We start from the raw sequence: 71,628 nt of genomic DNA on the forward strand, positions 1-71,628 counted from the left end.
AGCTCCCTGGGAAACTGTATCTGTGTTACAAGTGTTGGGTTTAGGCTGTTGTTCTGCTCTCAGGCTGTGATGCCTTAGTGCCAGAGTAAATGCACAGCTGCAGCAGATGAGGTGCTCTGGCTGCCTATGGAAGCTGATATGCCTCATCCCAGCACTTCCCCATGGAAAATTGCAGCAGGACTCTGCACAGCGCAGGATTCCTAGCCCACATGTACTAATGCCCATAGGAGCCTGCAATCATAAGTGTTCTTCTGGCTGAAAAGCTCCAAATATCTGTTTTTTAGCCTTCCTCTCAGACCATTGGAGTTACCTTTTTCTAAAACATGTTTTTATTGAATGTGACTTGAAAGTATTAAACCCTGAGCAGCATACGACCCTGGCACCACACAAATCCCTTATGAGTCCTCAATCGTATAATCCTGTGTGCAGCGTGCAGGGTGAGGTGAAAAAGTTCTCCTCTTCCCATCACGTTCCTGCCCAGCTAGCTAAGCAGCATCTGACACAGAGGTATTACTGGCTGGTATACAAGACATTAGGTTCAAACCAGAGCACGCTTCTTTGGCCCTTTAATGGCTGTAGCAGTGAATTCCAGAATGGCTCTGCGTAGTTAAAAAAATGTTATTTTGGCCGATCTTCTGGTCCTTGATTTCTTTGTGTATTTCCTGATTCCTGTACTGTGTTTTAGCTGTAAATGTATTGATTAATGCATCTCCCTTATTATATGGTTTGCAATAGAAGAAACTTGCTTCTCTCCATAGCACTCTAAACAGGTCAGTCTTCATAACCTGTCAGCTGGTTTCTGTGACTCCCCTACCACTGTTTTTACCCTTTTCCAGTCTTGACTCTGTCAGAGGTTGTGTTCTGTGGAGCACATCAGGCCTTTATTTGACAAAAAGTTCATAATCCTTCACAGGGTCAAAATTACTGAGAAGTGTACAGTGTAATTTCTTATAGCTTTCTCTCCACTTATTAGTTTTGTTTTGTAATTCTAATGATCTACCACTGCTTATTTTTGCTTCCATCATAAATGCCACAGGAAAGACATAATTCACACCCAATGCTCTCTTTAATTGCTGAGTTTTGCCAGAGCTGGGAAATAGCTTTGGTGTCCAACCATTCCCTGGAGATGGGTCACGTCAACAGTTCTTTCCTTATTGGATGGGAGGAAACCAAAAGAATGGGGACAAATGTCTAAGTGATCTTTGCACGGAGTGACAGTTTGTGAGGGGGTCCCTATTTCAGCAGTTGGGTTTGACTGAATTTGTTGGTCAGGTATGTGGCAATATGAAACTTGGGAGAAAGCAGAGAATCTGGTTGGATGTGTGTAGTTGCAAAGATGGACAAAGGAATAAAAAAGATTGGAGGAGGCAAAGATAACCACACAAGGTCAATTGTTTGTGTCTATGGAGTGCTGGAGTAATTGGATGAGGAGCAGGGACAAATCAATGTCTTAATTCAGTTGGATCTGTAGTATCTCTGTGCAGCCTGTGGGGGTGTTTGGTGAAGCGATCCTATAGGGTTTGCTCTCACTGTAGTAATAAACCCTAGTAATGCAGCGAAGTTCACATTTGAACATATTGTGATGAAAGGGGTATTTACATAATCCTTTCCAATGCAGAGTATCCTCTCTGACAATATAACTGGTGTTGTGTCCAAAAGAAACAGCAGAGAGAGCATAGGAATGAGCCATAGCTCAAGGGGGTGAAGTTTTGATCCTTGTTCTGTGGGAGTGTCTTCCAGTCAGCAGTGACCTAAGTGAGGGCTGGACTTCAAGTGCCCTGCTTCCCAAGAAAGTACATTATGTTTTTCAGATACCAAGTCCTTCCCCCTTTCAGCCTGATGAATTTGTCAGGCAAAGTTGAAAAGTTCAGTGGGGGTGGATGGAGCCAGATCCTTTCCAGAAGGCTGTACAGCTTATTAACTGGATGAGGTGAGAGACGTAGCTTTAAACCCTCATAAAGATTTGACCCTGACTTGCTGCATCACTTAGTGCTCTAATTGCTGAGGAAAGGGAGCCATCATGCTCTCCTCCCTCCAGCCATGATGTTTGAGAGCACTTTTGTTGCCTCAAGCTCTTGCACACCCAACAGACCAGTTCTGTGAACACAGGGGCATGAGCCAAGTAATTTGGTGGTCTCAGGCCTGGAAAGGTGTAGATTGCCAAGGAAACTAATGACTGGTGTGCTTTAAATGCCATGACTAGAAAAAAAGCCAACTAGAAATCCTAAATCATGTGAGTATTTCTAACGTTACCTCTTATTTTCCTGCTTTGTTGTTTCTTCGGTGCTGTATTGGGAGGACTGTACCTCACAGGGGACCAGAGGGGTAGCACTGGCTTGTTGAATGAGAGTGTAGATTTCTGATCCATGACTTAGGGCAGCCTTTCTGAATGTTAGATGTTCCTCTCTGAAGTTGCTCAAGTACAGATCAATGTAGTAAATGAAATGTAAAGGTAATCTCCTCCTCCTATAGAAATGCAGGACTGCAGTCCTACCACTCTGGAAAAACAGGGAGGATCTGTGCAAACCATGCTGCCAAACAGCTGGTTTGACCTATTCTGGATTGCCTGGTGACATCAGTACTGAATGTGTGGGCAGGTGGGATCACCTTGCTCCCTTTGGTACATGTGGGGAGCTCTGGGTAGGAAGCTGAGAAATGGTGGCATGAGGAGCAAAGCAGTTTTCCTGAGAACACAAAGGCAAAATAACTGTTTGCAAGCTTTTGCCAGGGTCTGCCCTGACCTGGGAGAACAACATTCATCAGAAAAACTGGGGGAACAGAAAATTTAGGATTAGTTCCCTTGCACTAAAGGCACACAGCTTCCATTCTGTGCATCTCTAGTTGCATGAACCTTGAGTCAGAGGGAGTTATTCCTGATTTGTATGTGCTGAAATGTTAGCAGGATCCTATCCAGTGTCCTCAGTGTCCTGCTCTTGGAGGGCTGTTCCCTTGTTATGCATGAGGCTGCTCTGAGACATGCTCTAGGTCATCATGAGATCTCCTTTAACTTGTAATTGAGTGCCATTTGTCCTGGTGCAGGATTTTGTCTTCACTATGTCCGGTGACCTTGAACTGATCCGAGGCCTCCATGCAGGTAGCTTTGTAATCTGTAGGGTAAAAACTGTTTCATCAAGTGGTGCCTCTCTGTGTGCATGTGTATGTGTTGACACACACGTGTCATCTTTCTTTCCAGCTCCTTCTCTCCCTCTTCTTTTTCCATTTGGTTCTGCTTTGCATTTTGTTTGCCATGTGTTGTACTGTTGTGAGTATTGCTCATGCATCTTGAGTTAAGGTTCCCCAAGGAGTCTGGCACTGAAAAATTAACTTTTTTGTTTTTCACACTCTCAAAACCCTTTATTACAAGCTAGGGTTATCGCTCCAGGGTAGTAGGATGTTGGGAAGAGTTGAAACATGGCACTGCTGAGAATCAGTTAGTATAAAAACTGCACTTAGTACCCAACTGTGTGCTGATCACCCCACCACCAAAGGCAAATGTTTTTGCAATTTGGGTCACAAGTGAAACAAGCATGTTGAACCTCATTCTAACATGTTGCTCTCTGATGAGCTTTTTTCTGTACTTCAGTGCTTTCCTCTAGATGTGTGAGACAGCTGGGCAAAATATAACTGGAAAGTGCAGCTCCTTCCCTTCCTCTTCCCCCATTTGTCTTGCAAATACCAAAATGATTTATTTTTAATTGTTTCAATTTGGCAAGTGAGAACAAGGGGACTTTGTTACTACTCACAGTGAGAAAGGTGGCACCTCATCTTAAATCTACAAGTCAGTTACTGTACATGAGGGATTTGAGTTTGTCTTTTCTGCTTGAGGCAGAGATCAGAGAGATGTTTTGCACATTCCTGGCATGTGATTTCTTTTCCTCTAAGGGTCCCTACTACACTGGCTTTCCTTCTACACTTAAATGATTCACACACTGAATTAAAGGATCAACTCTGAATCTGGTTATGAGGTGATCTTAATCAGTTAAGGAACATATCAAGCTCTCTGCTGTTGAACTCCTTTGCATGTTGGAAGGATACGATAAATAAATATCCTGCCAGTCTGGAGGTGAGGGGCTTTTGGGGTCTGATGAATTAAAAAAAGGGAATGAAGTGAGGAAGCCTCAGCAGGTGAGAACCCTGCTATGTGTAACCAAAGACTTTGCCTTTTGTGGCCTCCAATCTTCTCCTACTGTTTGCAAAACTCACTTTCTGTTCTCACTTATCATCATTATTTGGCCAGGAGAAGAGATCTCATTTTTATTTCAGAGCACCCAGCTCTCTGGCACCTAGGCTTTAATGGCAGACAAGAGATGGAAAGTGTGGGAGATGCTGCCAGTTCTGCTTAACCACAACTGTGTCCTAATGATGGCTTGACACAGTCACTTCCCCTTTCCTCCGCAGAACACATTGTACACCCTTATAAAACCTCTCCATGTTGGAACGTCTCATGACAACTACTTGACAGTGCTTCCTTATTGCTTCACCTACTAAGCATGAGCATTAATGAGTCAGGGAAGGGCCCACCTGTAAAGCCTTGTGCCCTGAGCTTGTGCAGCAGCAGGGAATGCCTCAGACTGACATATGGGTAAACCCATGTTCTAATGTTCAGCAACTCCTTTGCTGCTGGGAATGTGAGCAGATCACCTACTTTTCTGTTGGCCAGCCCAGAGCAGCACCACGGCTGCAAAAAGAATCCAAAATGCTGCATCTCTTGTTCTCTCTGCTATTAAGTCACTTGTGCATAGCTGAAGCAAATGTATTTGCTCTGCGTTTCATTTCTCTTCACATCTACAGGAAGAGTCACAAACCACTCAAGTTACTAACAGTAAAAACAAGTAAGTTTTCCTGGTACGCTTTGGGTCTATTCTTGTCACGTGTTATTGCCATTAGAGCAGGAGGTACTGGATCCTCCTCTGTCTGCACCTGACTTTCCAGTTGGAGCAGGGCTGCATGCAGTGCTTCCCAGGGACGTGTTTTGCACCAGGCAGCAAGTTCAATGGGCCTCTGAAATGTGCTAGGTACAAACAGACCATGCATGGGGCCGGGATCTGGGTTTTCTCTGTGTCTGTGCAGTTGCCAGTGGAATGCGTTTCTTAAGCCCCCATCTGCAGCCCTATTTGTTTTCCTTCCTCTAAACCTTTTCTTTGTAGAGCAGGATGGAAAACAATGGGGAGCAATGGTCTGAAACTGAGCAAAGCGGGGAAAAAAACTAGGCTAGACGTCAGCAGTGATTTCATAATTGATGGCAATGAGTATGGGAGTGTTTGCCCTTGAGAAGAGGCTGAACCTTTTTCATCAGATTCAAATGAGGCAGTGCAAAGGAGGAGGATGATTCTATTAAATTTAGGGGAGGAAAAAAGGGATTTTCTGCCGTAATTTGGGCTGGTGAAGTTCTCACAATCTGTCCTGCTTGTTACCTCCGTATAGATTGAAGACTTGATTATAGTGTATTTCCTGCTAGAAAGACTTCAACATATCATCTTCCTTACACACATGTACAAGGTCACCTGTTTTATTAGAACATAAGGTGCTACCTATCCTCTGGGAGGAGGTCTGGAAAGAGCAGCTACTTGTGAAGGGGATGGTGTGAGAATTTAAGCTGAGCATTAGTTGACATTTGCAGTGTAGAAAACAAGAGCTTTGCCAAACCTGATCTGAATGCTGGCCATGGCTGGAGACCTGCACCTGGTCAAGTTACAGTGCAAAAATGTGTACAGTGCTACTGTTAAACAGTTAAACCCAGACAACTCTGTTTAAAGCTTGTGCTTATGAAGCAACTGAAATAACGTGTTGGGTATGGTGGTAACTATGGCACTTGAATTTAGGCTTGGATTAGGTTCAGGTTTTTGGCTGGGACCTCAGCTATTTGCTAAGGAGCATAGCGGGACTGTGATAGTGGTTCTGACTGCCCCTGGGAGCAGAGCTCCACCCAACCTTGGGATTGTCCTTAGATTTACACCTGCAGATTTCTAATGTGTTGTCTTCCTCCTCAGCTATACCTCTACCACCTTTTTTATTCCCCCCTCTGGTCTAAATGAGTAAAAAGATAAAACGGATATTGCCCTAGGGTAACCTCCAGCAAGCAGAATACTCCTCTGTTGACACAGCTTTATAAGTGGATTTATAAGTGGTGTGTGAAGGCCACCCCTTGTGAAGGGGCTTGACTTCCTATGTGGTGCCCACAAAGCTTACCCAAGGGTGCATTGGCACTATAGCCACTTGGGAGCTTTGCCTTCTCCTACTGTGAAGTGGTCACCCCTGCACCTCTTTGCCTCAGGTCTTGATGAACACACCATGATCCAACAGAAGTGCTTCCATGAACTTTATGCTCTGTTTTCCTGTTTCAGTCACTCCAGGGATAATAAATAGCAATGGTAATAACTAAAAGCAGATGCTATAGATTGAAGCCTGGGTATGACCCATTTTCCAATGGCAGTAGGCATGTTTTAGTACAGTAAGTACTCTGTATGGTTTAGTATTTTCTCCCATACCTGTCTATTGTACTCCCTCTGTGGCAGGGGATGGGGGTGCTTGGGCCCAGGAGGGAGGGGAATGTAGCCTTCTGTAGGTTCTGAATGTAGGTATAGGCTGCAAAACTTGTTGGGCAAATGAGTGGTCTGGAAAAGAAATGAATGCCGAAGGAGTGAGTCTTCCTTATTCTGCTGTCCATGCTCGTGCCCCCATGTTTCAGACAGCTGAGGACAGTTTGAAGGAAATTTTCAGGGTTCAACCCACCTGCTTCTGCCTGATTCCTACCATTTCTTGGACCTGCCAGTGTTCTGCAGTCTCAAAGCACAGTAGAAAGTGGTATTTAACAAAATAAAACTTTCTGCCCCTTTAAAACTTAGATTCCTAATTCAGTATTGTCTTAGTCGAGAGTTCATACAAAAGACTGTCAGAATTTCTAAGTGAACAGAAATTTTCTTGGATGAAGATCAGTTTGTGGAGCAGGAAAAAAGTTTAAGGGATTTTTAATCTCATGAGATGAGTCTCTCACTAGTACTAGCTCCACATTGCATAAGCAAGTCTGCAATATCATTCTAGTACAGCAGCTCAAATACAGGATCACAGAATCATTTTGGTTGGAAAAGACCTTTTAAGATAATCAAGTCTACCCATTAACCTTGTACACTGCCAAGTCCATCATGTCCCTAAGCACACTATCTACACATCTTTAGAATACCTCCAGGGTATTTAAGAGGCCTTTAAGTGGATGTAGATGTGATAGAGTCATACACTCTCCTGTGTTTTGCTGAAGTGAGGGGGGATAAGAACCTGCTTATAATGCTTTAGGGGTTGAACTAATTGCATGTGGAGCTAGCTGGGTGTACCTATGGAATGCAGCTCCTGTATGTAGTTGAAGAATACTCTGGTCAGAGTGAGACAGGCTTCGTGGCATGGTGCCATGTATTTATCTATGTATATTTGCATATTGATACACATATATGTCTCAAATCCAATTAGTTCCCCGCTCCTAATTTTCTCTCATTTGAGCTGGGAAATAAAATGATACTGCTTCACATCTACTGAAGCAGATTTTCTTGTTTCAAATTCAAAGAATGTGCCATTGAGTGAAAATTATTTGTTTTGAACCAGTGAGCTTGTTTTCAAGAGAAATCTTCAGTTTGACCAGCTGTCAGTGTTGAAGTTTACATGCTCAGAGTTAAAGCCTCCCAAGTTAAAAATAGGGATTCAATAGGTTAAATAGATTTGCTCTTCAGTAGCAATAAGAGACTGACAAGACTAGAAGAAGTAAATGCCATGTTTTTAATGCTGATTTGAACAGTTTCCCATGAAGTAAAAGCACCAAATGCTGGGTCTCTTTCAGCAAAGTTTAACAGCAACGAGCCAGGAACCTTCTCAGACACGCTTTTTTCAGTATTCGTCGTTGAAGGGATACTCTGGATGGTCACGCCACCTGCGGATAGGTCAAATTGAACAAACGAGCTTTTCAGATGAAGTAGGATATCACATCACTGATACAGGTGTCTTGTGCCTAGCCAGACCTCTTCTCCTCTTTGCAATATATAGGTGGCTTTCATGGAAGGCTGTTCTGCTTATTCAGAACCTGTCTGCTCTGGCTAATCTTCCCTGCGGGTTTGGAAGCAACCTTGTGCATGTAAGGAGAGGAGAGTGGAGGTGCATTTTTCAGACCTACAGACTGCATACCTTAGGAAAGACCATCAAGAGTTTGTATGTTAGTTATTTTAGCTGTATTTGTGGGTTTAACTCAGGTTAGTAAAAGTCTTGTAGGGAAGGGGGATGGCTTCACTATGTGTGTATCGTGGAAGGGAAAGACTTCTTTGTTCAGATGCCTAGAAAGACCCTCAGAAATAAGGGCTATATTTGAAGGAGAGGTAGAAACACCAGGGTGTACTACTTATGCACTTTGAGCTGGCATGAACAGGTCTGGGTCTGGTATGGTATTTTCTAAGAGTGTCTGCCCTCTAGCTCAGCCTAGATATAGATGCTCTGCCAGGTTAATAGCACCAGTGGCAGAGGATTTACAAAGCAGCTTTAGGGTGACCCAGTTCTGGGGAGAAAAGGGATGCTCATGGCTGCATGCTACTGAAGGAAGAGATGTTTCAGGCTTCATTTAAAAACTGTATGCTCAGAGAAGATACATAATCTAGGATCATTATAAAAGGCACAAAGGAAATCCTCAGTGTCAGCTGCAGGTGAGAAAATAATACTGTATTTTGCCCATTATTGGCAAACTTGAGAAAGAGAGGTGGTAGTTTTTTGTTGTTAGTTTTCTTGTTTGTTTGAGAAGTGATGCTAAAACACAAGCCTTGTCTTGACAAACACTTTCCATTATCAGTATCAGAAATTTCTGAAGTGCATTCTCAGGTGCACTATGGCAGCTGGCTGCCTTGCCTTACAGCAGAACATAACAAACACTGGCATTTATCCCAGCTGTGAATCCTTCCAGTCTGGGAAGGAAATGTTACACAATATTGAAGTTAACTAACTGGAAGGCATCAAACATTTTGAATTGGTTGTGCCAAAACATTTCATTCCAATATTCAGCCAAGCTGAAGTGTTTACGCACTAACAGATTGAGTTGGTTAAAAACAAAACAAAACAAAAACAACAAAAAAACAAGCCACAAGGCTTTGGCTTGTTAGGTTTTAGTATAATTTGACAACATCTGAGTTGCCAGTGTCATAGTATCTCCTTTCTTTCTAAGGAGCATGCTTCCTATTCTGATCTCACATGTCCAAAGGCCTGAGATCTTAGAGTGAAAATGATTCACTCTGAAGAGTCAATGCAACTTGTCATGTCTGTGAGGAAGAATATTCATGGCAGAGATTGGGAGCCCAAGATAAATCAAGCAGACAGATTAATCTAAAGCTTACTCAGAACAATAATTCTAGATTTCTCCAAAGGGAGAAGAAACCATTTCAGATAGATTTCCTGGAGTACTCATCCTTTTACAAAACCTTCTTTTTCTGCTCAGATGCTAAACTTGGTAACTTATTCCACTGATGGCAATATCCCTTTCATGTGGGCTTATATTATCAGAACAACTGATTTGCACACAGCCCCCATGGTAGCTGATAACTGGAAAAGCCAGAGGAATGCTGGATTTTTCCATTCCTTCTGGCATTGGCATCACAGCAGACAAAGGCTTTGCACAAAGTTGACTAACCAGAAATCTCTGTGTGGAGGCTTGACTTTTTCAGATATATATGCTGGATGAAATAAGAAATCTCTTTAGGCTAGCAACTCATCTGTTGCAGTGTCAACTCCAAACACTGCACTGTGGGAACAAGTAGTAGGCAGATACGTGTTTAGCTGCTCCTTACAAGGCAAGACCTCTTTTTTGATGAGGTGTTTTTCACAGTTGAGGTCAGACTGTATTCAAGCATTATCCTATGAAAGATGGAGCTGGCAAAGCCCATACTATGCATTCTATTTTCATTGTCCTCAGTGGCTTCTGTGACCAAATTTAGTCTAATAAAGAAAAACATTCAGTTTATTAGTTTTTGGATTGGTGGCTTATAAAGTTCTTCTCCTGTGGGCATTCGCAGGCTTTAATTTTGCTCTGGAGAAGGCTCTTGCATTTGCAGCAAGGATACATTTAAGTGTATACACTCACTAAAAGTTTAAATGATGTTATAGCTCAACTTAGCTATGAAAAAACAAACAATTTCAGATACCACAACACACAGAAAAAGTAATTTTAAAAAAACTAAAGCTTCGGACCACCTGGCTGAGCTTAAAGGTAAAAGGTGAATTCCATTATGATGTTTTTAACATAGTCCATATTTTCTGTCATATTTATGCAGCACAGTAACTGCTTTATTTGTTCCATTACAACATTATCCCACATCTTTTCAGCAATAGTCAATATTTTATAATGTTATTGATGCTGCTATCCTGCTTTTCATTATTTTTAGTGCTTGAACACACTACAGTTTGGCCAGACCACAGATAATCGAAGGTAACAAGAAAAATGTGTGGCAGCTAGTCTCTAGTGTTTGACTACATGTTGACTGAAAATGGGTAAGTGGAAAGTTTGGCCATAAACTGTAGATGCTTGTGAGCTGAAGTAAAAACAAATGGCCTCATTCTACAGAAGAGATGTTGGGCCAGTTTGAGTCTTCCGGGGTAGTGCAGCCTTCAGGGGAAGCAAAGCTACATTAGGTGGGATCACAAGCAGCAAGAGATCAAGCCTTGTTAGCTTTCAGAAGAGATAATTAGTAAGTGGTCTAGCATTTGAACAAGATGCTTAGTTTTCTGCATTCCATGTAAGAAGGTACAACTCAATAAGACAGTAGAAGACAGAGATTGCTGAAAAAGGCAACATCAGAAGAAAGACCAAAGCAAAGCTTCTGATCACTGTGGTCACTAAGATGTCTCGTGGTTTATGATAAATTTAGGTAGGCAAATGTTGATGTTCTAACCAAAGTATTAGGCAAGAAGGAGCTGAGTAAGAACAAGTTGCTTCTGGAAATACTAGGTTTAGAAGCCCTAAGCCATTGCAACGTGGCTGTCTGAGCACTGGAAGTGAAGGTGGGAAGGAGGGGAAAGACAACAAAGTGCTCCTATTTGAATTTCAGCTCTGATATCCACATTGCTAGATAGGGACAATGCTACACCTTGGGAGTGGCTGAGACCATCATTACAAGGTGTAGCAGAAAGTGTTTAAGGAGATGGAATAGCAAGATAGAGTCACTTGATACTAGGCAGGCTTTTGACATCTGAGCTGTAAGCAAGTATTGCACATTTATTTCTGCAATGGATTCAGAAGCGCATTCAGGCTTCCTTAAAGACCTCCCGTACTTAAGCCTTACCTTAAAATAAGGTTGTTTATACAAAAATCAATATTTAAAGCAAGTTTGTTGTGGGTTTTTTAAAAGACAAGAAATTTATGTGGGAATCTAGGATTCTTCTTGAACTTACATTAACAGTTCCACATAACGAACGTTTTTGTTCAGGGCTTCGATTTCTTTCATCTCTTTTTCACTGAGAGTGAAGTCAAAGATCTAATGGAAAGAGACGTTAGGAATAAGTTAGCATTTCTGAACACAATCAACATTCATATGTTCCAGATTTCAGAAGTCCAGTTTCCTCTCCTCCCTACTGTCTCCCCTACAAATCCACACTTGCATGCATTTATAGGAAAGTCTTGAGCACGTGAATAAGTCCAGTCACGTTTGCTTTATGCTCTCTTGCAAGAAGAGAAAGGTAGTCTGGCAAGTACTGAGCTACCAGCTCTGGAAGAAATACATTGGTAGAGGGCAAGTGGGGAGCAATGTAGGCACTGAGTCCTGCAAGGAACACAGGAACAAATGTTCCACCTTATTTGGGTTTGGTGGTCAAGCCAGATGCTTTCTGGTGGTATGGTTATGAGTTTTTCTGGCATGTCTCTATGCAACAACCCTTCCTTAACAAAGCTGCCCTATATCTAAAGACCAGGCAGAACAAGTCAGTCATTCCCAAACACCTACAGCCGACAAACCTGGGTTGCCCATTTACTGAATTGCTTCATCTGGCTTGTGCTGTTCACTACACCACCAGATGGAACTTCAGCTACTCCAGCAGATTACAAGACACCAGAATTTTTTCTTCTCTATTACTGGCATATCAATGTACCATTAAGTGATGGAGACAAAAAACATCATATTTGGCAAAGCTTGACATAGATTGAGCCTTATGTTTAGAGAAAGAAATGGGAAACTTGTCTTTTATAGGGGCTAAGCCAATGTAAGTGGATTCATCCATGCACCATTGGAGTACAAGTTTACCTGGAAATTCTCTCTGATGCGTTGTGGATTGAAGCTTTTTGGGATGACCACCACCCCTCGCTGGATGTTGAAGCGCAAAGCAACCTGTGCAGCTGTCTTGTTGTACTTTTTGCCTATGGCATTCAGCACAGGATCCTTCAGTAAAGGAGGTGAGGACACATTTACCCTGGAAGAAAATTGTAGAAAAGAAAAAAACAAAACACAAACCTCCTTATCTTTAATATCTTAAGCAGAGGCATCTGCTTGTTTGTGGACAGCATGCTGCACCTTGTTGAAAAGTAGTGTGAAAGATGGGAGAAGAGCTTTAGCATTTAAGCTGATGGGTTGTCAAAGGTAACTTCCTATGTGTTGTCCTAACATTGACTTAGTTTCTACTTTCTCAGCTAAGCCTCAGCATTCCCAGTTACAGACACTTTCTGTTAGAGGAGACCTAGGGTGACCTCCTATACAGACACCTGGCATTTTTTATTTTCGTATGACAACATGCAGCAGAAGTGTTGCAAGTTTAGATTCACAACAGTGATATTTAGATGCTGAAGTTCCAAGCTACTTTGAAAAATGTGGGTAAAAATATTTTGCAGAGAGATACAGCAATGGAGAGCTATTAATCTTTCCCTGGATAGTGACCCTGCTATCAGAGAGTAACATGGAAACTTACCATGATGCATCCCTTGATGTTCCCAATGGGCTGTATCCAACAATAACAATGTCGTGTTGTCTGCAAAATTCTAATAGTTTGGGTTGGGTGAAATAGGGATGGCATTCAACCTACAAGAGTAAAATAGAAAGAATGATTAATCAGCAGGATCAAATGCAGAAGGAGATGGTACCCCAATATTTGAGAGAGTTACAGACCAGATTATGCTTCCAAGAAAGGATATATATAAATTAAGGAACAGGGAAATTCAGTCTGTGTTTGCTGTTCTAAGTGTACGTTGCTGTGTGAAGGATGTTTTGGTTTTTTGTTTGGTTGTTGTTTTTTTTTGTGTGTGTTTGTTTTTTTTGTGGACAGCAGACCAACATCTGTGATCATAATTTTGCTGCAGAGAATTTTTATTGGCCCCCAGGGAAAGGTGACAATAAGTGAGGGGATGGAGGTGAGGGAAGATCACTAGAGAAGCAGGCTGAAAAGGCAACCCATCTCATGTGGGTCAAATCTTTGTTTCTCTGCCTCTTGCACCCAGAGTGACTAATTTGATGATGTTTTTAGGGAAATCGTTGGCATAAGCTGTCCCAGATAGAAGGTGGAAGGGAATATGTAAAAGGTGAGACATATAATAGTTTGGGTTGGAAGGGACCTTAAAGATCATCTAGTTGCAACCCCCATGCATTGGCAGGGACACCTCCTGCTAGAACTGATTGCTCAAGGCCCCATCCAGCCTGGCCTTGAACGCTTACAGGGAAGGGACATCCACCACTTATCTGGGAAACCTGATCCAGTGTCTCACCACCTTCACAGTAAAGAATTTCTTTGTAATATCTCATCTAAATCTACCTTCTTTCAGCTTAAAACTATTCCCCCTCATCCTATCGCTACATGTCCTTGTGAAAAGTCCCTCCCCAGCTTTCCTGTAGGCCCACTTCAGGTACTGGAAGGCCACTATAAGGTCTCCCCAAAGCCTTCTCTTTCCCATGCTGAACAACCCCAACTTTCTCAGCCAGCCTTGTTAGGAGAGGTGCTTCTCCATAACAGTTATGACCTTGTTACAGGCTCTGCCTTCCCAAATCACAAATGCTGTGCATTACTCCTTTATAGGCAGGGATTTCCTGGCTGTACTGTGTCTCTGGGAAGGGATGTCTACAAGGTGACAGAGCAACCACTGTTTGTAGGCAGTCTGAAGCTAGCTGGCACATCTATGCTTGCTGGCTAGCTGCCCTAAACTGGGCTTAGTCTTTTGCCCAGTTTTCCTTTGCCCCAGGAAGCAGCAGCAATGCTCAGTGCAGCTTTAGAGGCATGCTAGAAACTGCAGTTTGTACCTGCTGGCCATGTTAATATCAGTGAAGGGTGGTGGATTTTCCTCCTCTCCCAGGCTGCCTTTCCCTGCAAGCCAAAGACAGGAACGAAGGCTATAGTTGGCCTCCCTGCTGTGCCCATGCCAATCCCAGCCCTCCAGGCCACAGGCTAAAGGTGGGAAGTTGGTCTCAGTTGGTCTTTGGCCTCTCCTCTGACACTGCTAATGTGGATATTCGTTTGTGCCAGATGAGTCAGGAGATCGTCACAGTGTTCTCTAGGAAATGCAGGGACCTGTCAAATGCCAGTGAAAGGCACTGGGCACTCGATGGGTCCCTGACACCACCTTCTCTCAGCCCCACTAGTGTAACGTCACTGGCACATGCCTGTCATCTTCATGGGCTTGTTCAGCTGAAGTCGGTCACTTAATGGGGTCTCCTCTTCAAATCAGGTTTTTCTCTTAACTCTTACTGATGCTGTAAGATGTCATCTTACAGAAAAGGCACAAGAAAGCAAGTACAGGAATTATAGGAGTTGCTTCTAATGGCTTTTAAGCTTGGAAAGCTTAGAGTGATTCAGGATCCCTCATACTTAGGACTGTTTTGTTTTGTGTCAACTGAGGTAGGCATGGCTTCATTGAGAATTGCTTAGCTTGGTATGGTTTGTCTTGGGAATTTTTTGGACTTGAAGTAAGGTACGTGGCAGAGATTTAAGGCTGGCATTGACTCAGAGCTCAACTTGGTTAGGGAGCTTGGCACAAAGGCACTAGTTTTAAAGTCCTGGAGCACAAACTGAGGAAAGTGATTGTTCCAACAGCTTAAAATATTTATCTCTAGCCTAGATAGGATGAGTAATATTTTCAAGCTAGGAAAAGAAGAGTCGCAGTATGGAGGGCAGCATCTGTGTCAAAGGGTATGTCACCGTTCTGCACATGGCAGCTTAGGCCATGTGTTGCCTCTGTGTTTCCTACAGGGCAGTGGCACCACAGCAGGCACTGCCCTTGCCTTGCAGTCGTACCTGGTTGCTGACAGGTTTGTACTTAAGTCCTGGCTTGTTCAGGATCATCTCCAGCTGCCTGCGGTTGAAATTGGATACACCAATAGACTTTGCCAAGCCTGCATCCTTACATGCTTCCATTGCCTGCAAAGAAAGAAAAGATTGGTGGATCCCATATGTTTGTTTGATTCCTTGGACCAAGCATGTTAGAGATAGGTGGAAGATAATCCATTCTTGAGACTGCAAAACACCCTTTTCTGCAGCAGAACCAACAGCTCTACTAGCATGAGGGCTGGTGTTGCCCCCACTATTCTAATCTCCATTCCTGTGTAGACCCACTTTCCAGACCAAACCCTAATGTTTTATACCGCCTGTGAAGGTACAATTTTTCTGGAAAGCAGAAAGATTAATCTGAGATATAAATACTCATTGCCAGACATCTGCTTTCAAAGTATTTTGTTACTTTATGCTGCTTTAGCACTGCCTCAAAGCTGGAAGAGGGAGAATGAACAAAACAGATTGCTTTCCTGATAAGTCAATTTTTTCCTTTTGATTGTACAACAGTTTTTCATAGGATGTCTCTGTCTGGTGAAATCCCCTATATATCTGCCAAGACACATCTCAAAACCAGCACAGAAAACTTCAGTACAATATAAATTAGACAAAAGGGGAGTGGGAGTGTGGGGGAAGAGGAATTCTAAGTATTCTTCCCTTCACACAAATCCTAATAGCTGGAAAAGCCTTAAGAATGCTGAATATGAATACATGCCCTGGTATTCATTAGCTTCATCTGCTGGGTGGTTAAGGGCAAAGAAGGTTCTTGCCTGTGGGCTTCCCCTTTGCCTCCCAAAACTCTGCACACAAATGATTCAGTGACTTTGAGGCAGAGCAGACCCCCCCATGAAGCTGGATGCCCTTCCTGCAGGTTTTGTTACTCCTTTCCATCTCACAGGAGCTGAAAGCAGGGAGGTAAGAGGCACCATGTTTTGAATGACCTCTAGTTGGCCTCATATGCTTTGTATCACCCAGTGACAAGTCAGCAAATATAGTCATCTGGAGCCATTTTTTCCTGCTAGCACCATGCTGAGAGAGTGAAATTATCTGGATTGAGTTTATCCAGTTCGGTTTTGATTGATGCTATTATTTGCAGGCACACACCACCACCTATTCTTTTCTTGGCTTATTAATTGAAGACTGCTACAAGATATCCTTTACAATAAGCACCAGCTTGAAGATAAAAACCTAACAGTGTTGGGACAGCTGTTGCTTTCAACATTTGAGCAACAAGCCTGTCAAACAGAGGAATGAACTGCATCAGCCAAAGACAAGGGTAACAAAAACAGCTATTGTGGAAGTCCCCATTCCCTTGGAGAACCAGCCAGGATGGCTCAGCTGCCAGGGGAAAGCCCAAATCCACCCTGTGATCTCTCCTGCTCTGAACTTTTGCTCAGATTTTCACCGATTTCTATATCTGCTGTACTTCGAGTAGAGCTAAATTGGGACACAATTCCTATCCAGCTCTGGATGGTGCAAGCTGAAGTGAAGCAGGTAGTAGCCCATGCTATTTCTCTTGGCACAAACTAGGCTGAATTAGGGATGCCTTTGCAACAGATCTGGTACAGAGGGAGAGCTGACCAGCTTTGACCACAAACTAGAGAACGTTCAAGGCTTTTGAAAGGCAGGAATGTAAGAAGATTGCTGAATTTCACTTTCTGCCTCACCTGAGATCCTGAAGCCAAGTTGGCAGTAGGCTTAAGGAGACATCTGGCATGAGGACTATAGCTCATCACAAACAACTTTAGGATGCAGTCTTTCAGGCAAATGCTGCTTCCCTCCAAGTTTTCATAGCAGAAATGCTGTGAGTTCTCATTTGAAAATTCAATTTAGAAGTTCTGATGGCAAAGAGTTTTGGGGGTTTTTTGTTTGTTTTGTATTTGGGGTTTTGTTGTTGTTTTTGGGGTTTTTATGGTGAGTTTTAGGGCAAATTCTGTTTTATCCTGAAGGTGAAAAGCTTCCTTTTTTGAGGAGGATCCAGTCACATCTTAGAGCTCCAACCTTCTTCTGCTGTAAAGGTCTGATGAAGAGGAGAGATAGGTAAAAACCTACAGATACCTGTACCACATGCACTCTCTGAAAGAAGGAATGTGGATGTCAGATATTTCAGCCATTTGTTTTTTTGTTATAAAATAATTAAGTGATGGCAAGAAGCAACATCCCTTGGGACAGAAGCAGAGTTTGTCCATGGAGCTAGTATGATTTGATCCCTTTGCCCTGTCAGTATGCCTCAGCTCTATTTTTGAATGCCATAGGTAAAACTGAGAATGAGGATCTGTGTGTTTAATGCATATACAGATAGATGTTGTGTTTGCTTACCTCCCAAGTGGCACATAAATCTGTCTCATGGTAGATAAACTTTCCATTTTCATCTCTTGGGTAGATTGCATCTCCAGGCTGAAAAGTAAAGCCACATTTTTTGTTCATTGAAAAAAAAAAATGTCACTCTTCTGAGCAAACATTTTTCCACACACTCTCCTTCTACTAGCAAACAAAAAAACAAACAAAAATAAATCAAAAGCTTTCTGAAACACCCTAAGTTCAACAGGTCATTCATGCTGAGCTTACCACATCCTCCACTGCTGGGTCATCCTTGGATACACATCTGAACTGTCACATGAGTGCACACTCAGGAGTTCCCGGATGGCCTTGTTTTTCAACAAACTTTTGACCTTTATGGAATGGCATCCAAAGGACTAGTCTCCTTCTGAAGGGCTGGCTTAGAGTATCAACCTGTATTCTTTTCCACTTCTTCCCAGCCCTTCCCCTGATCCTGCTAGTGTCCTAGGCACCTAGGGAGAGTACCAGCTCTCAACAGTTGCAGGGACTATTTCCAAGAGCTACTTACTGGTAGTAAAGGTCCACACATCTAGCTACAGTATATGCTGAGAACCTCTTGAGTGGATTGCCACTTTTCTTTGGGCACCAGGAGCTCTTTCTTCCTATCTCTATGCCTCATAAACAAGACTTTAGAGCTGAGTTATGAGCTGGTATTTCAGGAGCACATCTTTCCCTTATTTGCTGGTCATTTCACTGCTGTTGCAGCAGTGCATTAACAGTTCCTTGCCTGCAATTACACTTTTTCATAAAAACCCTTCAGTGATTTTGACATTTGATCTGCCTGCAAACTGCTACATTTTAAAGGCCTGGGTACAAGATGTTGACATGGTAACTCCTTGGGAACACACAGCTGTGACTAATATGATCAGTAATTGGTGCCTCCCAATTCAGTCAAGAAGTTCAAATTCAAGGCATCTCATGGGAAAAGTGAGCCTAAGGAAAACAAGATCTCAGATTTCAGAGGCCCAGGTCTAACTTACAGGCATATGCCTGTGTCCTCCAAGTGTGCTGGTTTTCCTCAATGAATTCCACAAAGACGAATTGTGGCCTTTGTTGCTGTGTCTTGTTGAACAAGAACAAAAAAATGATCTTGACTAGGAGGCAGATGGCTGTTGGGTACATTTTTCTACTGGAAGTCAAACTGTTTGCCATCATAAGTTGAGGTGGAGAAGCCTTATTGACAAAACCACCCTGTGGTATTTTGAAACAAAAAATTCATCCCTGTGACATGCCACCAGACTCCAAGGACTGCAAACTCAACACATAGCAGTTGGACTACATTGATTTCAGAAGCTGAATCTGAATTCAAGACCTTTTCAGTTCTTTCCACTTCTAATTCATTAACTTCTGTTCAACACTACTTTTTTATAGTAGTCAATAAACACTTAACTACATTAGCTAATTCATCATCTCCCTGTTTCCCTCTAATTCTATCACTTGTATTCTAAAAGCAAAGTCAGGATGAATGGGGCTTGAAGACAAACTTATCTTGGCTGAGACAAGTGGTACCATCTATTGTGGGTTCCACACGGATCAATCCTTCCTCCAGGGAACTGCACAAGCTGTTTGAAGTACAGTTGTCTCTGCTCGATAGTAACCAGGCAATACTTTCTCTGCCAAGCTACTTTTTTATGCAAGGAAGCTCCTGAATGAAAGAACTGTCTGCAGATGGTTAAAGTGCTGAGAGAAAAACAGTGTTTTGATGATGACAAGAAGGTGGTTCCTGGGTCTTTGAAAAGATCTTTCAGAAGTTGGTCACATTTCTCAGCTTTGGGTTCTCATGAATTACACTGCACCAGTCGTGCCCACAAGTGCTGTTGTCTTCTCTTGCAGGTTTCTTGGAAAAAGCCCTCTGCCTTAGACTGAACATAGGGTGGCTTCCTACCGTGCTGCTGTATGAGCACTGAAATAAGTGTAACAACACTGTACAGTCACTGCCACTATGCAAGGATCACATCATACCATGTCACATTCAAAGTCTGGAAGCAGTCCAAAACCTGCCAGACAACTTACTCTCATATTTAAAACATGGCAGCAGGTAACCACTGAGAGGAAAAGCTGTGCTCCCAATATAATAATTTCCTCACCAACACAGACGCAGAAAGACAGGTGTGCACATCCCATTGCTTCCACAAAATGGTCTTTGACAAGAAGGCTTTCTCAAGAGAGTAATTTTAACAACTTGTGAATGCCTACTGTATAAACAGAAGGCAATAGGAAGTCATATATTGAGGTCATTGGTCTGATTTAATTTATTCTTTTTAAATGATCAGAAGATATCTGAATGAGACTTGTTCAATGTAAGGGTAAAATAACAGCTTTCCTCCTAGATGACAGAATAATTTAGTTGGGAGGGATTTGGAGATCATTCTGTGCACAGGTGCCAGCTTACTGATGGATCAGTCATCTGAGCAGAGTACCCTAGAAAACCTGCCCGTTGGTATGAGCTCCCCAGGCAGAGGACATGTGGTGGTCTGGAGGAAATCTGTTTCTGCTGGTCATCTCCCTTGTTAGGGTGGAGGGGCTGAGCACCACTGCTGGGCTAAAAGGAGGAAGAACAAAAATCTTGAACAGGGAATCTGCTTGAGGGAAAAATACAGGGATGGTGCAGGCTAATGTTAGTAGATCAGTGAATAATGTCACCCCAGATGTCAGCCATTCTTGATCTACCCAAAAGTGCTGACATGGTTGAGCATTCTTCCTCCAAGTGATGCTCTCCAAAAACAGATTCCTCTTAGTCTGCCTAAAAGCCCTTATAACAGCTTGCACCTCTGGGCACTGCAGGGTCATGGTTCTTATGGGTTTCAAACTGGGACTGTAAATTTTGTCTCAAGTACTTCACTGGTTTCAAGCAGAGACTGTTTTTGCTAGAAGGCTTTTGAGGAAACAGGAGAACACCAACATTGACTGACTGGGGCAGAGTAGGAGTTTGTTAGCTTTATAGCTGCACCTTCCTTACCAAAGGCAAGCATTGCATGCAGGATCAGTGTATTTGTGAGAGAGGGAGCAAAGAAAGGAAACTTGTCACCATTGCAAAAGGATCTTTCATATATATATTTATTTTATTTTATGTATTTTTAAAATTATTATTATTTGGCACAGAAAAATGTATATTTTTCAGGCAGAAAGGTGACTTCCTTCTTTCTCTCCTCTCACTGGGGACATGAATGAGTCTCTAGGACTGCTACTCCTGTAACAACTCAGATTGTTGATACAGGCCTCAGGGAGTCAGATGTACATTACTTTAAAGCCAGCTGTCTATATCTTTATATTGTGAGACAATGACCTTCACTATGTGGGAGAATGAACTACTAGAGAATAAAAACACAAGCAAAGGGAAACAGGAAATTGCAAGTTGTGGGAAATTTTACAAAATGTACCCAAAAGGATTCTATACGTGGGACCATATAAATAAAGTTTTAATATCTGAGTCCAGTTGCTCCTATACAGGTCTTAATGGGATATTGCTTCCTTAGGGATAAAGGAACTGCAAGTCTAAAGTTATTGCTTCATTGGTAAATTGCTTCCTATCTGCTGCTTCTGGAAGCCAGAAGTCCTTAGGAAAATACAATTTTAATAATCAGAGAACTGCCTTCCTTGCAGGAAGAAGCTAGTTTACAGCTTAAACATTTCATAGAAATCATTAGCCTGGCTAACCCTGTTCTCTCTAAGAAAAACAATCTAATTGGTTCAAAGCCTCTTTAATTAATTTTGAATCTCCTTCTTCTGATTTAGTTATTCTATTTGCCTTTATATCATGTACTTGGAGAGGAAAACTGTGAAGCAAGGTACAAATAGCTATGAAAGCAGAAAGTCTGGGGACTTTCAAGAGCTCCATGTGAGGGAGGCATGCAATTCTGATGTGAGCTCCTTGAATTCAAAGGTTTTGACAAGTTGTCCACTGGGGAGGAATATCAGGCTTTAACTTTTTAGACATTTGAGTGAACAACTCATGTTTGGGACCAACTGAGGCTGTCCAAGAGGAGCACTGGGGTTAGGGAGATTAAGATCATAACCATGATTTGCCCAGTGGCTCTAGTACTACTAGAGCTAGTAATGTTTTGGGACAGAGTACGGAAATCAACTTGGTAGTTTGTCCCTTTCCCTCTCCAAACTTTGCCCCTAGCCCTTTGCTGCTTTGCATCACCACTTTCATCCAGTGACTCCCTCTTCATGGCTCAGGGAGGATTAAGACACGTGCTGCTTCAGCTACAGTAGGTCTTCAGCACAAGGAGTGTTCAATCCCGATCAGGGGGCCTGGCCTTCCAGGGGAGACACCCCATGCAACAGCTGTCATTGGCTGTTCTCACACCACCTCTAAGCCTCTCTTTGTGTGGGTAGGGTAGTGCACAGAAATGTGTGCATGCAGTGCATATCAAACATTGTCTGGCCAAAGTGCTGCTTTCAACATGGACTGGAAGCTGCAGGAAAGATGGTAGATGGAGACCATAGTTCAAGCCAATTATGCACTTTCTTTGGGTAATTTTTCTTTTTACCTTGAAAGCCATTGGCAGCTCAATAATGTAGAGGTCAACATAGTCCAGCTGCATGATCTTCAGGGTTTTCTCCAGTGTGGGACGCACCAGCTCTGGGGGGTGGCAGGTATTCCACAGCTGAGGAGGCAAGCACAGGCTCTTTTTTGGGTGCCAGGAGGAACAGTGAGCACCCTCCAGCTGACACCCGCCCCCCACACACACTCTCTCCTGTCCTTCTGACAGACCCATTATGCACAGTGCAAAGACATTGTGGTCTACATCAATACAAGACAATGGTGAGGGGAGTTATCCTGCCTTCTGCCAGAGGCAGATGTCAAGGTTAAGACAGGAATCCTTGACCAGGACTGTCTGAGTGCTGACTTAATAAAGCCATTACAAATTTGTTTATTACAACACCGTTTCTTCTGAGTATATTGCAAGCTCTTGCTCAATGAACTAAAGCAGATTCTTTTTGTTTTCTGAGCTTTCCAAGCTTATGCTTTCACTGGAAAACTTTGTTCCCTCAAGAAATCTGTGGTTAGTTTTACGCTGTAAGGCAGAACCTCAGATCATGTGAATTAGCTATCGAGCAGCCAAGCACCCAGCACAAAGAGAATCTTTTGGTTTTCTCCTGTAGTCATGGAGTCAGAGTAGTAATTTACTCCCTAGTCCTCACTGAAAGTTGTATTATTGTTTAGTTACCATAACACAGGTGTGACTAGTTAAAGCACAACCTTCTCAACCTCTTTAAGCGCAACTGCTTCCTTGCAGAGTTATGCCTTGAGGTTGCCATGGACTGTGCTCAGTTGATTAGTTTTCAGTACTATCTCTAACTGAACTCTGCTGATGAAAATCTCGTGCAAGAATAAAAGCATAGTGTAGTAATTAGTAACCAGGAGCTCTTAGTAAACTGATTGCTGAAGTTAAAAGGGACAAAAACCAGAATTAACACACAATAGGCAGTTAAAGTACCATTTGCTTGCACACAATAAGCTGGGTTACTTTATCTTCTTTTTTTCAATGCACAAAACTGACATGTAGAGTCATGTTGAGGTTTTGGACACCTTTATGGGGTGGAGAAAGGTGCTGTTTGTTGGTATGGTCATTGTCTAGCCAGTTCTTCCAACAAAGCTGGCAGTCATAGCACGCCAAGGTATAGAATGAATCTATTATTGAGACGTGAAACATTTCAATTGCAATTTTCAGAAGACAGTGATTATAAGTGTCAAGGGACATAGCCTGGGTAAGTTTTAAAGTATTTTAGATGTCTGGGGTTTTTCTAATCCAGGGGAATAACTACCTGCTTAGTTCTGCAGAGACAAGGGCAAGTTATCTTGAAGTTCAGTTGTACTGAGAGCAACACACCTGACCCTACCCTAACCTGACACACCAAAGCAGGGGCTGGCACCTGGAAATTCATACTAGGCCTTACCCATCTGTATGTTGCAAGGCATGAAGAGTTTATGATCACTAAGATGGTGGATATACAGGCTGAGGTGTACTACAGTAAAGGGAACCAGGTCCTGCTCTTAAGAGTTTTAAACTGCTCCACTGGATTCCATTAAAGCCTTTGGTCTGGGTGTTATTTAAGCATTTTCCAATTTCAGACTTTCATTTTATATGTAAAATGAAATGATGTTTTGGACTTAAGTATAGGTAAGGAAATGAATCTGTATACCCTTCATGTTTATTTTGTTTCATTACTGTGTTTAAGAAATTTAGTAACCTGAGGTATGTTGGTAGTTTAGGAGTTTTTCTGAGTGCCCTTTCTAGCCCAGTGCTATTGAGCTCAGCACTTGCCAGTGAATATATTTCCCGTTAAAAATCTGCAGAGTTTCTAAAGAAGCAGCCTTTAGAAGCAGCAAACATTTGTACTGTGTTAATACATAGATGCCATGGAAACTTTAGAGTTTCATAGCTGTTTTCATGATTTTGTACAAGTTATTGTATTATCTACCTAGCTAGAACCCATGTAGATGTTTGAGCAGTTAAAGCTGCCAGCTGGCTTTGGCATTTCAGGACACCACATTTCCTGGAAATGTTACTTCTTGTTTAATGAAAGAAACATCCTGGGATGAAAAAGGACACCAGAAAGGTCTTGCTATATAAGCCAAGTGAGATGTTGGCAGTTGATATAAAACCTCTAAAATTTCTGGATGCTGAGCTGCTCTGCCTGATCAGCCAGCCAGCAGCAAGAGCCAAGTACAAATGCTGATGATTTCAACTGGCAGATGTAGCCCGATTGCACCAAGTTACTATTCCAGTAACTGCCACTCAGCAGGGCTGTCCTTATTGATGGACCAGCCTTCAGTTTGCATCGTCTCTGTTTAACGAAGGATCTGCATGAGGGACTTGAGTCTGAAGGGTCTTGGGAATTTCCAGCACTTCTGATGTCTGTAAGGCTGAAAACAAGTCCAAATTTTGTTGTACAGCCTGCTTTCAGGAATTACCTTCTCTGTCTACCATGCTTCCCAGAAGATGCAACTATTTGTATCAGTCAGTTATCAACCAATAGCTGATGTGTTTAGCAGTGGCTTGATATTTGAATGTAGTTCATAAGATACATAAGTTTATAAGGTACATAAAGCTGAAGATACATAAGCTCATAAGACGAGGGATGTCTAGTCCCACTCCTCCTGAGAAGTTCAGAGATTATATGAAAATGTGTGAAAACCCTGCATTGTGATGGATCAAATTGGTTGCAGATTATTTTCCACTTCCACTTTTGAACTCTTTGAAGGCTACAGAGGTGCTCTAATCAACTGTCACCCTGAGCACCTGAAGTTTTGCCAAGCACAAAGAGGACACAAAAGAAAGATAAATCCACAAATGTCCCATCTCACAGTCACAAGACAGGCTGGAATAACAGACATTGACTGTTGTGGTACTACAAGTTGCAGCCCTGTGGCTTGCATGATCTGCAGTTTAGGAAACAATGGAACTTAAAATCAGGAAATGAAATGCAGTTTTGCAGGTGGCTCAGTGCTTAGGTAGTGATCATCAGCTAGGAAAATCATCTAGTGATTAGATCAGACAGCTGAATATGAAAAGGCTTAATAAAGTAAGTTTGGAATCCTCATAAAGTTTTACTGAGAGATGCAGTTTCACAGAACCTAAAGGTCCATATGGGAAAATAAGCTGTAGTGGAAGCAGTTGGGAAAGTCGAAGACTCAGAATTGTCAGGACATCTGGTTCTAACCTTTTGGCACAACTGTGGTTTTGATTTGAAATACTACTGGTAATTTGAAGCAATGATGTTATAAAACAGTTCAAAGAAAATATTTTGACTGATTCAAATCAACATATTTGGCATATGAGAGACTGAGAGACTACCCTGGTAAAGGTGGAAAATTTGAGGATATGAAGCTTTTCTCAGGATGGCAAGGTTGTTACCAGTAGAAACGAGCAGAGAACTTGGAAAAGAGTTGCATACTTTACAGATTGGAAGTTGCTGTACTTGGACATTGGTCTATAGTTGCTAAAAATCCACTTGGTCTGCAAACTACCCAATCTGAATCTTAGTTTCACAGATCACAGATCTTAACAAATTTGCTCACAGTAAAGTGGGCCTCTTATCCCATGGGATCTCTCACTCTAGGAACAGTGGTATTTATTTCCAAGTCGGTTGAGTAACTTTTATGGATTACGTCTTACTTGGGAAAGGAGAAAGGGAAAATATTAGTCTGATATGGCCAAGAAGCACTCCAGGAAGGGGAACTTGAGGCCACAAACTTCATTAGAGAGTGGACAGGCACCATGAATTTTCTGGGGCCATCTGATCTTAGTTCTTCAATGTGCAATGAGCTCTCTGTTTTATACCTGGGGTCTAGTCATTGTAGTTGTAATGGCTTTTGTCAGACACTTCATTGGACGTGGGATTTCGTTCTTCTAAGAGAGAATCAACTCTTATGGCTAAGACTTTAAAGCATTAACTAGTTCGTGCTTTACTCCAGTCTCGTTGCTCTAGAGCAGAAGTGTGACAATCTCTTCTCTCCGAGTAAGCTGAGTCATCATCCTATAACTTTTTAATGACAGGTGATACAGTAACTCAGGGTGTAACTTGATGAGTAATTTTCTGGCAGTAGTACCCATGTAAGTGCTTGCTGTTCTCCCATGTACAGACACTTATATGCACGTGTTTGTTCCCATCCCCTGCATTGCACAATCTCACAGCGAACTGTATGGAGAATTTCTCTAACAGTAAATAACTCCTTTGCAGGATCATTGTCCAGGCTGGGCTCAGTGTGTGACTATACAAATAGTCAGGCCAGCACAACGCAATGGTCATTAACAGCTTAGGCAGCACTGCTGAGTGTAGCAATGACCTAAACTTGCAGGTACTTAGAGTACTAGGTGGAATGGATGTTGTATTGTTCCCACTGCTAACTGAGATCTCAGCTGAGAACAGCAGCAATTCCTGTGCTTTACAGCAAATCTAGGGCTCATAAAGCTCTGAGGCATTATGTTACTGCTAGGGAAGAAAAACAAAGGATATTGGGTCTGGAAACATGCCAGATATTGACCACTGGCATTCTTAAGAAAGCTCACTCACAGAAATCTTGGATTCAGTGTAAATAACCTGAGAGCAGGGTCTCACCTTGCCACAGTAAAAAATGTCTTCTCTCTTGATCTTTCCTTCAGCAATCTTCTCCCGGATGGCTTGTCCCACTTCATGCTCATTGTGGTAGACAAAGGCACCGTCAATATGGCGGTAACCAGTATCAATGGCAATCTTCACTGACTCCAAACAGGTACCTTTGGGAGTCTGGCGGGAGAAGAAAAAGAATAAGCATAGTTTCAGCCTCCTGGTCACCTCTCCTGCAATGCTAAAGAGTCCCTGAGTTACGCACAAGGTTCAAGATGGAGTTCATCCAGCCTAAACACCCTGCACCTCCCCAGACACCTGCATTTCAAATTCCAAATAAAGATGTGCTGTGCACTTTTCTCCAAAACTGTCACAAATGTGGGATTAGACTGGAAAAAGGAGCAAAGCAAAAAGTTATCTGAGTGTCTGGAAAAGAGAAAATACTGGAGTTCTCAGAAGGTAAAATTGAATGTATTTGATATGAAAATTATTTAAGAATTTCTTATTTAGAGTCAAGGATTTCTGACAACAGCCATTTTATCAAACTCCTTCCTCAAATGGAAGAGGACATTTTGGTTGAGCAAAGCTGGTCAACCACTGGCCTGGTCAGAGGCTTTTTGAACATCTTGTGGCCCAGTAGAGCTTTCAGCAGAGCAGGAATTTGGATTTGACTTCTTTCTCCTCAAATCAGCTTACCAGATTGTGGTATCACAATCTGAAGGGTGATAGCTCTGGACTGTCTACTGGTGTTCCCAATTTGGACCGTTGCTTACTGTGTGGCTAAGGACTGCAGATGCTTTAGTGTACATTTATACACGTCTTACTGCTTCAGTTTAAGATGATCCCAAGAAACATCTCAGTAAGTCCAAGTGGCGTTTTTGTGCTGTGTGCTGCATTTGTGTTTACTCATCTTTGCTGAAATTCAGAGTAAGCTTTCTTTTTCAGACCAGTCATATTCTCTATTAGTCAATGTGGCAAGCAAAATGCACAGAGGCCAAAGCAAGCAAAAAAAGGGTAAGTCTGGTTACTGGAATAGCTGGTTACTGGATTGCTGAAATTGCACTGAGAGCATCTTTCTGTTGCCACACTTCATGAGAGGGCAGGTCTAGGTGGTGGTGGTCAACAGCTCTCAGTGACTGTTCTGCCCTTTTCATAGGTATTGCTCTGCTGTGACAGGGACATCTGACTCACTTAAAGGAAAATTAAAATAGGGTGAGTCAACCTGCTCTGCTGTGCTGCTGTCAGCCTACAGCAAATACCAATAGATGAATTTTGTTACCTTCAAGTGAAGGGCCAAGACAAAGCTGCTTCTCCTGTGCAGAAAAGAGATGCCAGAGACATCTGGAAATGAGACAGGCTATGAAGAGAGGTTTTCATATTTGTTAGTTTTGCTGATGCCAAGGAAAGACAAGAAGCAGGACTGGTAATTGGTGCTGTTGAGAAGAATCCCTTTTCACCACAGCAAACAGTGCCCCTCTTCTCCCTCCAAGCTGCACTTTGATGGCAGCCACTGGCTTGGTTGTCTAGAAGTCTGCCATAAAATAAGCAGCTGCTCTTCCATCACCTGATGAATTAGAAGTTATGAAACTCATAGCTGCCACAGGATGCTGCAGTGACCAAGGACACTGGTCTGCCCTTCTGTGTTCACAGAAGATCTGTGAAGGACTGTTGAAGACACATTGGGTCAATCTCTCTGTCTGCCAGTCCCAGAGTTGTAGGTTGGTGATAGATTAATCTGGAGTAATGGAACCATGTCCCTGCTAGCTCACTCTGCTCTTTGGCATCCCACCTGGACTGGCAGCTGTTGAACAGGACTGGACTGGCTTCTGTTCAGACTCAGGTGGGACTTTTTGCTCCAGGATGCAGTTCCTAAAGGTTACTTAAAGTGTAAAGCCCCTCACTTTTGCCCTTATTTATTACAGACATGAGTGAGGGCTGAGAGGTAAAATGGCACAATTTGGCCTCCTAAAATGTTTACGGCAGCGATGACACAATATTGTCTGCTTAATTAAGAGAGAGAATTAAATACTTGTTTGGCTGCTTTGCTGCTTTCATTCTGGGAGCCTCCCAAAGGCACACTCAGCCCCTGCCAGAGCCCTTTTCTAGTTGTTAGTAGGATGTAATGAAGACCATGACAATTAAAAGACTTTCAGGAGCAGTCAGCAGCTAGTTTTCACTTGGAGCACGTTGGGCAACATTACAGAAGTGTGAGGCATGGAGCAGTGACAGTCTCCAACACGTTCACTACTTTGTACGTGCCTGAACCTGCAAGGAAGGATTTGAGGAAGGCAGCAGGCAAAAAGGTCTGACATGAGTACTACAAGCCCACAGTTACTGAGGACAGTGACCTCAGACCTCTGTTTCAGCACTGACCTGCATGAGGCTGTAGCCACGGGTGCAAAGTTCAGGCTGACAAGAACAGCACAAGCATCTTACAGTTCTTGCGACCTCAAGTCTAAGTGATGACTAGTTATCCCAAAGAGGAATATATTTTTAAAAGTGCCATCAGCGTTTTCACTATGAAACCTGATTTTTCAAATGGTGTGACTTTTACTTCAGACTGTTTGACTTCTACAATTCAAGAGTATGAAAGCAGAACGTTTAGAGCATAGTGACACATTACCTTAATATAGATGTTTTACAAAAGAGGTGTTGGTTGGTTGGGTTTTTTTGGTGGTTTGGTTTGGTTTTGTGTTTTTTTGTTTTTCCCCTTTGTTGAAGAGCCTGAAAATGGGGTGTGGGCCTGATCCTAGAACTTCCTCTCTCTTCTCTCTGCACTCATAAGAGATTGCATGAACGTGGCTCCCAGTCGTTTCCTGAAGCTGCAAACTAAACTCCACCAAGCAAGGATACGTTGATTATTGAGTTGCATCTTTTCTCAAACACCAGGGCCAGTTTGGTCAATAACCAAAGCAGAAGGAACAGGTGAAGAAGGGCAGAGTCTTGCACACAGGGGAACAGCATAAATGCAGACTTGGGAGAAGCATGAAAGAGGAAAATGAGAAAGGTTGTACTTACTGCAACTGCCTTTGGCTGAATGGGTTGGCTTGCATCAGAGCTGAACTTCTATGCGTTTCTTAATGTTTTGTATGGGACTTAACACACAACTGTTCAAATAACCTCATGAAAGACTTCTCCATCTCAATCTTATTCTTTATGGGTCGAGGAGGCTTTTTTTGGATCAGGCCTTGATTACCAATAGCTGGACATGGGTTTACATTAAATATAAATGTTTTTATTGCACTACTTCATTTCATCTGATGTAGCATATTACTTCTGACCTATTCTGATCTAAAGTGCTTCACATAAAAAGACTAGGCAACCTAGGGAACAGTTTTTGGAAAATCTTGCCTTTATTGAACCATCCCAGCTGAAGGCCTGTGACATCTGTAGGTCTGGAAACTTTATACCGTCTGTTTATTTTCATTCTAACAGAGAAACTATCATTTTTAGCATTTCACATATCTAATCCTTTAAAATCCTGCAGTAATGAGCTGTGGTAAACTGTGCTGATGAGTTGCACAGGCTAGTCATGTTGTGGTTTTGCCACTTTTTAGAAGCATTGCCTTAAATTTTGCATCTTATTCCATTGTTTCCTGACAGACTATATTAAATCTGGATGACTTAACCACTGTTCATCCATCTTTCCTTCAGAGAAGGCACAAACCTGTATCTTTGCTCTCTGCTCTGCTGCCCAGCCTGAGGGGTTTTAATCTCTCCTGTCTTTTATGGAAATAAAGTCTTTAGCTAGTAGTGACCGGATCAGGGATTACCAACTGAAAATCAACTTTTTCTTAAGAGCAGGTAGAAGTTTGTGATACGACTGCTTTCATGGCATTGTAGCTGATGGAGCAGTGCCTCCTAGGCTGCCTGCCCACTGAGCAGCCACCTTTACCAGGAAAGCAGACCTCCTCCTCCTTGCTGCAGATTACACTCACTAGCTTACATTATCTAAGTTATGGTTTCCTATGCTGTCTGCTCATTTCAGGTAGGTCTTTATTCTTGCACTGTTCCCAAATAAGAAAGGCTCACGTTTAGAGCAGCACAAATGCCTGCTGAGGTACTGAAACGTCTCTGTGCTATAAACCTTTGAGCTTTGTCAGGAGTAATTCAGGACATTTTGGTCTTAAGACAAAACTTTGCTTCTTTCTTACATTTTATTTAAGTGTAGATAAGAGGTATGTTTGATCCTTAGCTGTAATTAACGCTTCTGTTTCTAATCAGCATGCCCTGCAACTATACTACTGTGATCAAGGACCAATGGTTTAAAACTGGAATTTTAAAACCACTTGTACACTGTAAGTCAGATTTTTATCTTCACTGCTCCTACAGTCAGTCAATAATTTGTTCCAAAAAGGTATTAAATTTATTACAAGTTCTATGATAAAAGAAAAACTGCTTGGTTCACTAGAAACACTCACTCAATCAATAATAACTCCTTCAATAGCATCTAGGTTATTTTTAAGATCATGGAGTTTAAGGAAACAACACAGACAATTATTCCCTCTATCAATCAATAGTTTATAAACTTGCTGATTTACCCTCATACATGACAGATTAAACGAGTATCCGTTGCCTTCAGGTTCCATGCAGACTCAGATTTGCACCTTCACTGAAAGAAAGGAAGAAGCAATCTGGCCCCTTCTCCACAGATGAAGTAACCTACTGGCCAATTACCACATTTTATGAGTCTGAAAAAGCAACGTGCTCCATCAGTTCTAGCTGTCTGAAAGGGTTTGCTTTTTTTTCCTCTGAGACCATGAACTTTTTTATTTTTTAATGTTTATTACATATACCTTGGTCCCATCACTTTTTTTTTGGTCAAAAACTATTCTCCTTATCATAGAACATGCACAGCTTCAGTTTTGCTTATGATTGCATGTGACCAAGCCACAGGAGAGTATTTTTTCTGCTGGTATACCCATGAATTTTACTGTTCCCTCTCAAGCAGAACAGTATTTGCTTAGCAGTGTTAGTGGTTGTCCTGCTCGTTACTGTTATTTAGAGTTGCATTTAAGCTGCCTTCAATTATTTTGCTTTTTTCTGTAGCATTCTTTTTTGGTCAGCTATTTCCGTCATCTTTCCAGCTGATAAGAAAGGGATTCTGGTTACCTCCAAAGACAAAGCTAATAAGACACCTCAGCAGCAGATTGTAATCTCACAAAACCATGTGAACAGCTACCACAGGCACTGCTTTTATAAATGTCTTAACGTCACGATTGTAATTTACGCTTTATTAGTGCATACAGTAAATTAAAACACTCTGAATTAGGCTCCCATGTTCTGCTCTACCTTGCTTCGCATAGGCACCTTTATAGAGTTGCACCAGTCTTAGCAGCACTCGAGAGCTGAGAAAGAACACTTCAGGGAAGGAGCTGTTTACCTTGACCCTGAGCACCTCACCTGGGTAGTGCACTGGTATCCAGTCCCTCAGCTGGGAATAAGAGCTTGAACTGTTGGGAGAGACAGGGCCATCTCCTGGAAAAATCTGAATTTAGCTGCAGCTGAGTTACACAAGAGATCCAAGCTGTGGGCTAGGCGCTCCAGTCCTAACCTATAATTTAAGATGTGGAGCCTCTGTTTAAGAATCTTAGTCAGCTAAATACAGGAAGGAGAAAGTAGGTACATTCCTGGGCTCAGAGCCTTCCTCACCAGAGCTCGGCACTCGCACACAGATTCTTATGCAAGTTTCTAGAAGCCCAAATGCTTATTTCCATTTGCCTGTTTTCCGGACAAACTGGCAAAGAAGTCTGGCTTAAGATGTTAGGAACAGAGCACAGAAAACATGTACTGAAGGCATGACAGGAAAGCACTGGTTGAGTTTACAAAGTCAGAGTATATGATCCACACCAGGGTAAATTCTTAGAATTGTTTAATCTTGTAAAAGAGAAGCTGTACTGTACACCTCTTTCTTGGAAAATGCAACCGTCAGTACATCCCTCTCTCTCGTACACAGGAGAATCTGGCTTTCATCCCCCGGAAACACTGGCAGCCACCATCCAGGAAGCAAAACCCAGCAAAGTGATCTCTGCAAAAGCAGGTAGAGCTGAGAATGGAGGCAGACAACTCTGCTGAGAGAGACAAGCTGCTATGCCAGCCCAGAGCTTTGCGGTGTGTCACACAGTGTGTTGCCTTGGAAAGTGGAAGACAGTAAGCGGGCCCAGAGAAGACAGGTAGAATGGTGATGCTTGCTGCCTCATGTCACGCTGCCAATGAGCATGGACAGGGGTGCCTTTCTCCTCTAGACTGAGGTCCTGTCAGTAGCCTAAAGCATGAGGTTTGGTTGTCTGTACAACAGAAATAAGATTGCATAACTGCAAGTTTACCATGTCTAGAATTCCTGTTACACTGTTATTCTAGGATTTAGCCAAAGCTCTGTTCAGGAAAGCCTTATTATTGTAGCTGGCAGAGGCTGCTGGAGTTATTTTTACCACTAGATTGCAGAATCCTTACTTTTATGATCGCCGCAACTTTTCACTTGATGCAAATTCACTTAACGCAAGCCTAAGCTAAAGGTCCCTGCAAGCCAAGCAAATGATGTGCACACCTAGGTCCCTGGCTTGCAGTGCCAGCAGGGTGGACTGGGACAGTTCCCTGAAGAACTGGAGGACACAATAGCCAGACAGACAGCCAGGCAACCCTGGAAAGCACAGATCTAACTGAAAGGATGGACAGTAGCAAAGCACCCTTCAGACAGGGAATGTGATGCCAGGGATCTGTGAGGTACAAGGGGAAAATAAAACACCAGCTTGTGCAACACAAAAGGAGAAAGAAAAGGTTGCCAATAGTTCTACTTCATTCCCTAAAGTCAAAGGGGAGAGGCTTCTGGCTCCAGTTTGAAGTGTTTGCAAAGGCAGACGTAAAACTTGGGGAATTCCACCACCTAGTTGGCTGAACCAACATAAGTTGGCTTTGATGGAGCCTAGAGAGGCATTTTCTGCATGGTGTTTTCAAGTTTTGACAAATGTGGTCTCCTAGGTCAACCCAAGACACAACCCAAATGTTAGCTTCCCGCGTGAGCTGTAAGAACATGCTTATGTTGTTCTTCAGAGAACTGTGGGAAACCAGGGACACGTGGGAGTGTGCAGCCATATTTAATGTATGGAGTCAGTTGGGGAAGTTTTAGAAAATGGATGTTTGTCTGGAAAACTGGGCTCTAAATGTTCTTGCCAAAAGGTTTATCTTTCAGTTGTTGAAATGCTGCTCACTCACAGGGTTTCAGTTTTTCCCCTCTTCAACAGTGCCAGTGATACCCTGTCTGCAAAACAATCCTCATAACTTTTATCTACATAGGAGGGCTTTCCCTGTGGCTCTTGAGCTGGGTTAAAAATCCAGTACATTTGAAAAGCCAGAGGAAAAGAGAAAAAAAAAATACTTATTTGTGTGTGTGTGAATATTTGGCCTTGATATTATTGCATTGGTAACACCTAGCTTAGTAGTTTTTGGAAGAGAGGTATATTGAAACAGCTACTGCTTGTGACTGCAGTACACAGCTATGGAATGGAAAAGGTCTGCTTTCTGTTTTATTGTTTTCTGAACAAGAATCCCTACAACAGTTTTTGGGTAATGCTACAGTCCCTAAAGCTTATCTGGATTAATCTTCTATTAGTTTTTTATCTGGGCTGATTAAATGCAGTTCTACCCCATGTCACAGCCAGACACGTAGCTCGGTGGGCGATGTTGACACCCAGCAAGTGCCAGGTGAAAGCTGTAGCGACTCCCAGACAAAGCTGTCATCTCCTAAATGTCACCTCGCTCTGGGAAGGTTTTCCTCAGAAGCAGGCTTGCAGTGTCCAAGTCTGCATGTGTCGGTACCACGTTTGGGAGCCAAGTGAAGTGGTGCCAGGCTGGGTGTAAGAGCCAGCCCCTCTGCTTGGATTAGGCAGGCACCGCTGTACCAGGGCCAGGCGATTATCGGCCTGTCAGCGGCTTCACTAGCAGAAGTCCTCTGCTCTGTGGGCGAAACGTCTCTTGGTCCTGGACTCATCTGAAAAGATTTTCACATAGCACCTGAGATGTCATTGTAGGTTAGAGGTACTGTCTTTTTAAGAAGAGTTTTTTTTGAAGGCTTATAATTTGAGGCACACTCGGTTTTGAGGGAGAGTCATTGCTCCTAAGAGCAAACTAAAAAATCAACCATTTTCCAGGACTCATGATTTCGTGGCCATTTGGCCCAGAAGTCCTCCATAGGTTGGTGAACTTTGGTAGCTAGAAAGTTAATCTTTCATTCACCCTCATCTACAAGGCTGGGCCCATCCTCACCAGGAATTTTACATGTTGACTATTTCAGCAAATGCTGCTTTTAATCTGCCACACATGATTAGACAGTAATTGTGTTCATAGCTGGAAACACCACAGAAGACGTTGGCACGAAGTGGAGATTAGTCATACCATCAATTTGTTTTCTATTAAGCCTCAGGATTCATAGAAATGAGGAACCACAGAGATTTCAGCAGAGAAGTTAGGCAGAGGTAAAGCGAGCATTTCTGCAAATTTAGCCGTGTCTTGGAGCCATGGGCTTTGTGCAAGTCAAAGTCGTAGGAACAAAGCTTGCATCCTCAAGAAAGCTGCATGCAAGGATCTTTCCTCCAGCTTGAGAATGATAAGTCATTTTGTCGAATCCAACTTAAAAATCTGACTTTAATGGTTAAAATACAGTTCTTAACACAAAAGCTAGGAGTTTTTGAGCCTGGTGCATTTCAGAAAAAAAATAGCTACCTTTTCTTGCTACTTATTTTGTCTAATTATATGACTTAATTTTCCTTTCTTAATGAGATAAAGATGCAATCTTGCATTTATGCAAGCCAAAAATCTTCCATTCTATAACATGAGATTACAGGGAGCTAGCAGGAATGGAGGCGTCAAGAGGTAGTTTCAGGCAGGGCAGGAGAGGTCATGGCTGAACACCAAGAAGATGAAATGTTGAAGGCTTAGAAATATAGAAAGACTGTTTCAGTGGCAGAACAAAAAAGTTGTATGGCAGAGGAGAAAAGATGAATGTGAGATAAATTAACCCTGCTTTTTGTCAGTGATAAATACACCATGAAAGCATATTTGAAAGGGAACTTTAAAATGTGTCGTGCAACATTAAGTTTTTAGCAAAGGTCTTTGATGAAAACAGACTCTTCGGATTTAGTGCATACTGCTTCTCTGTACACTCACCTATTTGCTATAAGAAGTCTTATCTTTGAAAGCAGTATCTTAAGTGTCTGTCTGCTCATCCCTTATTGTCTGGCATATTTGCCATCTCTGTAGCAAACAGTAGGGATGGATTACGACAATAATACAACCCAGAGCTGCTGCAGTGTCTTGAATCTTCACGCAGACATCTTCTCCAGTACCTTTTTACTCATGGTGCTTTCGATCAGGTTTCCAGTGAGCAGCCACGCTCCTGCCCAAATGCCACTTTGTGCTAATGCCTGCTACTACTCCTCCTTGAAACATGTGGGGACCAAATACCAAGAAATCCTGCCTTTATATGCCCTTGACAGCTGGATCTTGCCAGTAACTGTGGCTTAGTCAAGAAATAAGGAATAAAATCTGAGAGGTTAAGCAGCAAGAGCGTTACTCAACACCAGTATACCAGCCACCAAAGGAAAGGCATCCCATCTGCAGTTTGTCCAAGTGTAAAGCTAACTGAATCGTGACTTTGTCAGTGAGTGATCTAACTACAGATATATGGTATCTGGATAAGTATTCTTCAGCATGAAGGCTGGGCTAAGAGTTTACTAATGGGCAGGCAAGGCGCCCCTCATGATGCACAGTTATCTTCCTGGACTGCCCTAATGTATCTCCTTCCCTTATGCCCTTGCCTCAAATGTCCAGATCTTGGTTTAGGAGTGTGTTATTCAGATATCCTAAAAGACAATGGGAACACAAGACCACAGAAACATCCCAGTCCTAAAAGGTCGTGTGTTGCTACATGTTGGCCAGCTGTAGCTCTGCTGCTCCAAAGCACTCTCTGAAGACAAGAAGAATTAGTACCACATGAGGTAATACTGCTGCTTAGAAAGCAAATGGCTGGAGAAAGCCAGTGGTGGTTATCAGAAGGGACTGTAAAGGAACACAATGTCTTTTGGAAATGGTGATCAGGAAACATGGCCCAACAACTTAACAAAAAACAAAAAAAAAAAACCCACAACAACCACACACCACCTTTTTTTGGGGGGAATTTTCTTAACTGCTGAAGTTCAGGACACAAATATGAGTCTCCATAGCCAAATACCCCAGCTTTGTTCAAATTAGGCTCCCAATAACCTTCTTAGGGAAGAAAAAGGCAAAATATATCTCTGTCTTACATCTGTAATGATTTCATGTATGTTCATAAAGATTATTTCATTATCAAGCTAACTTCAGACTCAGTACTTGCTGAGTTCAAACACATATTAATGGGTAATTGTTCACCTTAAAAGAACTGTGGAATTTTCTTGATATATTTATTATAATAGCACATCATGGGAACTAAGCTTAAGTTGTAGGGACACTTGCAAGTTAGAGCAGCTCCTGCCATTGCCTCTCATCTCTTTCCAGAAAAAATCTAGAAGCCAAGTGGGAGGTTTATCTCAGGAGAAAGACAGTTGTCTGAGTCAGAGAAGAAGAAATTAGTAGGAAAGAGTGATCACTAAGTGATCTTTAAGCTTCAACCCTGTCTCCGGAGATCTCAGGTGTCCCTCCTTACCTGAGACTTTCAATACACAGCACATTTTGTGGCCCTGGGTCAGGCCAGGTGACTTTCTCTACAAGTCACTTGAAATCATTGCTGTCTTTGGCAGATCACGTTTCAGAAGCTGGTGACGGCCAGAAGGAACACAGAGGAAATTAAATTGCATGTAATCCCCCCCCCTTACTATAGCTCAGAGATCCAGACTGCATCAGAGGGACAAGTCACTTACCTACCTCTTTCGACAAGTGTAGGCTACAGCAGCCCCAAAGGCTAACAGCATTAAGAGCGATGGAAATAGTTAATGTGCCCATGTCATTGTCTAAGGAGCTCTTTGACATAAATGATCCTATGAGAGCATGAGGGGCTGTTAGGCCCATACAATGAAAAGTTACTCATTTCAGCTTCTAGATTGGGTGCAAAAAGCAATTCAGAGTGCCAAAACAGTGTTTTTACTGATCCAAAACATTTTTTTTACTTGGTCACGCAGATTGAATCTGGGAGCCCTGGATGAACTTTTCCTCTCCTTGATTCAGACCAGCAATTTCTTCTTAAACAAAACCCAGATTGCCTGGGTGCTCACAAGGGCTACTCTGTGGTAGTTAAGAATTTGGGGAAATGGGTCTCTATCCCTCCCAGCTCATTGCCGTACCATGTTTTTCAACATCCAAAGCTGTGGGGCTGGTGGGCAGTGTGCTTTCCCATGGGGAGGGTGCTCCTCCTGCTCCAACCTGTACTTGTTTCTTCTTGCTTCTCTCTAGCTATCACATACCCCCACAGTCACATTAATTCCCTGGAATCTGTGATATTAGTCTAATCCCTGAAGGCACAGGACTGAATTTGGTTTCCCACCACCCATGTGGATTTCTTCACCATTCAGGAAGCGCAACTGTTACCTCTGACTGCTTTAACAATCCTTTGATTCCTCAGCTTGTACTGCCAGTGCCCAAAATGAAATGCTTTGCCATTTGTTTTGCCTGAAAACATTCCAAAAAAGTGCTTCCAATTTATGAATGGATTTGGCTACCTCAGAACCTCATTTTTAGCAAAGTCGCAACTTGCCAAAAAGCCCTCACCCAGTGCTATTCTTGAGTGCTTTGCCCAATCTTATGTTTCAGAAGCAGCGCCTGTGTACAGTGCAGTTGCTACAACCTTCCCTCCAAGCCCTTTCCTCCCTCAGTCAAAACAGGAAGGCAGGAGAGGAGCTGCGGCCAAGGCCCCTTGACCTTCCAGGGAGACAGCAAGTATTTATGTGGAGGCACTGGACTGATGATCTTAGCTATGTTGACAGGGATGAGTTATAAAGTGAAGCAGGCATAAGTGCAGTTTTAACGAGGCGTAAGATTTCCAGGATTTAGGAGTGTTTTTAACACCTTTCCTCTCTGAGCCTGTTGTCCCTGCACCCCATCTGCTTCCAGATGGGCACCAGTACCTCTTGCCAGGGTGCCCTGGGAGATGAGCCTCAATGCTGGGAGGTGGCAAGAGCCCAGAGGAGAGATCTGGCTCTGCCATAGCATGGGGTGTTGCCACAGGCTCATCGAGGAGTCTGTCTTCCTGCCCCCCCTCCTCTGTGGAGCTGCCCTCTCCCTCCTCCCCCAAATCCATTTAGTACCCCAGAGAATTGGGTCAACGGCTCGGGGGCCCTCAGGGAGGGAAAGCTGGACGTGGCGCATCTGCTGGAGCCTTGGCAGAGCTGCTCCTACATACGTGGGGCTTTGCCAGAAGGATCCACAAAGCCAGACAGAGGCAATATTGGCCTCAAATTTTAAGGCCATCTGGAGGACCTTGATAGCCCAGATTCTCGGGCCCCACTGTGGTTCCCTCCCAGATCCATGGGGAGATGGAATATTTGGGGTAGGGAAGAGAGAATAAAAGGAGCCAAGTGACTGAGATTTTCAGTGTTTCACTTGAGTCCATTCTTGCTAGGATGAACAGCCTAATTTATGTCAGCAAGAATCTAATAGAATTTACACATTTCCTTCCTCATGTGAAGTGGAAAGCAAAACCTACTTCAATGCACTGAAATCCACACCAAAAAAGCAAACTAAGATTTTTAGTTATAGAATTATTACATTCTCTTAAAAATAGGGATAGAAAATACCAATTAAAGGAACAAAAACTTATTTCAAGTGCCTTTTTTTATATAACCCCCCCTAATTTATCATTAATTCTATGACTCAGTGAATACCCCTTTCTTTTTGCTAGCAGATTAACTGATAATAAATGGATTAATTGCACTTTTTTTTGCTGTGTTAAGACAGTAAAGCAAGAAGGAATCCCCAACATTACACTATCTGTTTTCGGTCCCGAAGAATTAGCTGAATTCTTGTAATCCTAACCTGTATCCCTATAGGCCCTCTTACATCTAGGGGGGAATCAATTAAAATCCATCTGATTTTCAAATAAACCTTTTCCACAGTGACCCGGCTCTACTCCAGTAGAGTGATGTACTTTGTGAGACAGTAAACCAAATTTCAGTGAATAAACCTATTTTTTTTTGTTTGGTGTTTCACAACTGGATAAGCATGACTTATCTCCCAAAGTCGTCTTTCAGAGAACAATTAAGTTATTTAAGACAAGCAAGGCAAGCTGCTGACACATTTCAGTTCTGAAGGCACTGCTGTGCCGTTCACCCAGACAAAGCCCACAACATGAAAGCTGGCACGCTGCCCCTGTTTTCTTCTAACTGACCATCGCAGAAGCAGATTTGCCTGCTCCGTAGTTAACTAGATCTGCCTGGTTTGCTTAACCAGCAATCACATTCCTGCACTTCAGGAAGAAAACTCAGGGCTCATTACTGGGCTATAGCACGAGATGGAGAAAACAGATTTGTTTTGGACAAGCTGCTCTGACATGGAGGTGCCAGGGTGAATAACCTTTGGAAAAATAAAAAAAAATAAAAAAATCTCTCTCCAAGAGCAAGATGAATAATCTGACAAATGAATGGCTCTGTATTTTCTATCAAAGCACAAGATGACTAGAAGTCGCAGAGATCTGACTCATGAGCAGAAATAGCGTGCTGGGGATGGCTGGCAGCATTGCTACCACCAGCTGCCTGCCCCCACCGCTGGAGGTTGGGTGGCTCAGATGCTGCTTCTTAAGCAATTCAGCCACAAAAGACTACAACTAAGCATTTTAAGGGAAACATGTCAGTGCTAGTTTACAGCCTCACTTGTTAAGATAAACTTTGAAACTGTCCTGAGTTGCCACAAAGCCTCTCGGCTCTCTAGGCAGGAGGAACAGGACAGAAACATTGTCAGGCGTCCTGGTGGAAGTTGCACCAGGCTCTAGTCAGCAGAGCAGCTTGTCCCAGCTAAAGCAGCACTCCGCTGCCACAGCGAGGTGTTGAGAGAAGCCCATGTCACCCTCCCCTCTTCCCCCGCCCATCCTCTTATCATAAAAGCAGCCTTTATGAGATAGGCAAGCCTTAACCTGGGACGTATTCAAACATCCTTGCCTCATCACCGACCAGTAGCTGCAAACAATTCTGCAACAAATGCCGTAGCACGTGTGTTTTCCCAGCTGCCTTCTGTGACAAGTTCCTTGACTGAAATGTGCAGTCCTAATCCCAGGATAAAGCTCCAGCCCAGCTCCTCCAGATAAACATAGTCCTTCACCTGGTCTTCTGCAAAAAATGAGGCTTTTGCAAGTGCCTTATCAGTGCTGTTTTCTCTACTTCTTCTCAGTTCCTCCTCCCACCTGTAACTTTCTAACATGTTTATTATGTAGAAGAAGAAAGACAGCTCAGAAAATCAAACTCCTACAAACGCAGGGGGAGGGAAGATGGGTGGTTGGGTACATGCACCCATCCCCACTAAGGGTGCAGTTACACAGCAGCTGCAATTGCTCTAAATTGGAGTTACCATAGCAATGCCCTGCCTGCATCGTCCCACCCTTCTCTCACCAGAAGACAAAGGAGGTACATGCGAAAAGCAAAAAGCCAGTACTCAAAGCTGATTAGGCTGAAATACAGCCCTACCTAAAAATGGTTCGTTTTGGCTGGTTGAACTCCATACAAAGGCTTGCCATCCACTTCAACCCAGGGGAGGGCAAAGGAGGCAGCGGGATTTTGTGGGGCTGGGGGAGAAGGAGTGGGACTGTTGCTGTTCTGATTTTGGGACATTTGAACTTCTGCAAAACAAACTTATAGCATTGCCCAAACGCTGTGTGTGAAAGGAGAATCCCATCTGCTTCCCCTCTCAGCTCCGGTGGGTTACTTGGTGCTCTGAGTTCCCTGCCTCTGAGCCTGGCTAATGCCACAGCAGCATCTGGCCACGGCTCACCCGGGGCTGCCGGCTGGAAGCGCAGCGACGCAAGAGCACTTCTGCTGGCAGCCTTTTTTTTCTCAACTTAAAACTACTGTAAAATTGCAACTCTGTGGTTAGGGTACCATATACAAGTTTGGAAAAAGAGACGCTTCAAGTTTGCTCAGAGCTACTTTGTCACTGAGTTATGCAACACTCTGCTTTGCTACATTAAAACTCCTCTTAAAGAGCTTAATTTTGTTTCACTAACACTTATTCAAAGAACACACTTGCCGACAATATCTCCAGAAAACCGTGTGGTGTGGGGGATGATGCCCAGCCTCTGAAATTGCGATTTCTCACCGATTCTTCCCCTGTAAACCAGCATTGTTAAGTAGTGAGATCTGCAGCCCTTGGGATTTCTTGCACCCTGTCTGCATCACTCACGCACTGCCCACAGCAGCGGTTATTGAAGATAATCTGCAATGCTGTTATTAATACTGCTTAATACTATTAATGGTCGTTAAATGGCTTTAATCAAGAGTTTTCTTTAAAAGGGTATTTTAAAATACCTTGTGGTATGTGGAGCCACACACACAATATTGCATCTCAACTCTGATACTATTACACAAGCAGGATTCTGGCCACGATATCTCTTTTCCTCCTCTTCAAACAAACAAAAAAAAGAACTGTTGAAAGAACAGGCGGTTTTAGAGAGTGAAGCCAGCCACCTTTGTGGTCCCAGATACGCAGAGGAAAGAAGCTTCAGGTGTGCTTCCACGCCTCCATGCAGCCTAACCAGCAGCAGTTAGATGGGATGGGATGCCTGCCTGGGACACGCAAAACCGAAGGATGCAGGATATTTGAGAGTGTTTTGGCCGCTGGCAATCCGCTCCGGGAGCCGCGGGAATCAGGATGCAGGAATTTGGGTCTTTGTTTCAGGAACGTTCCTTGGAAAGCGTCGGGGTCAGCTACTAGACGGTTCGAAATACCTCATCTTATCTGGGCTTGGTGCAGGGGTGTGGCGGGGCCGGGTCGGGGGTCCGGGCGGCACCGTTCCCCCCGGGACCGAGAGCTCCAGGCCACCCTGCCAGGACGCTCGCCCGGTGCCACATGCCTTCCCGGTGGCCGCGGAGGCTGCATCGCCCCAAGCTCTAGCCCCGGGGACAGCGGCAGAGGGGCTCCCAGACCCCCTTCCCGTGCTCCCACGGGCGCGGTGAGCCGCGCACCGCAAGCGGGGCGGGATGTTTTTAAAATTATTTCCCCCACCACCTTTTCCTCCTCTGTGCGCCGCACTCTGCCCGTACTGCTCACGGGAGAGCTTGGGCTGTAACTTTGCACGGGGAAAAGAGTAAAAACATAAGCAGCCAGAAGGGGAGCAAAGGAGGGGGAATAAGAGGGTAGCCCTAGCTCGGGGGTCTGCAGCGAAGGCGGCAGCCTCCTGCCCCCGCCGGCTGAGCGAGGCGTCCCGGCACCCCCGGACTTACTTTCTGGGGGTCGGCGTAGGTGCCCAGCCCCAGCAGCGGGATGCTGTTCCCGTCGCTGAGCGGGATGCGGTGGCTCTCGGCTGTCAGGTTCATAGTGCCTGCAGGTAGGGCCACCCCAAGCCCGGAGCTGCCTCCTCAAGGGCAGGAGCCGCCGCTCCGTTGCCAACTGCAGCCCCTGCGCACCGGTACCCACCGACCGGACCGACGGCGCCTCTGCAGGGGCCGAGGTACGAACTGCCCGCTCCTTCTGGCTGGGAGTGCCTTTTTGGGGGGCTGAGCCACGTGTGCCCGGGGCAGCCCTGCACCGCACCCCGCCCCGCGCCCCGCCCCGCCCCGGCCCCGTGAACACCGGCGGGCCCCGCGCACCGCCCCCCCACGGGCCCCGCCGACCCCCACCACGGGCCCCGCCGACCCCCACCACGGCCCCGTCGAGCCATGCCGAGATCCCCCCCGAGACCTCTTGTAGGGCAAAGGCTGCTTGCTGTGAAACAGGCCGGTTGGTGTCCTGCGCCCCGGCGGGGCGGGAGGGTCCGGCCCCCTCTGCCAGGGAGCCTCGTCGGGGTCGTACTGCCCGGAGCTGCGATCGAGGGGTCCAGCCCCTGCCTGCCAGGGTGTATGCCCTGCCCTCTCTCCCCTCTGCGGGACACTGTCTACACACGTTTTGGGGTCTTGGCAGGTCTTGGAATTTTCTCCACAGAGTTGTAAAACCCTTTTTAAAATCCCGAATTTGGGGTTACCAAGGACTCTGTGTCCTCTGCAGACAGTTTATACCTCTCCTTTCAAAAGGCCACAGGTTGAAAACCACTGCTGTAGGGGAAAGGAGGAAACGAAGAAAATCCTAGACAGGAGACTGGTAAATAGTTCCTCTGCCTCAGAGTGTTTTGCAGGGAACAGGCTCAAGCTCCTTGCAGTTTGGTTCTCCTCCACTGTGAAAAGATGTATTTCCTATCACTGATATCCTAGAAGGAGACCATGCTCTTACTGTCCTTTCTAACCCTCATAAAACACTGAGGATCTTTACATCCCTTTGCGGAGATGTACCCTGTCCTGAGCCAGCTACTTCATGTACTGCAACTGTGTCTATGCTGAGTTCTCCCCATTTGATTTTGAAATGTATGGTCTTATACGTCTTCCTAGATCAACTTGAAATTAAACCCTCTGAGAACATTATTCCTCAGCCATAACAATGTCCTTTGCCTGGCAGATTATTTTATCTCTTCTAACACCCCACTTACCTTCCTGTGCAAGGTAATAGTTCAGCAAGTTACACAATTCCAAGAGGAAGGTTAATGGATCCATCATGATATGTTATCTTTGCAGGGTTCTTGAAATCAATAGGTGTGCATTAATTTGCACTTGGGGAAATGGTCAGCGTCTGTTAAGGCTGGGGACCTACCAAAGAACACCCTACCAAGAGACCCTTTCAGCATTATGGGCTAGAGACCTGCAAGGGTCTCCAGTGAAAATGGAAAAATTGCTTTTGCTGGTAGGAAAATGCTAAGCAGCTCATGACTAAGGGCAAGCCTTGCCCAAAAATCACTAGATGGCTAGGACATTCTGCAGAGCAACCGTAGCGTGCTGTGGTGTAAAATGCTCCTTGGAAGGTGGGCTGAGCATGGCCAAGGCTTTCCTGTTGGTCTATGCCTATGTGGACAATGCGAAGAACTATCTGTAAGGTGGCTGGGTTTTCATCTCAGGGTGAAGAGCTGGGCTAAACTACAACCTGGCTGTGGTTGCTCTGGGCAGATTGGTCCTGCTAGACCCCACCCACAGGTTATTGAAAGCTGTGGATACCTTCAGGTACAGGTATTTACAAGTGAGATGGAGGAAGGGACCTCCTCCATTTCTCCCTTTTGTTCCTATGTAACTGGCTACCATTGTCTTGCTACAGGAGAACCTCGTATCTTCTTTCTCCATGACAAACATGCCTAAGCACACTGTGGGTTTGTAGGAGGACAAGTTGCCGCCGGCATGTGGAACAGGCTGCCGCATCTCTGAGATATAGGACTTCATTCTGCATTAGCTCCAACAGAGGAGCAGCATGGAGAGAGATGGAAATGGTGTGAGTAGAGGAGAGTCTGATGTGGCAGAGGGCATTCAGACACATCCCCATTTCCAGCCCTGTACTGGTATCCCATGAAGAGGCCCTGCTCCCAAGAGGCTGATTCCTACCCCTGATCTCCCACACACCAGGTCCACCCCAGAACCCATTTTTCCATAATTTACCCCAGTCCAGCAGCTTGTGGAGGTTTTAGCAGCACGGCACAGCTCACTCATTTGCTTCAGACTCAGAGCACATCCAGCTTGCTCATGTGCTCTGGCATCAGAGCAATGCGTGCCCTGAGCTGCGCGTGATCCCGAGCTAAGCAAAACACAACCGTGTCTGCAGTGCCTGTCCTGGGCAAGTGAGCAAGTGTGAGGAGCCTCCCTGGCAGGAGCACACTTAGACTGATACACGATAGCCCTCAACGACAACTGGGAAAGAGGGATTGACAGACTTGCCATAACTCACAGAAAAGGGAGCTTAGGCAGGAGAACAACTCTTGGTTCTAAGAACAGTCGGGCAAAGAGATCCATCACCTGGCCAGGCAGCCTCAGGCACCCCTGCCCTGCTACGAGTACCAGCCCCCAGCACTCAGTGAGGCTGGGGTGACAGATAGCTGTGGGGTGATAGACAAAAGTCACTTCTCCTAGATTCATTGCTAGGCAGGTCCTCATAGCCAATGTGCTTGTCAGATGAATTGGAGAGAGGCAGGGGGTTTTATAAGTCCTTTCCACCACCACTGTGCTTTAACTGGCAGCAAATTCTGTGAATGCTTTTCACACATGTGACTTCTTAATTCCCGTAGTGCTTTTAGCTCCTTAACCTACTGTTTTAATGCCTTTGCAGAGTATATATTAAACCCCAGAAAACAGACAGGAAAATGTTTGTGTTTTTTTTTTTTTTCCCCACATGCATCCAAGTTACTAACTTGAAATACCATAATTTCACAGAAGCTAGAAATACTAGCAGGTTTTGGGCTGATTAAGGGTTCCTTTAAAGAACAAAGGAAGCTGAACAGTGCAGCCGAAAGCCTGTTGCATATAATTCTTGTTGGGAACAATTTCTGCTAGCTGTTCAGGAGAGGACAGTTCTTGGTTTCAAAGCAGAAATGACTTAACCATACTTTTAATGAGGACACAGTATCTAGCAAAATCCAATTGCAAAACAATACAAGTTTCTAGAGTCAAAACTTTGGCTGCTAGTTGTTGTTGATCAGCAACTATTCAGGAGCTTTTATAAAATGCAGGTGTGGTCTCAGTTCCTTCTCTAGGAAATAAAAACAATGAGGTTTCAGTCTGGTCTTAGTAGCAAGTAATGAGAACTACTATCCTACTGAAATAAGTTCATAATCTCTAGCAAATCTTGCAAAGTACAAAAAAAGACCTTAAAAAACAACTAAGGTCGGTTCACAATTCCTGGATTGAAGACACAGAGTTTTATAGCTATATTAGTCAGCTCAGACAAGTAAAGAGTAGGGTTTTGAAAAGTAGCATCTTACACTTAAATGTGAGTTCCCACCCCACATACACACACATACAAAATAAATTTTAAAATATAAAGAAATATTAGATGCAAGTTTTTACAGGAAAAGTCCATCAGACATCAGAGTTTTCTTACTCATAAAAAATTGCAGAAATCTCAGATAAAGTGAGTACTTAATGGCCTCCTTACCTGAACAAAACTTGTCAACAATTTTTTAAAGTAAAGAGCTCACCCTTTTACTCATTTTATCTCAAATTTCTGGATATCCTGGGAGAAAATGTTTGAGATCTTTTAAATATAGCCTCCCCAGTGCCTGATAGATAAAAGATGCAAATAAGAAGGAGCTGTTGATTGGGAGGGACTGGCCTTGCCATCTAGGTTTCTGTTTTCTCTGAGATTTTTGTGTTTTGTTTTGGTTTGGTTTTTTGTTGTTTTTTTTTTTTTTTAAGCAAGCTGTTGTTTTGGAGAAGGCAAGATGTTAGAATTAGTATTCTCCTGGATCTTGTAAATCTGAGTGTGTTTAGATTAGATTAGTTACTGTCAATCTAGGTTGTAGATTAGATTAGTGAGTGAGATTCTAGAGGTGGGTGACCTGTAGTGCCTAAAAAATAGGTTTTTTAAAAAGAAAAATAGGAAGTACATTTATAATACATATATATCTCTATTTCACTGTTTCTTTTGTCTGTATGAGCCACCCTCCACTTGAAATATAATTATCTGCTAGAATGCATACTCTGCATGTGTTTTTACTTAAAATTTCTTAAAACATGGTCTTAAAGTCTGCATAGTTTCAGCCGAGTCCTTTAATAAAGCACATAAACTAGCATGTGCCTGCTATGCATGTGGAATATCTAATCATAATATGTATTTTTAACTATTCAGCTTAGAGATTTTGGTAGCTTTTATCATGACTAGTATTTTCTTCCCTTTTTTACAATTAGATATGATAAAATAATACATATAAACAAAAATTTCCTGTTTCACTTTCTGACTCTAAGAAGTAAGACCTGTGTAGTGTTTTGTAGGGTGACTGTGAATGAACTGAATTGTTTTTTTTCTTCTTGCTACTTTTTTTTTTCAGTGTGGAAATAAGTGGTACAAACTGAACTAGAGAACACTTCTCTGGGGAAAAAAAATCACAGAATCACAGAATGCCAGGTTGGAAGGGACCTCAAGGATCATCTGGTCCAACCTTTCTAGGTACTACTGTTGTGTTCTGTTCTACCAGAATATAAAATAGTAGCATCTTCCTAGTCTTTCCTCTCATATTCCAGCTGTCATTATGTATGTCATGATATAGTTTTCAAGGACACCCAGTGAGATAAGTGGTACCTTACACCACCAGCGTGTTTCCCTCTCTTAGTGGTTGAGGTGTTTCCTGTATGGAAGCATTTGTGATCTTTTACCTTCAATCATGTTTGTTGCACAATGAGGCTGATCACACCCGAGATAACAGCCTGGGCTTCATTGGGAAGTGTGATATAATAGGCCTTCTTCGTAGTTCTTATGTGAACACTCTTCCCTAGCTCCTACTGGTGTATGTAAACTACTTTGCAAATAATGAAACACTTACATGACATGCTCTTGTTTATTTAAATCCCTTTTGTGTCTGCTAAGGACTTGTTAAGTTCTTCTCTGAAAACACAAAGTTTTAAAATTGTGTCTGACTGACAGCTTGGTAGTAATGGGAGTATAATATATGTGCACTTTTCATGAAGCTCTTCATTGCAAGACTCTGAAAGCAGTACCTGACCTTCAGAGACCTCATCGTGACCCACTTTTCCAGCACTGGTACAGCAGGTCTGCTAGATCCTTAGGGAAAGCATGAGGACAGGCAGTAAATGTGCCTACCACTTGCGCCTGTGGAGAGAATTAGAAAAATACTTGATGGCTGAGTCGCTTATCCTTTCTGCTTCATATAAACCCTCTGCGGCTGCATCTGTGATAAAAGGGAAATTCCTAGGTATCCTTGATGCTGTTCCATTGCTCCTAGTAACACTAAAAAGTCCGTCTGCTGCTGGGCTTTGATCGCTCCTAGGGTACAGGAAGAATGCCAGCAGCTGCTCTGGATTATCCTCCCGCCACTTGCAGCAGCTGCGGAGCTGCGCTCACACCGTGGTGAGGCACGGGGGCTTTCCTGCGGGCCGGCCTTGTCTTGGCCATCCCTGGCCATCCCTGTCCCCATGCTGTGCCACCTGGGGGCTGGTGCAGAGCCCGGGACTGCAGAGTCACCTCATACATGTGCTGCCGTGGCCTTTGTGCAGGGTGCTGCAAGGGTGCTCAGGGGTGCTCTGCCAGGGTGGGTGGTTGTGCAAATAGCGAGTGCCCCCTCCGCAGCTTAATCCCCGCCTGTTCGGATTGTTGTAGCCAAATGTGCCTGTGGTGGATGGTGTACCAGAGGCAGTGGCCACGCTGAGGGTGAGCTTACTCTCTCTACAGTCCAAGGAGAGGAAGCAAAGTTTCTCCACACAACAAACAAAACTAGCTGTGCTGTCTACACCACTGCCACCGTGTTTCCTGTGCCACAATGGGAGGGTGGCCGGCACTGGCAGTACGGCCTCTAAAATGTGCCTTTTTTCCCTTAGGGGTCCATTTCAGGTGCTGAGTCCCTCCACTTGCCTCCTGGGAGTGCTACTGATGGGCTGAAGAACCTTGTGGAGGATCAGGACCTCCTGTGGAGGACTGGGAGCTGTCAGGAGAAGGAAAGGGATGCCCTGGTTGAATAGGTAATCCCCCTAATCCATTGGAAAGGTAATCCTCTAGTCCTTTACCAGTATCATTTACATAGGCACTGTCTCATGAGTCTGCCGTCTTTTGGGCAGTGTCCTCGTGCTGGAGTTCAGTGTAAGCAGGGCTTGCAACAAATGAAGCCAGCAGCTTATTTTTTCCTCTGATCTGTTTACTGATGTTATCACTTTCTTCTAGCAACAGTATCTCAGTTTCTGCTCCAGACTGTGTCTCTGCTATGGCACATGCACAGCCCTGGAGCGGGTGAGCGCTGTCTCTCAAATCCCTGGGCAAAGGTCAGTAGCTGCACAGTGGCCTCTGGATTCCTCAGATACCTACCTTTGTCATGTGGGGAGGCACTAACCTTTGGCCCTGAGTAAGTGTCCTCATATCTCACCTCATTTAGTCTGGCCTGCTATTTGATCCTGCCCAATAGAAAGCCTTTTCCTTTGGCATCCTGCAAATCTAAGCCCTGTCTTGATGATTTCCAGTATGTCATCCACCTGATGCTGGTGGAAAATACTCCTTGCATTGCTCTGAGTAAGTGGTGGCAGAAGGAGCAGCCCAAGGAGAAGTGGCCATGTGTTCACAGCCCCTCTTCCATATGGGGGGAGGGGGATGGAGGAACCATGATGAGTCCCTGTGTCGGCTCTCTCCCTCACGCAAAAGACAGGGAGCCATCTTAGTAATATGTTGATACTGCCTGTGTCTTGTGACTAAGGCATATGGTGGGCTTCAGGGTCTGGATGTTTTTTTTTTCCTCCTGATTTGGTGTGTGTGACATGCTGAGGGGAGCATGTCCTTGTATGAGTCCCTTACTTCAAGTCAGGCTCTTGAGACAGGGTAAGAAGCACCACCAGATCTCAGCATGTTCCAAAACCAAGATTTCTCTTGTCTTCTAATAACACAGAGCTTGGCCAATCTTACCTTACCCCAGTACAGCACTGTTCTTCCAACTGTCTCCTGTGTTTACCTGGCATGTAACTTCACATGGCTCCTTTGAGTCCACCTCAGGGCTGTGCAGGAGATCTTAGATCAGCTCTGATGAATGATCAATTTGCTTCCTTGTGCTGGGTAAACAGCTGTTTTCTGTTACCTGCTTTAAGAGGCTGGCTGACACATTACTTCTTTCCTTGCCTCCAGCAACAATCAGACACATCTGACTTAATTTCAGCAGAGCCAGGCTGGAACCTTATTGCAGTTGGGACAGTGTGCAAAATGCATGTTTTTCCATAGCATACCAACTGGCAAATGGTCTGGAACAAGGTAACAGGCACTTGCTGTTTTTTCCCCCTATCTTGTACTATTCAAAAGGGTGAAAGTGACACTGGGTTGGAGATGAGAGCCCCGAAGTGGCCAGTCCCTGGTTGATTGCAGCACTTCCAGCTTCAAGTCCCTACTGGGGCAGCTATTCCTTTGAAGTACATGTCAGTTGGGCCAGAGTCTACATCAGGAGGAGGAAAATTATTAGCTTGTTAAAGAGAGCCCCACAGGTAAAGTCTAACAGGCTGCTGTTTTTTTCATTTGTAGGTATTTCTTGTGGATGCTTTAAAAATAGACATTGTTATGGGCTCCTCTGGTGCTGCCTGCTAGTACAGGAACAGGGAATTTAGATGAGTAGGCTTTAAAGCATCCCATGGATCCATGTCTCTCTACCTGTATGCTTTTTCAAGAGTGCCAGAGTGCTTCAAAAAGCCAGATAAGCTCAGCTTTGCTGGTTTAGTCCTTTTCCTGGAGCTGGCATGTCAGAAGTGCTCTCTGTGCTCTGCAGGGGGGCCTCTCGGCAGCCAGGGAGGGGGACAGGGCTGGTGGGGACCAAGTAGCTCTGCTGAAGGAAGCAAAGTCCCTCTTGAGTATCTGTGGGTTATGAACAGAGGTTTTATCAGAGCTGGCAGAAATTACAGCTCCAATAGACAATTCATTCCATGTTTAATACCAATGTTCTGCACAGTGACCACGGGTTTTTTTCCTCTGAGTATCTCTCAGTTTGCAATGACCATTCTTTTTGTCTGCTTTGCAGTGAGGATAAACAATTTCTGCTTTTTTCTTCCCACATTGCCACTGAATTTTTGATGTTCACATGTATATTGGCAGATTGAGAAATCTCCTGAAGTATTGTGTAAGACACTTCTCATATTCTGCCAAGCTCTGCCAACCTATTTCTTGTCTTCTGCACCACCTTGCCCATTTGAACTTAATTGTCAGGTTTATTCATGCTTATGACCAAATAGCTGCCTTTTTTGACAAGCCCACCTTTCTACTCTATCATTTTTGCAGGCCTCACATTATCTTGTGCAATGAGGCAGCAGGATGTTCTGCCTCTCTCTGAGACATTGTGTAGCATCTCTGCAAGTCAAATGGTAACAATCCAGCTTGGGATTAGGAAACAGAGACAGAAGAACAATTCCTCATTTGCGTAAGACTGGAAAAACAGTTGGGACAGAGCTGGGGCTAGAACCCAGAATAGGTCATGGGGCTGCCTGTCATAACAAGAAAGGGGAGCTTGCAGCAACTTCTTTTTCTAAGTAGATTTAATAAATATTTTCTATTTAGTTTAGTAAACAGAAATAGGTGGGAAACAAAGGACAAAATGTTATTTTCCAGCTTCCATAGGTTACTTGATATTTCTCATAGCCATAAGGGATTAACGGTGGCCTGAGGGTAGGCTTGTACCATAAATATTTTATAAAATGTTTTAAATCCTATCAAAGCAACATTGCCAATTTGTGTTTTTTTTAATTTTGCAGAGTAGTTTGTTTTGGTTTTTTTTTTTTTCCTATTTTACCAAAACATATTTGAAGTACTAGATCCTGAGATTTTGAATTACCTGGGGGGGAAAAGAAAGCTCCGTGGACTTTGCCGATGTTGACCCTGTACTGAGACAGTAATTCAGCTGGTTATGCACAGCACTGTTGTGGGCAGACAGCAAATAAAATGCTCTAAAGTGGAAAATAATTTTTTCCTATCTTATTTCACTTATAGAAGTACTTTAAATCTTACTTGTAGCCTCAGTAAGTGGCATTTTAGACCAGAGAGTTTGGGTTCTCCTACCAATTCAATGATCTCCTTCAGATAGGCCTTCCTGAAAACTGCAAAGTCTCCAAAGTGAGACATGCGAAAAACTTTTTTTTTCTGAGTGTAATAATACTTGTTAGATAGCCCATGTGTCTGAATTTCATGAAAACAGGCTTTGCTGAAAAACCAAGCTGCTATTTCAGGTATATTGTTCTGCTTATTATATTCACAGGTGTAAAATGTTGTAGTTTTTGTTGTGTTTTTTTTTCCATGGAGAACATTCAGTCAGATTTTCCAGGGAACAAGCAGCCCTGTGAAAGGAAACGGCTCTGAAGGGCTCAGTGGTTACTGCAGAAAGTGGGCAACTGGATGTAGATGCAGTAATAGTTGGATTTTGTAGGCAACAATGTACTTGGAGCAATATGAGTAATATGCAGGGAACTACAGGTAGTCATTGATACTGGGGCATAGGATTTGTCTTGAGTTTGCCTTGCAGCACACAGTGGGAATAAAATGTTGGAGGCTGCCAGAGCCCTGTGCTTTCCTTATTTTCATAAGGTACAAACCAATCCCTTGGGATATAAACTTGGAAATAAAATAAGCACCCCTGAGTTTACAGTGTCTACTGACTGTGGAATAAGATAACTAACAGCTTCTCAGGCTAGATAACTTCGTTGTGATAATTTCCTTCACATTTTGATTTTGAAACACTAATCACTTTTGTTGGGATCAATCAAAACAAAAAGTGTGCATGCTATTTTAACTGTCTCCTCTACTGCCAGGAAGCAGCTGATTTCATTCAGACTTGATTCCCTGCTTATGCTTGTTCCTTCCCCGATCCACACATCTCTTAACTACTGAAAACGATTTAGAAGTAATTGTGATTAAACTCCTTGCTCTTTAGAAAGGAGCCTGTTAGGGCACCTCTTGGACTGCTGTAGCATCCTCTGAGGGACAAAAGCATCTCCTTGGTACCTAGAGTCCCTTGGATGTGGTCTGCCTCTGTTTCTGAAAGGAGAGCAAAGGCTGGTGCAGCAATTCCTTGCCTCTCCTGCCCAGTCCATTTACAGGACTCGCTCAGGGCCCATCCCCAGCTCTGCACATGGCAGAAGGTGGATGTGTATCCACAACACACCTGGTGATCTCTTGCAGGGCTGATGGGTGTCCTGGGGAGCCCCGCAAGGCTGGAGGTGATGGAGCCTTGGCCTGCCATCACCGCCTGGTCCCACAGCTTGTCATTTGCCTGCAGCTGGGACCCGGCAGACTTTTTCTTTGCTCAGTTTTGTATAAATCCTCATAGCTGTAGCACTTCATCTGATGTGACTAACAAGCATGGTTTTTCTCTGGTCTTTCCCCTGAGGAAGGTGGGGGGGAGACAAGTGTGGGCAGTGCAGTATTCCTGCTTCAGTCTGGTTATTTTAGAAACAAACTTAAAAACATATGTGCATTTCAGTTCGTTTATGTGATAGAGACAAGGTCAAAGAGACGGGTCTGGAAAGTGAAGCTGAAACCTCCCTCAGAGATGGGCTGTGGTCTGGGATCCTGTTACATGCAGTTTATTGCAGGCTTGTATTTAAATTCATTATAGCCTACTCCATCATTGTGTTTTTAGAGGTCCCTTTCTTTTAAAATCTCTTCAATTTGTCTCCTTCTTCTTTGTTCACTTTCTTAGTTTATTGTTCCATTCAAGGACGATTTCATTTTTGGAAATACCCAGTGTTCTGCAGAAATAATCATATACACTACAGAATTAATTTTATCCTTATCTAGATCTTTGTTGTGTCGCATGTTGTGTCCTTGCTCCATGATTCCTATCTAAATCTCCACATACCATCTGTAGCCATGAAATATATACATATTAATAAGGCAACAATTGGGGTTGGCAGGAAATGGCAATGGAAGATTTTCTCAGGAAAATGTCAGGATTGACACGTCTGGTTTTCATTCTTCATCAAAGAAAAAGGAGCATTTTATAAGTGATGTTGAGAAGAAAGCTGAGGGGAGATTTCAGGAGATAAAGCCCTGTTTGGTGGGGAGGGAGGTGAAGGGGCATCTGGCTTCAATTTACAGGTTGGGTGGACCTGAGCGTAGACCTGAAGCCCCTGCCTCTGGGACCTTGCTGACTGGGGCTGCTCGTGTCTTGACCAATGTCTGAAGATTCAGAAAGGGAGAAGAAAAATAAGAAAACAAATGGCTATTAACTTAATCATGACAGCACCTGGATGGAATGCAAGAGACAAAAGGTCAAACCTCTGCTGAAATCTCTCATAAAAACAAATTAAACTTTCTCCTTCGTGTTCGTCTGCAGCACCGTAATTCCTGTGGCTGCCAGGGCTCATCCTGCTTCACACCAGCCAGACCTTCCCTGGGGCTTGGAATTTACAGCAGCTCAGTGTTTCTCCTGGGAAAAAGTTGTCATAAAGTGCTTCCCATCACTTCTACGAATGCAAATGTGTTCAATGAAGACAGCTGCCATTTGGTTATACCTCCATACAACATCTTATGGTCTTTTGTGGAAATGTAATTAGAAACTTGAATTAAAAAACAAACAAACAACAACAACAGTAACACACACAAATAACCAACAAACAAATTAATCAGTAAGAACAAAACAAAAAAACCCAGGCAAGGTAAATCGGGGGGAAAAGACAGACTTTGGTAGTCTTGTATTTTGTTGCTGTGGTCATGCTATGAAAATGTGATTAGTGGGATCAGGGTGATTCTAAGCTGGCCATGTTTGAAAAATGCTGAGATTTTTTTATATAGGAGTACTTGGTTTTGAGCACTTCTTTTCCCTCTTTCTCCTAGTGATATTTGTGGGGATTTAGCTGTTAATTTTAATGGGAACTGGATCCGGTGTATAAACCGTGATCAGACCTCTAACTGAAAACTGGAAAACATCCACTCAACCACTTCTGAAATGTCTGGATGTAAGTGAAAGTGATCAGAAGCTTTTTGTTGCTCAGCGAGTGTATTTGCCACAGTGGACTAATAAACTTTCCAAGATTTTATTCCTTAAAAAGTTAATTAAGTAAGAGGTCAGTCCCATTTGTAAACAAAGCTGTTGGAACTTAGCATTAATGAAAGACATTGGGGGCTTTTACAGTTGTTTTTTTCCCCTGTGGCTGAGTGCCAGTACAGTTGCTTTTCAGAAAATTTAGTGCATGATTCTTTTTTATTAGAAAATAAACAGAAAACACATGCCAAGCAGCAGCTTCAAAAGATCCTTGCTGCAATATCAGTGCTAGAGCTGTGCAAGTCTCCTAATGAAATGGGATAGCAGACTAGTTGTTTTCAGGCACTCTGGTAGGAAGCTGAAGCTCTGGCCAGCTTAGCGAAGGTTTATGAACCTTCTGGGGAGTCTGCTATGTTGAATGAACATACACTGATTTTTGCTGCTTCTTTGAAACCAGGTGAAAAACAATAGTTTGAGGATTCAAACCAACAAGAAAAAGAAGAGAAAGGGACACTTGTAGGATGGGAAATCTTGTACAGACACCTGCAGAAACCAAAGTACCTGCTTTTTTTTTATTATTTATTGCACAGGCAGGAAAGCCGCGCAGAAGTTGAGGGAGTAAAGGTTCAGTTACTCCTGAACTTTTGGGTAATGATATTGCATTCATTCCCCCCTACCCTGTGGCTGATGTCGGGAATGCTGTGTGGTGCTGCTCATGTTGTCTGCCCAAACCAGAGGCTTCTGCAAGGCGAAATTGAGGATCGCCCTGAAATACAGCTGGAGGGACCAGCTCTGCATAGGGACCTGGGCTGCATGAGCTCAGTGGCTGCAGGGGTGGGATTACTGCTTTCAGCTATCCCAAATTGCTTTGCAGCACTGTTTTTAGCATGGGTTAATATCCTGCTTTTGGGGCAGGACTTGAAGCTCAGGTATCATCCTTCAAGGCTCTGTGTCTTACCTCATACCTCTGTGTCTGGAGCGTTTGGTATCCCACACTCTGTGCCTCCTTTACTTTTTATATAGTATGGTGTCATTTTACCACAACAACGCTTCTTAGATGCTACTGTAACTAGAGATATCCTGACCTCACAGTCATATGTGGGATATTTCTCGTGCCAAAACAAAAGTTAAGAAAATAGAAACTAAAAGGATAGAGCAATCGTTGGATATGTATTTGCATTCCTCTCCCCTGAGCTGGTAAATAATCTAGTTCGTGGCAATGTTTCTATTTTGGGTTTCTGCTTTGCTTCTGCTTGATAACTGGCTTTGGAGGTTTTCTTTGCTTTTTCAAAGGAGAGAAAAAAGGTAAGAGGAGGTTGTTGGAGGCTGTCATGAGGCCAGTGAAGCTGCAGCACATGGAGGATAGGCTGGAAGCATGGCTTACTCTTCATATGTGCTTAGGGAGGCAACCTGGTACCCAGACAGGAGACACAGATAGCAGGGAAGAAAAGGAATGCACAAAACATATTCTGCAGACATATGGGCAGGTTGTCCTTGGGCTGGCAGTCAGCCCACTGTCCCCATCACCTTTCCTAGGCAAGGCTTGTGTAAAAAAGAGCTATATCCTTTAATTTATGCTGTATTTAAGCAGGTTTCCAGTACTAATGCAAGTGGCTGGATTCTTATTGCAGCATGAAGGTGGTTTAATTTTTTATTTTTAACAATTGAGTCTTTAGTTATTTTAGCTTAGGTAAATCTATTAGGAGCAGTCTGTAATTAATACACCATTTTCACATGTGCTCAAAGAAAGTTAGTGATACAGTGTTTAGACTTGTAGAAAATCATGCCTAAACAAAGCTTGACAAACTGTGCTTCCTTTCCAGAAAGGTGAAGAGAAACAAATTTCCCTTGAATCAGATCTTTTGGACCTGGTTTTGTAGAGCAATCCCCAGGCAGTCTCTGCTGTGTCTCACTATGCTCAGGCTCCTTCCTATTATACCAGCATTGTGATCCCTTGTAGCAGCTTCCAAGATTTTGGCTTGTGACCTCTTGGAGAGCACATGCATGCTTCTCTGCGGAGAAATGCAAGGATAGGGAGCATGGCAATTTCTGACATTTGAAATTTCATTTCAGTGTTCATATTCAAGAAATGTATTTCTATTAAGTTGCTAAGAGACTGTCGAGGCCAGAGGAACTGGAACATTGACTCATATGTCCCATCTGATGAGAAAGCCTCGTGGTAGCCCAAAAGCTCTTCTGGAAACCCCTGCTGAAGGGACCAAGCTTTTGTACGGCTGCAGCTGCCTCTTGGCTATAAGGGAGCTTGTTTCTCTCAGAAGCGGAGCCCTTTTCTTGCTCACTCTGCCTTTCAACCAAACAGCATGAAACCTCAATGGAGCCTGTATGACTTCCTGAGTTTTGTGATACCCATGGGATGATTTTGCCAGCCTTGTTCAGGCGAAGCGATCCGATACATGGAGGGACTTCGCACGCAGAGCATCCCCTCTGAATTATCCCACGACGGCCCATCCTGCTGGACCACCCCGGTGAGGGAATGAACAGCAGCCGTTCATTAATGCGGAACAGAGATCCGGAGCCGGCCATAGGAAGCAGAAGCCCCAGAGCACACTGCAGCAGCCTTGTTCTCCCTTCACAAAGCTGCTCTCTGTTAAACAACGGTATCGACTCGCGCTGGAGTACAAGCGCCTTTCGTTAGGGTTTGCACTCCGTGCTACACGAGGCTGCAGCTGAAAAGCAAACGAACAAAACCTGCTTGTGGTAATTTATTGCTTAATGGTGTTGGAAGTGAGTTTAGTCAGGGAGAATAAAATGATTGGGGTGGTTATGCCTAACTGTAGCACTGGAAGGAGCTGGACGCTCAGGCAATCAGGTGGTGGCTTTACTGGTGACTCTGAAGATGGATTATTTGCAAACTCTCAGTCTAATATGGCTCTTGTTGAATGCAACCTGCTCCCAAGACACAGACCCTTATATGTTTCATAAGGTGTTACAGTAGAACTTGAAATGTCCATTCACATTCCCCTGTTCTGGATCATTTCATTGACCATCTGGTGCCTTTTTTTTTTTCTTTTTTTCTTTTTTTCTTTCCCAAAGATGCTTTTGCATCCTGCAAGTTAGTTTCTGCTTCCACTTTGGGCCCCATTTTGGCAGAGTGCCTGGGAATGTGCTTGGTGTCCTGTCTCTTCCTAACTCAGCAAAACACTGAAGACGGTGTGTAATGATAAGCTGTCGTGTTTCCGTTCCCACCTCACCAGGAGAGCCTCAGCCTACCAGGTGCTAGAGCAGCCTTTGGTCGGAAGGTGGGAGAAGAATGCAACAGCTTATGCAAACAGTGCTTTTATTCCCAGGGAGGTATTTCAACACTTGTTTTGGTGGCTAACTCAGATTGGAGTACTTGAATACTGATAGCAGCCTGGCATCAAGGTGGAGGAGAGAAAAATGTTAAAAGAAAGAAAATAAAGTAATTTTTTCGTGGGTCCATGCAGAATTACTCTCTGACACCCAGAGCTGAAAGACTTTCCAGTTGACCCTCCATTTCCCTTGTCTGTCAGTTCCACAATTACAGATAGAGATGAGTTTTGCCATGTGAAAATTCAGTTTGTTTGCTTAGCTGGAGGAAAAGAAAAAACTCTACCCATTCTGAATTGACTGGAGTGAAAGGCCATTTTATCACCTGTAGAAGAGCCAGCAGCCATGCAGAAGATCTGCTGGAAAGTGAAACCCAAGAAATTACACTGAACTGCATACATTGCACATATTTTTAGTATGTCTGTGTGTCCCTGGGTGTGACTGAGAGAGGGTGAGGAAGGATGGATCTGACACCAACAGTATTCAGTTTAAAAGTGAAGGCAGAGGAGACCTCAGTTATAGACTGATTTAGGAGTGAGTTTAAGTCTTATTAAGTAACTTGGTGTAAATGGCTGTGTGTGAACATTTTTGGCATGGGGCAGCAGACATGCCAAGACCCTGCTGTGCCAGGAGCCCAGCCAGCCAGCAAAGCTGTGCCACCTCCAAAAGGCACAGGTTGAGGCAGCAAAGCCCATTTCCATCAGCACCCTTCCATCTCCCATCCAACTTTATCTTGGTGAGAATATTCCCATGCTCTGAGCAAGCCCTGCTGTGCTGGGACAACACTGCTGTATAAATTAACTCATAAGCTAAACAAGCTGAACTGCTTTAAGTTTAGTTTGTTTAAGTGACCTTTTAATAGTGCTGTGAGTACATTGCTCTTATGCTGAATCTTTTAATTGTACTTGTCTGGATTTTGCTTCGTCATTTTGATGAAGTTCTTGTTTGATTTACTTAGCCCATGTATTTTGGCTTACAGCTAAGCAGTTGTCCCCTGCTCCAGGAGGCCTCTTTTGTTCAGGTGCTACCACAGCTTTTCTAGGAAGCAAGCCAGGATTTTCTCATCATCAGAGTGCACTTGCTCGCTGGTGTTGTTCTTCCCTTATCTCTGTTTGTATTACGTTACCATCCAGGGTGTTCCTGCACTTGTCCATGTTCATATGGTGCCCAAAAAATAACATTGCTGTGAGCTTGTGCTCTGTGTGTGGAGTAAAAAGCCCCAGAGAGTGGCTAGAGATTGCTATAAAAATTTCAATGTTGTATTTTGCTCTCCTAAATTAAGTTCCTGCTCTAGGTCTTCCTACATGTTGAAGAAAGGGATCCCTGTGAAAGTGCCTTCACTCCATGTGTGTTTATTATCAAAGTCCTTCAGGTTTTGTTTGACTATTTTGATGTGTCCAGTTTCTTATCTGATGCCTTCTGGTTACCTTTCTAATTCAGGGACAAAGTCCAAAGAAAGATTGGTATCTTCTCATGGCGGGTGGAACTGGCAGAGAAATGGGTTACCTCGGCCCACTTTTTGATCAGAAAGTTGTCCTTGTAAAATAACCCCAGCAGAGGTTCGAAAGAGAAAGTGTTCCTGCATCTCCAGCAACTAGTATTGTCACAGTCTCCAGAAAAAATATATCTCTATGTTAGAGAGGCAAGACTGTTCCCACTGCGGAGCTGTAGTACCACAGGTGATGGGCCTATGGGGCATGTTTAGAAGGAGAATTAACTGCAGACAACTGGCTTTCAGGGCTGCTTTCATGACCTGTCCTCAAGGACATCCAAGGTTCAAGGTCCCACACCATCACCAGGTGAACTGCTCAATTGCTTCATCATCCTTACGGCTGGAAAGCAGGCCATCTCTCTTAACCTAAATTCCCTTCCTGTGATTTAACAACTATTACTTCTTGTCCTAGCACACCAAAGCCCCGTAGTGTACACTTTATGAATGCTATGCCTGCTTTAACATAGAGTATTTGTACTTCTGAAAGAGCACAGAAGACAAGAAGGTTAACCCACGCCTTGTAATGTGATTTATAAGACTTTCTGGCTGAGCAGGGGCTTGACCAGAATACAAAAAAATCCCGTCTCACCTTACCAGTGTAGTTTTAAAGCACCAAGAGTGTCCTGGTTCCTAGTATTTGATGAGTGCTAATACTGTGAGAGGAATGTTAGAAGATTGTTATAGAGACCTTGTGTTTTCTTGTGCACTTACGATCTGCCATCCAGCAGGAGCCAGGGACAACAGTAACTCTGCAGCCTCTTTCAGGTTCAGGTGAACAGCCATGCATGCACACCAGAGTCAACAGTGAAATGCTTGGGCACAGCAAGACAGCAGGTGATCTGATTTTGTGGCGATGATTAATGCTATATTATAATTGTGTCCAGGTAACTAGCATGATGAGTTATTCGCAATTTTCTCTGTCAGTAAATAGAATTTTACCTTATTTTAATGACAGAGGGAATGGAATTAGGAGGAGGTTAATGGTGGCTGCTTTAACTGGAGACCAGAAAGAAAATCCTCTCTGAGGTCATTTGCTCTGTTCTCCTGAGACTCTGCCAGAGCAGAATTTACCTCGATTCTCAGCTGCTCCTCCTGTTCCAGCTTGAAATGCCTAAAGTGATGGTGATGATGTCATTCTTGTGAGCTATGAGATGAAGTGCATGTCAATCTTGGAAGATGAACACATCTCTCAAACAGGCCAAGTTCTCTCAAGTTCTCCTTGAGAACTAGTTTAACACCTTTTCAAGTATCTAAACAACTTTCTTCAAGTAGTGGTGCAACAGCCCATTTTTCCATATTTTACAAAAGCTGGATGAAAAACTGTTTTTAGACAGCATTCCACAGCCATTGCTTTGATTTTGGAAAATTAATCACTTATATATATGTGTATATATATATAATTCTAGTGAGCTGAATTAAGCTGAATTAGCAAATCACAGATACCCAGAAGGAACAGTGTCCTGTTTATAAGGAAAAAGTGTGGTTACTCTGGTCAGACAGCTGGGCCACAGGCCAGGTCATGCCTCCTAAACATATTTTATCTAACCTCATGTCACAGGCAGGATGTGGGGAATGTAAGATTTTCTCTTCTGGAAGTTAAGGGCCATTTACAGAGAGGATAAACTGGCATCACTCCCTCGATGGCTGCTTTGCTTTGCACTGCCTCAACCTTGGCTTCTTAATTAGGGTATCAGAGGAACTTTCCAGACCTGCCAGGATCAGGATCAGTGCAGATCCATCTCAGTGGCGTTCCCCAGGCAGGAGAGAAGGTGCAGGCAGACTGTGACCAGGCCTGAATGGACCCATTCTTCTTAGCCAAGTGCTAACGTTTAAGGTATGCTTCTGCTAGGCAAGCACGGGGTGTGACTGTAGCACATAAATCATGTGTGCAGCTCAAATGGTCTAGAAACCACTGGGCTGTAGGTAGAGTCCCTGGAGAGCCCTTGCTCCTACCACTTGCACTCGAGTGGCTGGAAGAAGCCCTCAGGGCTACAGAATCACCTCTGCTTTGTTGGCTGGAGCTAAGGGGATGTCTAGTGGCAGTATTCGAATATCCAGATTTCCATGTAACTAACAGCATCTGTTTTTTCCACTGTTGCTGTAGCTTCCTTGAAAGTGATAGGCAGAAGCAGCAGTGAGATTAAAGGTGTCTTGGGTCATGTTTCCCTTGTGAAAGAAACTCCCAACTTTAATTACAAGATACAGGCAAAGTCCAGCTCCTAGTCTCCATGCGGCAATCCCTGTGAGGGGAGTGCGGCTTTCAAATGCAGAATGGGCATAACTGGTACAAAACTGATGCTGTCTCCCTTAGTTGGCCTGATGTGCCTCTGTCGCTGCACATGGAGACTCCAGAACATAATCAGAAGTAACTTAAGCTTTGTAATCTGAATGTTGTATGTGAATACACAGAATATGTAAGACGTCCCTGACTTAGGCAGTGCAGTGAGACCCTGCTGTATGACACAAACATCCAGAAATTGGTTACTGATTTCTCAGTATTGTGCATCGATTTTCCCAGTCATATATCACCTTCCCTTGGACAATAGTCGGGGCCTTAACATGGGATAAAACTGAGCAAGACAACACTGTATCCCTCTTATCCACATACATCAGAGGGACCTTGACAGGCTTGAGAAGAGGACTTGTGCAAACTGCATCAAGTTCAACAAGGCCAAGTGCAAGGTTCTGCACCTGAGTTGGGGCAATCCCAAGAACAAAGACAGGCTGGGTGGAGAATGGATCAAAAAAAGTCTGGAGGAGCAGGACTTGAGGGTGATGGTAGACAAGAAGCTCAACATGAGCCAATGTCATGATTTGGGCCCAACATGACAACAAAGGAACAGCCACACGGCTGCTCACTCAACTCCCCCCCCCCCCCCAAACACACTAGGATGAGGAGGACAAAGCTCATGCATTGAGACAAAGGACAAGGAAAGCCATGAAGATGAACACAGGTCTGGAACACCTCTCCTAAGAGGACAGGCTGCGAGAGCTGGGGTTGTTCAGCCTGGAGAAGAGAAGGCTCCAGGGGGACCTCATAGCAGCCTTCCAGTACCTGATGGGGGCTTACAGGAAAGCTGGAGAGGGACTTGTTACAAGGGTTTGTAGCAAGACGACAAGATGTAACGGATCAAAACTGGAAGAGGAGAGATTTAGGCTAGACATTAGGAAGAAATTCTTTAGTGTGAAGGTGGTGAGACACCGGAACAAGTTGCCCAGGGAAGCTTTGGAAGCTCCATCCCTGGAAGGGTGGATGGGGCTTAGGAGCAACTTGGTCTAGTGGGAGGTGTCCATGCAGGGGGGTTGGATCCAGATGATCTTTAAGGTCCCTTCCACCCCAAACCATTCTGTGATTCTATGATACTTATAGACTGCTATGACTAAAGCCAATGTATATAACTACAGGTAGCAAAGGAAGGCAATACAGTGAATAAATATAGAAGGGAGATTAGAAGAAGATGACTAATATAATCCTATTTCCTTTTATGATTTACAGAGATATTCCTTGTTAAATATTATGCAGTTGGTGATATATTTGCTCTGAGGGAATGTGCTCACAGAAAGACACATCTCTGGCAAAATATACTTCAAGGTTGTGTCAATAACTGGTAGAGAAACTCAGATGCAGCTCCTAAAGAGGCGGTCTTCCCTGATGAGGATCATTGCAACAGGCAAATGTGGTAATGTATTGCTAAACTGCCTCTCCTTTCTCCTCATCTGCATCTCCTCCAATGAAGAAATGCATCCTTTCCTCAATGTAAAGGAACTAATGACTTATTTTTCAGGCTATTAAGCCAAATGCAATGTATATATGCCCCCCTGATGTGTTCTGGAATTGCTGCTGCTGCAGTCACAGCAGGGAAGGATTTTGCAGCTGCTGTCACCATGTTCCTCTTGTGGCACACTATTAGACAAAGCTGTCTCTTGTTCTTGGAGTTTTTTAACATACATGGAAACTTCTTCTCTAGTTTCTTGGCCAGTTTTCCTTTCTGAACCCCAGAATTCATTTATTTGAATGTCTCTTTGCTATTTCTCAATAATTCTTTTTTCCTTTTTTTCCTTTTTTTTTTCTTTTTCTTTTTTTTTCCTCCTAGCATGAAGTCTTTTTTCCCTTTTCATACCAGTAACCAGCAGCAAGACACTTGAGTAAGAATCTCTTACCCTTAACCATTTAATTTATTCTGCCCAGACTTTTCTCTGCTTTGCTGGCTTGTGTGTTCTCAGGGCCAGTCATTACCTTAATTACAGGACAGCCCTCAGTGATGGAATAGCTCTGATACTGAGTAAGGAGCACAGGCAGAGCTCAGACACTTACTCTTCCTCCACACAAACTTTCATGCTCCTAGGCTTGGAAATGGCTAAAATTCCCCATGTGAGGTACTGAAGTGGTTTCCTTTTCTGCAGATTCACAATGAAGCATGTTTTTTGGTTGTTTTGGGATTGGGTTTTCTTTTTGTCTGTTTATTGTTGTTTGGCTGGTCAGGTTTTGATTTTGTTTTTAATTACTTCCTTCTCACCCCCCAGATCTTTCCAGTTACATATCTTTTGATTTTTGAAAATTTAAATTGCTCTTATTCTCACCCCATCTTTCTTACTTAACATTTTTGCAAAGACAGGGACTAAAATCCATCAAGAGCAGATCTGTGGGTGAGGGTAGCACTTTTTCCCAAGTGATGCTCAGAAGGCCTGTCTGTGGGCTTGCACTGTAACTGCCTTCTGCTGCTGCTGCTTCATCCGTGGCTGCTGCTGCTTCATCCGTGGCTGCTGCTGCTTCATCCGTGGCTGCTGCTTCCCGGCGCTTCTCCCGTGGAGCAACAGTGCCAACTGCCGGCTGCTGAGCCCGGCCTGCCGGGGGGACCGGCTGTGCTGGAGGCCTTCGTCCTGCTAGTTAATTCTGAGGGGTACCTAAAGCACAGCATCCGTTTGCTGATGATGTGGGTACTTAGTGGTAATATCTCGGTTTGGTCTTCCTTGTTTCCATACTAAAGTAATATTCCGTTGTGCACAGGTGAGCCTGGGCTGGTTACCTTTCTTGGTGACATTTCTCACGTTGATTCCAAACCGAACGGTTAATGTTGTTTTAAAGCTCCAAGTCTCTTTCAAGCTCTCCTGATCTCCCAGGACTGGCTGCTGGGAGTGAGGAGAAAGCTTCTGCTCTGAGCAGTGGAATGGCCATGAAAGGTGTCATGTGCTCCCCGGGACTTTTTCAACCATTTGATTGTGGCAGCAGTTTGCCAGCTACAAATTTGAGATGCTCATATGTTGTGAGGCCATGATGAGCTCTAGGAAAAAAGAGATGGTGGTTTATGGCTTTCTGCACAGGGCACCATACAGTAGTTTTGGTCAGAAAAAAAGGAAAGAAAGCAGGAAGGTGAAGAAAAATAAGATAAAGTGCAGGTGTACATAGAAGTTTAATTTTATTAGAATTTCAGCAAAATGCTTCAATAGAATTTTTTTTTTTTTTTTTTTCCCAAGAGTAGTATCAAATGGAAAAGACAGATCTGTTTCTTTACAAGTTTCCCATGAGAAGGTGTTTTCAGTTTTGTTTTGCTCCATAAGGCTTTGTCTTTGCCCCATCTCCTTTCCTTTTTGGCCTTCAGTCTTCTTTTAGAGGGCTGCACTGTTTGCAGGAGGTGGCAAAAGAAGGGACTGAGGAAAGAAAAAAAAAAGAAAGTTAAAATTAAAAAAAAATTAAAATATTAAGAAAGCCATGCAGAGAAGGGAGAAAGAAGGTGAACGGGTAAAGCAAGAAACCTGGGAGAGATGACTGGGTTAAGTTTGCAGAAGGAAAAAAAAGAGAGACAGGAAGAGAGAGGCAGTCAAACAAACTGAAAGTGAATTTGTGGAGTCAGGGTTTCTGTGGGTTTCTTGCACTTCTCAAAGGGCCATTTTCTACTTCCTCCCAGCCACAAATGTTCTTCATGATTTTTTTTGGAACAGAACACGAGAAGAAAACAAATAAATCAGCTATTCTTAAACATACATGACAAGCCCAGGCTGAGGGACAGGTGGACTGCAGCCACTCGAGGCCTCTACGTTGAGGTTGGAGAGTTCTGGCTTCACCCAGCAGGTTTAGCCTTGCTTCCAGCCCTCTGATACTCTCTCATTTGTATGTTGTTGGGTTTTTTTTCCAAGGCAGGGGAAAAAAAAAAAAAAAGCCACAAAACAAACAAACAAACCAAAAACCAAGCACATTTTGATGCTACCTTAGAATCATAGAATCATTTAGGTTGGAAAAGACCTTTAAGATCATACAGTCCAACTACTATCCTAACCTTACTGAGTCTGGTGTTAAACCATATTCCTCTGCACATCTTCTAAGCACCTCCAGGGATGGTGATTCAACCACCTGTGTGGGCAGCCTGCTCCAGTGTTTAATTACCTTCTCAGCGAAGAATTTTCTTCTAATATCTAATCTAAACCTCCTGTGAAACTGAAACCTCAGGTTTTTGGAGGTTTTTTTCAGGTGAAGCTTATAAATCCCATGACAAAAGTAACTCTCAGGCAGCCTGTTCCTGTAGCACCATCTGGAAGCCCCAGGGGGGCCATGGGCATCCCTGGGGATGGCAGGGCCACCAGACCACCACACTCTGCTCTGCAGGGGGTAAATTGTGTGTAAGTGCTTATATCTTGAGTCCTGTGGCAGTCAGAGGTTTTGCTAAATGTAAGGAGTGGAAAAATTCAGGAATTAGGGGACAATCTCAGTCAGTTTTTCAAGTCTGACTTCCTGATTTCTGGGGGCACTGGGTATGGTTTGAAAGTAAAATTCAGGTATTGCCTAATACCTGAGAAAACAGAAGGCAAATTAAGAGAAAAGGAGTTTTTAATATAAGACATTTATTTTTTTTTTCTAAAAGAACTCAGTATTTTCTGAAGTCTGGCACATGTTTTTGAGATTCTTCCATGTATTTGAGCATGGTGCAAACATGACAATACAACAACCCTTTGCTGCTACTATTGTTTTCATTTATTCACCTCTATACTAGCCATGTCTCCTCCAGGTACACTCACAGACCTATTTTCTAATAATCTAGAAAAAAAAGAAGAGTGAAGACAGCAGAGGCTATTCTAGTCTCTAATTTGGTTCCTTTCTATAAGCACTTACATGGAGTAAAATCTTTACCCAGTAGGAATATGCCGTATGTGTCCCCACACCTCCCTAACTAAGCACAAAACTGCTGCTGCCCTAAGTTCAAAAAGTTAAAGAAGTTTGGGATTCTTGTTTCTTAGCAAATGCTTTTGAATATTTAGGAAAATTATTGTAACTATTGTAATGGTTGTAGGTGGAGAAAGAACACCCAAAGCAGATCAAAATTGCAACTACAAGGTAGCAGAGGTGTGCTACAAACACCTGCAGGTGCCACTCAGTTGACCTCTCTCATAACTCATTTTTAACTAGCTTTTGTGGGATTGGAAGAATGGAGGAATTAGTTTTGCTGCTTAAGTTGATTTTCTGTCAACAGGAATGAGAGCCAGACCTGACACAGGGAAGTGTACAGGGGAGAGCGAAGTGTAACCATCCTTCTTCAGTGACAGCAAGCTGTTAGGTGGACATAAGCCACATGTACCTTCACCTCACTGTTTGAGAGATGAATAATCCAGCCTTCCAAACCCCAGCTGATCCTCCTGGCCTTTCTCTCTCCCACATCTCCTCCTACACAGAACCCATTCTGGTTTTCCAGTTGCTGAAAATAAGGGCACATTCATTTAAATTATTTAATCTGATGGGCTAAGTACACTGAATTGTCATTATACCTGTAGCAAGAATAAAGTTCCATAATAAGACATGGTTTTGTTCTATAATAAGACATATTATTCTGATCCTTGTGTTTTCAGTTTGGCTATTACGTGGCATTCATCTGGATTCCTTCATTGCATGTTCATTGCTTAAATCACCTAATAGCCATGTTTTACTTTAGATTGCTGAGTACAGAGAAGTATTTATTTAGTGTTATAACCTCATTTTTAAAAGGATTTGTTTTTTTTAATAAGAGTTTTGTCATTTACATTACTCATTATGAGTCTTTCAGAGTCTGCCATTTTAACATTTTATTTGTACCACCTATGGCTGAACCTATAAAACAACAGTTAAAATATGTTACTTAAAAAGAAAATCACAGATTTGGTCAACAGTAGGAATTTATTTGAGTCACTAAAAGCAGGTCTGGAAGCCTTAGGGTGAGGAGCCAGAAGTGGCTGGAGAGCCACCAAACAAAGCAGATAAATGATGGGAGGTGTACAATAATGGGACATCCTTTTTGGGGGAGCTGCTTCACTTGAAGAAGCCCCATAACAAACTTTCAAAGGTTACAAAAAATAAAATAATGCACACACTCTGGAGAAAGAAAGAAAGAAAGAAAGAAAGAAAGAAAGAAAGAAAGAAAGAAAGAAAGAAAGAAAGAAAGAAAGAAAGAAAGAAAGAAAGAAAGAAAGAAAGAAAGAAAGAAAGAAAGAAAGAAAGAAAGAAAGAAAGAAAGAAAGAAAGAAAGAAAGAAAGAAAGAAAGAAAGAAAGAAAGAAAGAAAGAAAGAAAGAAAGAAAGAAAGAAAGAAAGAAAGAAAGAAAGAAAGAAAGAAAGAAAGAAAGAAAGAGGAAAAGAAAAGAAAAGAAAAGAAAAAGAGGGAGGGAGGGAGGGATTAGGACTGATTCTTTCCTACTATCTTACCAGCAGGCTTCAAGTGCTGCTGCCCACCTTCCAGCTGGAGACTTGCTGAAGTCCTATGAAGCTTCACAATATGCTCTGACCAGTAAGTAGTTAAAAGATCACTCTTTGGACTTTGTGGTTTACTACCTGTAGCGTTTTTCTTCCCAGTGGAACAACTACCTGACACATCTGATTTGGACTCAGATGCCCATGCATCTCTGTTTGCCTCGAGCCACTTTTCCTTTTTTCTCCAGGTCTCCAGGGCTTGGTCTCTCCTTACCAGGGGCCTAGACCCAATTCACCAGGAGCACACCCTGATGTGAGAAAAGCCATGCAACAAGGCCTTGCTTGTGAAGGAAACTGAAATTCTGTGAAACTGACTTCTTCAGTATGTACTGGTCTGTTTATAATTACAGCGTCTTTACTCTTTATTACTAACGTAAATAACAGACATTATTTATTTATTTATTTTCAATTAGCCTAAATTAAAATCTTTCTGGGACATGTGTTTTCAATTTTCAGGAGTCCTGTTTTAACCACGTCCTGATTTGTTTTGCTTTGACACAGACGCGAGTTCCTCCTAAGCCGTGTACGTCTCTGGATAAAGGGAGAAGGCTGCATTTTCTTCACCCTCACAGGCCTTCCCCACTAAGATAATCAGCCTCTTACTGTGAATGTGTTATTATATACGTACTGGCTTATTATATTCTTGGGAAAACTTACTGGTGGAGCAGGACTGAGAGGGCTGAGCAGAGCCGAGGGAGGGAGGAGGAGGCAGAGGCCGGTAGTTCTGCACGGAGAGGCGAGATGCGGGGCTGGGGAAGGCAGAGACCTGAGTGCCCCTGCACCAGCCGTGGGGTTTTCCTGCGGCGGGGTGGGACACCGCGGGGACAGGGGAGGTGGCTGTTCCTGCTGGGGCAGCGGGGCTGGGTGTCCCTGCGGCCGGAGCCGGGAGCCGCGGTGCCACTAGATGTCCCTTGTCACCCGGCTGAGGGAGGCGGCTCAGCCCGCATCCCTGCGCTGCGGCTGTGTAGGATGTGGCGCTATAGAGAAGCCGGTGTTGAAAGCCTTAAACGTGGAGAGGAGTTGTGGCTGCCTTAGGGGGAACAAAAAAGCGCCTTGTGTTAGCGCGCGAGGTCATGTCGTGGGGAGCAAGGAGAAAGTTGTTTCTTCAGCCTTTTCTCACTTCATTTCCCAGAGAAAGAGTGTCCACAGGGAGGTGTTTGTTCTGAAGGGGTATTTCCACTAGGGCAAATCAGTATTTCCTGGTGAAAAAACACTGCACTAGGAAATGCTGGTTTGGTGAGCCTGACGCCCTGGCTTTGACTAGTTTTTTGCCAACTCTGACACAGGCTTGTGTGGTGTGAGGTGGGGTCCTGGCAGCCTGCATCAGCAGAGCTGGTGGGGATGGGGCACAGGCAGATGTGGGTTCTCCTTGTACCCTCCTGGCGATACTGATATTTTAGGCATAATTATTGACAAGGTTTAACGCTGGGCCAGTAAATAAATGAATGGCAGATGCTCTCTATTAGACCCTCTCCTTTCCAAAGAATTTGTCTCAGCATGTTATCACTGTCCAACATTAGTGTTGCTTGTTGAGAGACCAAAGTGACAGATGTTGCTGCTTGTGGCCCTTTTCCTATCCCTGGTAGGTGCTTGGTGGCACTGCTCAGGTTCCTTCAGTCATCTTTACTTCTGCAACTATGAAATGGGTGTAATTGAGCCTATTTGTTTCCCCTCTTTACCCCTCCTTGCTCCTCCTTGCCCTTCCTTGCCCTTAGACATAAGGAGGAAATTCTTTAGTGTGGTGGTGGCGAGACACTGGAACGTGATGCCCAAGAAAGTTGTGGATACCCCTCCCTGGAAGTTCCAAAGCCAGGCTGGATGGGGCTCTGAACAACCTGATCTAGTGGGAGGTGTCCTTGCCCATGGCAGGTGGGTTGGAACTAAATTATCTTTAAGGTCCCTTCCAGCATAAACCATTCTATGATTCTATGATTCCCAGAAAGGGAAAAGAAGGCTATAAGGGAGAGAGACTTATGGGTTGGAAACTAAACTACACAGCTTTAAATGAAGCAATACTGATGAAAAAGAAAATAAAGAAGTATGTACAAATACATACAAAACAAATATTCTGCTTTCCCCCAATAACGCTCATGTCACTACAGAGGCTGCAGGGCAATCCCTGGGAAAATCCCAGACCGAGCTCCGGGAGCCCTCCCAGGACACTGGCCATAGACAAAAATAACTTGTCCTTGTGATCCCTCAGCTTTATACCGAGTATGATGAGTATGTGATGGAGTTTTGGTTTGGTCAGTTTTGGTCACTTGTCTGGCCTGCTCCTCCCCACAAGAGGGTCACAGGTGTGACACATTGGCACATAAAAAGTTTAGCAGAATGAAGCAGTGACATTGGCTTCTATTGGAATAAGTACAAGCAAGGGCCTTTCTGCCTGCCACTCTTCAGCAATAACTATAAACATCGAACATTATCAGTCCTAGAAGCAGACACTGACTGAAAAACCTGCTGTTAATTTCAGAAAGTACAATTACTTAGAAGAGACCTAACTGAAAAAGTTAAAGAACTAAAAAGAAATTTGTTTCTGTCTTGGTTCAAACCAGGAGCCTTTAAAAAGTCCAGAAAAAGAGGTCATTTCTGTGAAAAGCTGCTGGACCCAAAACACTTTCTATTAGTTGGGGAGAGGTAAGGGGGAGAATACATCTCTGAGAAATTGGTCTGAAATTACTCCAGACAGAAGCCAAATAAATATAACTTTTCCTCCTTTTTGCAAGCTGATGGGGGACAGGAGATTATCTGCTTCTTGTAAGGTGGGAGAGCTGCAGCTGGTCACCAGACTCCCAGCAGGGATCCGCCCCTGTGGGGACAGCAGAAGTCACATGCCAGGATCCTCAAGGTA

At 43.6% G+C, this 71,628-nt stretch overlaps 1 protein-coding gene across 1 annotated transcript; it reads right to left on the minus strand.

The window, feature by feature from the left end:
- Positions 1–7,750: 7,750 nt before the first annotated feature.
- AKR1D1 (aldo-keto reductase family 1 member D1) lies at positions 7,751–43,356 on the minus strand. The gene is made up of 9 exons (XM_051638326.1): positions 43,044–43,356; positions 26,665–26,832; positions 22,089–22,205; positions 17,572–17,649; positions 15,220–15,342; positions 12,910–13,019; positions 12,252–12,417; positions 11,407–11,489; positions 7,751–7,915 (listed from the first exon to the last, which is right to left on the minus strand). The coding sequence occupies exons 1-9, from the start codon at positions 43,134–43,136 to the stop codon at positions 7,873–7,875; spliced, it is 981 nt and encodes a 326-aa protein (XP_051494286.1). The 5' UTR covers positions 43,137–43,356; the 3' UTR covers positions 7,751–7,872.
- Positions 43,357–71,628: the final 28,272 nt, after the last annotated feature.

Source organism: Apus apus, chromosome 1 (genome assembly GCF_020740795.1).
Source record: "Apus apus isolate bApuApu2 chromosome 1, bApuApu2.pri.cur, whole genome shotgun sequence".
Lineage (NCBI taxonomy): Eukaryota > Metazoa > Chordata > Aves > Apodiformes > Apodidae > Apus > Apus apus.

Coding starts and splice junctions, on each gene's coding strand:
- AKR1D1 (XM_051638326.1), bottom strand. CDS start 43,136: ATGAACCTGACAGCCGAGAGCCACCGCATCCCGCTCAGCGACGGGAAC. Junction 15,343..17,571: donor ATTTATGTGCCACTTGGGAG/GTAAGCAAACAC, acceptor CTTTCTTTGCAG/GCAATGGAAGCATGTAAGGA. Junction 13,020..15,219: donor ACAAACCTGTCAGCAACCAG/GTACGACTGCAA, acceptor TTACTCTTGTAG/GTTGAATGCCATCCCTATTT.